Source organism: Alnus glutinosa, chromosome 5, assembly GCF_958979055.1.
Source record: "Alnus glutinosa chromosome 5, dhAlnGlut1.1, whole genome shotgun sequence".
Taxonomy (NCBI): domain Eukaryota; kingdom Viridiplantae; phylum Streptophyta; class Magnoliopsida; order Fagales; family Betulaceae; genus Alnus; species Alnus glutinosa.
The window spans coordinates 26,611,762-26,663,583 of NC_084890.1; the positions used below are offsets into that span (position 1 = coordinate 26,611,762).

The window sequence follows — 51,822 nt, forward strand, 5'->3', positions numbered from 1 at the left end:
AAGTGGTTTTTCAAACTTGGTTCGAACTAATTTCTTTTAACTCAGTCTATTAAGTAGCCGTATGTTCTTAGAGTATTTAATTTTCACAAATATTTTTAATAAAATTAACAGAGTAGGTGAGTATCACGTGCTCTAAGAATATATGTCAATTTAACAGACCGAATCAGTGTTTGTTTTTAATAATGCAAAATATTTGTAGTGAAGTGAATTCGGTTTCTAGCCCATTACAGCAACTTATCGAATCACCACGAATCTACATGCCATGTTGTCTAGTAGTGATTAAAATAACCCCTAATGAGTAAAGACTTCCATTAGAAGCAAGTTAAGGTTGAGGGATTTAATCGGTTTAATTAAATAGGTCAAGTTAAGATTGATTTAGACACGACTTGAGCCCGACGTGTAACATTTAGAGCTGACAATTTTGACTCAACTTATGAACCCAATACCTACCCAACACAAAATTAATGGGTTAATGTTGAAGCGTCTAGCTTGTTTAATTAATGAATCGGGTTATAGCTGACCTATACAGTAGTCTTATATTCATGTCTCGGCACGATCCAAACCTGAAACGCGAACACCAATTACCACTCCAAGTAGACGGCAGAAAAATAATATTATGTCACACATGTTTTAGAAAGATCTTAAATAATATCGTCTTGAATTTTCCTGATTTTTAAAAACCTGAAACTCTGTAAAATCCATGTGAGGTGAAAGTTCGTAAAAATGGCATTTTCCTGAATTGGAATATGCTCGAAGTAGACCAGCTGGCCTTGACCATTGATGGTCCAAATAACTTTAGAAATTAGACGACACAACCTGCTTAGCTAAATGACAACTGCACTGCAACGAGCATTGACTTGGCCTGAGCAGGGAAGGACATCAGTAATTTGCATGTGGATTAGTGGATGTGATGGTTGTTTCTGAACTGTATCTGGAGCAGAGGCAAAATATGGTCTGTCCGTCGTCAATGAATATGGCAGATTGCATGTTTGTATAATTGCTTCAACGAAAACAGCAAAAGAAAGATGGCAGCCGAGCGAATTAAATATCTTTTGGGGAGCATTAACTGAATGCTGGATTCGTTATGCTTCAGTAGAAAAACGAGAAACCAATTCATATTTGTAGTGTAGAAAAGAGGTTAGGTGAGAGTGAATTCTGTGAAAACCCATCACACCATCAATGCGTTGGATGAGATGTCAGGTGTAACGTGGGCAGCTAAAGAGCATTGGAACAAAAGATGAGACAAAGGCAGGGCAGCCTCCACCTTCACCTATACCTGCACTGCTGAGTTCCTATCACCAGCCTTTGTCAAGCCATATCTCACAACTCATTTTTTTACCTGGAAGCAGATGGAGCTCATGATTTGGTAAGCTTTATTGGGTTCCAAAAATGGACCGGCACCAGCCTTTGTCAAGCCATATCTCACAACTCATTTTTTTACCTGGAAGCAGATGGAGCTCATGATTTGGTAAAGCTTTATTGGGTTCCAAAAATGGACCGGGACCGGGATCCCTAAAATTGGGGATCCTGTTATTACCCCGGCTCCCTACAAGGCGGCAGATCGAAAATTGTAGTGGATCCAAATTCTCCAAAAACACCATAGTTAGGAACACCTCCAATGTCTAACTAAAATCTTTTTATTCTGTGAAGCAGTGACATGCTATCTTATGCATCCTAAAGAAGGAAAAGCTTCAAGACTTCACTATGGCTTCAATAATCCAAAGCAATTTTATTCAAAGAACAGCAGAAGACCAAAAGACACAATGACCAATCATCTCACAACTCATTTTTTACCAAGAAGCAGATGGAGCTCATGATTTGGTAAAGCTTTATTGTGTTCCAAACACACCATAGTTAGGAACCTCGTATGTTGAGCTAACATCTTCTGATCCTGTGAAGCAGTAACATAATATCTTATGCATCCCAAAGAAAGAAAAGCTTCAAGACTTCACTATGGCTTCAATAATCCTGCTACACAATTATTAGAGCCATATCACAACACATGCTCCTGCACTAGACCTGCTTTACTCTCCCAACCCCGCCCAAAGTCCACGTATTCCAATTAAGTCATCTAAAAGCACTTAAGAGGGATGAAGAGCAGAGAAATGCAAATGCCATTTTACCACTGCTATGGGTGATTTAAACTGTAAATCATTTGAAGCATAAAGCACAGTACATTGCTCTATAAGTATAACAGGAGCATAACGTATTTGTACCTACAATATTCACATACAGAGAGACGATTGAAGAAAGTAAATGACTACAAACTGAAAGATCTTACAACAGCATTTAGTTGCATGTTTGCACTCTTACAAGCACATGCCTTAAATTTAAAACACCAGCAGATGCAGTTCCACCATCACCTCAAGCACCAGGGGTGAGAGATTAGCAGCGCGTGTTTAATAAGCAAGGATTGGTGTTTCAGTGGCAGTTCAAAGCAAGATGGATTGGCACCCAACTTGAGATACTCGCAACGCAAAATTGTGTCTTCTAATTCTTTCTTTGCCAAAAACAAGTAAATTCCACCACCTCTTGAATGATTGTGCTTTCCCTGGAAAACCCTGTTTCATAGTAAGAGAAGAGTGTACAGAATACTTCATGAGTAACCTCAGATTTATTTATTCAATAAAAAAATAAGAAAGAGACAAAAACCATAAATTTAAAACCCAAAAACAATGCAGGAAACTGCAGCATATGTAGAATCAAGTGATGAACGACAGACACAGACACATTTATATTATGTGCAACTTTTATTCCAGATATTTAACCAATACATATTGCGCTACTTTTTCATTTATATCATAACCATTACAATATTTGTTTTCTGATTCTCCACCTCCCATAAACAATCAAGTGCCTACCTTACTCAAAACAATGAGCTCTCCCTATAACCACACTAGAAGCTTAGTAAAATTTAAGATTGCCAAAACTTAGGATTCTTTAATATTGAAAGATCCATCACATGAACAACAAGACCATATGCAAAGCCAAAAATACTATCTAATCAAACATGTCTTCCATCTATCATATAAACTGTGATTGTTTCCTGGCTAACGCCTTCAGATGGTTAACGCATGAACTATCCACTCTATAATCATTCAAACCCAATTAGCATTACACAAAACCCAATCAACACCACACGATTCGAGCCAAAAAGAAACTCAATTCTCTTCACTACCACTAACAATAGACGCAAAATTTACCTCAGATCCCATCGCTCGCATTCAGAAGGAGTTCATCTCAAGACAGTAAGTCCGCCTCTTCACCAGCATCTTCGCCGCAGTTCCGTAGGGCTCCTCAAAGGCCGTCGAAACCCACGACACATCGGACACCTCCTTCCTAACCACCGACTGCTCACTCGGCCGAATTGCCACCAGCGTCGCGCCCTTCAGAACCATCCCACCGGGCAGCTCCAGGTGCGGCGCGTACCAGAGCCGCATGTTGAGCGCAGGCACTTGGGTCCTCTTCGACGCCGATGAGGCCGAGAGGGGCTTCACCCTCAGCTCCTCGAGCTGGTCCCTGTTCATGCATAAAACGCCCTGCCCATCCGCGTCTGTCAGCACCAGATTGTCCAGCGTTTTGTGTTCCGAAATGATCGGCTGGAGCAAGTAGTGCCTCGCCGAGGCCGCGATCAACGAGCTGATCGTCCAAACTACGCGCAGTTTCAGACCCCCATTCGTGTAAAACGACTCGGGTATGCTTCCGTTATCGTCACTTCCATTGCTATTCGCGCAAGACCCATCTGTGGCATTGTCGTTCGGAATCTTCGCCTTGAGGACCACCGACGACGCACCGAGAATCACGCAATTGTCGAGCGTGGACCCGAAATCGGCCCTCCACTTGAGCAAAACACCGTCTTCGATGCCCAGCTCGCCGCTGGGAAGCTCGATCCGGAGGAACCGAACCTCTTCGAAGTTTTTGAGGACCTGGGTCGGTGAGTGATGGGTCACGGCGCCCTGGTCGGAGTCTCCGTCATCGGCGAGGGACAGCGACGAGGAAGAGCCCGGCGACCCGGAAGACGACGAGACCCTCTTGGGTCCGCCAAGGAACTGGGTCAGAAACTGGAAGGGCTTGACGATGGTGCCCAAGAAGACGAAGCGGAAGAGATTGGAAAAGGGATTGCGCGATTTCTCAGCCGAAGAAGGGGAAGAGGAAGAGGACGAGTCATCGTCGGAGATAACGCAGTCGACCCGCACCACCACGTTCTCGACCTGCGGAACAAGCGAATGGAAGCGCCGCGACACCACGCAGCAGCGGCCGAGAGCCTTCACGTCTCCGATCTTGTTGAAGACGAGGAGGAGGAGGGAGTCCGGTAATCGGTCGAAGTGGTCGATGAAATTGTCATCTGAGAAAGCCTGTGACATTGTTTTCACTTTATCCTTTCTGGGTTTGGATCTATCCGATGAGAACGAGAGCCAGAAAGAAGGGTCTATTCTGTGGCTGAGATGGGCGTCTGCGTTAGATCTGGTAGATGATAAGACCCTCTGAAAAAATCCCAATCTTTTATATTTGGTTATTGCAGCGATTGGAGATGTGGAGGAGGTATGAACTCAGAGAAAGCGTGTCAAAGATGGAGAAGGAGAAGACAGAGACTGAAGGTAAGGGAAAGGGGGGTTGTTGAAGGAATAAGAGCGGAGAGAGAGAGAGAGGATCTTAGGCGCGTTACGGGAAAAAAGGTTGGATGGTGTTGTGCTTTGTGTGTGAGTGAGTGCTGTTGGCTTGTAGCCTCGTAGCCTTCGTTTGGTTTTTCAGTTTCTTTCACTTTCTCTTTCTATATTCCCACTCATTTTAATCTCTTCTTTTCCCTTTTCTGCTCATAATTCTTATCTCATTCATAATCCCTATCAAGCAAAATATGTTTTTACTGTAATTTTGTTCTGTTCAGTGCCAATTTGTATGACTTTATTTAGGGTTCGTGCTGTCCGTTCGAATCGAATTACAGGTCAATTCGATATGGGTCAACTTGAATCTAATCCATTTCGTTAAAGAGATCGAACTCATAAACTTTTATACGATTCATTTAAATAAAGTGCTGATCCGACACGACCCGCATAATCTATTTAAGAAACATATCATTTTGAGTGGACTTGACCCGACCGGACGCCACATAACTCAATTAATAAACATGCATTTTTTGATTGATCTCAACTCGATTCATTTCGACCTATACATGAATTTAAATGGAAAAAAAAATAAAAAAAATTATATGAACTTTAGCCTTTTAAGGGTTTTGTTTTTTAGTTGTAAAAAAAAATTGATACCGATTATGCGATTTGACCATGGGTTAAGCGAGTTGATCTGTGATTGACCTATTTATTAAATGGGTTAATTCGGGTTAGCTCGAATTGACCTGAATCCGATTATATAAAACTCTAATTCACTAATTTGGTATTGAGTACTCGAGTCGTGTAAAAAATTGACTGTCTTTTATGTTTATCATGTAAAAGAGTTGGAGTCTTTAAAAAAAAAAAAAAAGGGAAGGTTTCTTTTGAGGATACATTATCTTAAGGGTTGAGGCAAAAAGTTACAATAGGAATGCAATTTGGAATTAATTTGTTTCAAGGATACCCTTTGTCTTATCTATAATATACAAACACCAAAAAGATGGTCCTAATTGACTTTTAGGTACCGACGGTCGCAGCCAGCAGGATGTGGGTGAATAGGCTATTGGGACTTGATGGTGGTGGGTGGGGTGAGGTCGCAACTAGGCAAGTTGGATGGGCTTAGTGTTTCCTCACCCAATTTGCATTTTAGAAAACAATTCACTAGCCCAACGCTGTGCCATGAACCAAAAGATTCAAAGACCTAATAATTAGCCCCCTCAAATGAATGATTCTGCAATTCCTAAATTAAGTCGATAATGTTTGACATGACCTACAAACTTGATACGAATAAGATACAGAATTATACGATTAGGGTTCGGATCAAAACGGTTTGACCCGATAAGACTCAATTACAAACGTGTCAAATTCGTGCCAATCCATTTAACCTGTATAACTCGTATTATTAAATTGCATTTTTACACCTAAAAACCCTAACCATATATCTGAAATCCTTTAATTATGTTATTAACTAATGTGGATACTTTATGATGAAGCTTTATCATGCTATTTGATAGAATGCAATCTTTGTTTTTTTTTTTTTCAATTGTCACATGTTTGTTTATTTAAATGATCTTTATTGAACTGTAATATTATTTTGATTGGATATACAATAAGAAGTTGAGTTATTAAACGAATTATATGAGCTATGTCAGAATTGAAAGTTTGACCCAATTAAGTAAATGGATCATATTCGTGTCGACTCATATAATCATATATGTATGATTCGACACGACATGAACCCAAATTATAACCCGTACCCTAAACCCGATTCGGTCGCAGCCAAGCTTCTATGAAATGTCCGAAAAAGTTGAAAGCTTATACATTCAAGTATTTACCTTTTCTTCTCTTTTTACAATGACCCTATGAGAGAACAGTTGGGGCCCTATAGGTGTTGGTTGGCAGCCGTCAAGTGATGTGGTAAACTTAGTTTAAAAATAATTAATTCATTTGATTCTAAGGCAGGCAAGGTGCTTAGAGAACTTAATTGGGTTAGTATGAAAGAGTGTAATTTAAATTCTGTTATGGTCTCCTACGAATAAAGAAATAAGAAAAGAGGGTGCCCTTTTTCTCTTCTATGGCTATAGAAGCTCTCTCTTGTTTTGATCTCATTTCAATCTTTTAATACTAAAATTGCAGCCATAGAGGGGAGTCGGCCAAGCCAAGTATCTAACCACTTCATTCAGGCCGATGACATTTTGCCAACCTTTGGCCCACACTCGTGGTAGCTAGAGCTAAACAGCTCAACAATCAGATTCCAATTAATTCAAATTTTTTTTAATGAATCTTATGAGAGTATTTAGAACAACAACAATCCCAAATTTTCTATTTTAATTTAAAGAATCATTTTGAAAAGAAAAAAAAAAAATCTCCATCCCATGGATTCTTTTTCTTTCTTTCTTTCTTTTTCCCCTACTTTATTCTTTATTCCATTAAAATATTCAAGTTTCTGGAGAGAGATGAGAGTACTATGAAGATCTAGGGTTTTTTTTTTTATTAGTTAAAAAGAGAAAAATAAATAAATAAAATATGAAGGATTTCCAACATTTTCTTTAAAATGAAGGATGAAAAAGAGTAGAACGTATGGTGATCGATTTGAAGGTGTGGTTCTTCAAAATTTGAAGAAGAAGAAAAAATGTTTGAAAGACCGGATATGAATGTTCTAAGAGATTGATCTATCACTGATTCAGTTGTGCTTGTCTCGTCTAAGGCTTTATCTTTTTCAATTTAAAATGATTTTTGAAAAATATTCTCTGTATTTTCTAGTGTTTGATGCGACGACGGAAGATAACAGTCAAGAAAAACTTCTTTAATTTTCGTAAAATGGTTTAGCTTTTCAAAAAATTGCAAACTATTTTTCGAATTTGAACATCTCATTCTCAAATTGCCATATATATTTCACCGGACCGCCGTTAAAGGTTGTCGGAAGCCGCCGGCCGTTTTCCATATAAGCCAAATACCGAAAAATATTTGGGTCTTTGTTTTTACATAAACTACCAAAGTTATTATTTATAAAGGGTCATCCACATATATTTGATATGCTACTTTAATTTCTTTATTTTTAAAAAGACGAATCTTACTTTCTTAAAGTGTAAACCCCAGTAATTGACAAATTTAAATTATTTAATTAACAAGCTAGCAGAAGGACTTCATCTTTATCTTCTTTATGTAATTAAACAATAACTTCCTGTTTGCCTAAGATTAGACAAAGTTTGCATCTTTAGTAAAAAGATAAAGAAAAATGAACAAAATGTATGCTCTTGGTCTGCATTATATATATATTCTTTGATAATTTTCTTGTTAATATATATATATATATTTACCAAAAATTTGTATCCCCCATGACAACTAGATATCATGGCATGGAGTCAACCATATATGCATCACTTGATTTGTAATGAGCTGTTAATACAACCTGTTAATAACCCTTAAAATAATCAGATTGATGGATTTGATTTGAGTAAATTGCTATTAGAATATATAATTAAGCCAGGATGCTAATGATGTATAGAATGATTTGATGTGGGTGTAGCTGGAATTTGTAGTATAAATGATAGAATAAGTTGGGTGATGAGTGCCTATCAAATTGTGATTGAATGGAATAAGATCCAATTATTTTTCACTAAATGCCAGATTTAATTTATTTGGTTTAATCAATCACCTTATATAATTCCATTTATTGAATTGTCTCTAAGCAATTATTATATCTATACGTGTGGGCGTCTATAATTGCATCTTGCTCAACAAATACAATATCACCAATAAAGACGGGTTAATCTTCCATTCATATATATCTACTCCAAAGATTGTTGAAGTGCCTTAGATATTGCAATTTAAAACCTTTGAGCGCCATCTTCGCTTGCATCTTCGATCAACTGTCCATACCGACTCGATCTAAAAGTGTCGTGTATATCTTTCGCAGAGCAGTTATTATATATATCTAAACAAGGGCATCGATCATTTCCCACAATTCCATATAAAATAAACAAACTGTATTCCTTCCAGATATCATATATATATATATATATATATATATATATATATATATATATATATATATATATATATATATATATATATATATATACACCATGTTCATGTGCAGTTCTGCATATATATATATAGAGAGAGAGAGAGAGAGAGGGGGGGGTTAGATCTGATAATTAAAAGCACCATTAAATAGAAAACAGCCGCACGTTGTGGCATGTGTTAATGGATTAATTGCAAGGCATGGGGAGTCTCACGTACATACTTTCATGCATGGGTGAAGGGACGACAGGATCGGAACTTATATATACAATTGCCGTGATCACGTCCGTACTAATTTGATAGTACTACAGACACAAATTAATGACAACCTAATTTACCACAACCTCGTCGATCCTATAATTATAATTTAGTAGTAGTAGTAGTACGTACGTGCAATCACATGATTGATCGAGATGCTGTTTTATTGTATTAGACTCGTCGATCATCTGTAAATAAAAGAAATTAAACACTTGTTAAACTCATTCCATTTTATTGGATTTGGGTTTTTGAAATAAAATAATGCAGTAAATAATCTCTCTCCATTCAATTATAGTTTGGTTCTATATATATATATATAATACGATAATTATATTTTAGAGGATTGATCGTAATCAAATTGAAATATAGTAATAAAAAATTACCATACTTATCGTTAACTTTATTTAGCTACTTCAATTCTTCTATAAATATGCGTATTTTGTATTGTAAGTTTCATTAAGAATAAGAGCAAGATGTGTATTCCTTTTGGGCTTTTCCATAGACGTAGGTATCCAACATCGAACCGCCCGTAAAATTATCATCTTCTTATTCTTTGATCTTTCTCCTGTTTCTTATTGATCTCTAATATACCCATCTTTTTTTTTTAAACCAACAATTGATCCGTGAATTTACATGTGAGTCATATATATATATATATATATATATATATATATATATATATATATATATATATATATATATATATATATATATATATATATATATATATATATATATATATATATATATATATATATTTAATTATTAAATTTTTAAAAAATAGATAGAGATAAATAGAATATGAATAAGAGAGGAAGAAATAGCATTTCTATCTCTTCGTTATAAACTTCTTCGGTATTTGCAATGATTCACTTGGCGATCTGATATGATCATGTCTTAAAAAGAATATGAACTATTTTCAGATGAACCTGATCTCTAGGTAAACATGTTAAAATATTAATTTAATAATTAAATTCCTTATTTTCTATAACCTTAAACTTTGAGAGGTTTAGGTTAATTCACTATATTTGGATTTGATTTAGGACCACTTATTAATTATAATAATATATATATCAATTCCACTGTCATTCTAATGAATAACATTAAATTATGACACATCAACTACTAGAAATTGAGTGGATGAGAAGGCATATATATATATATGCATAGGATTTGCTAGGGATTATCATCCTCGTCCTAAAGCGATATCTTGATTTTCCCTTTGGGAAAAGAAATTGAAAAGGTCGCTACTTGCATATAGATTTTGACATCCATGACAATCCACTTCACCACTAAATAGATGTGTCATCCATTAGTGGATGATATTGAAGCGCGCTCTTCTTTACTCGAAAAGATATGAAAACCGTAAAATGTTATTTAGTAGACTACTATATGCATGTCGATCATATATATGAGATATAATACGTTTATAACTTTTGCATAACTCTTGTACAACTTTTTTTTACAAGATCAACTATTGAATATTTAGAGCATGCATTCACAGCAGCTACCCAACCATTTTTCCTAAATATAAGGAATAAAACTACTTTTTACTTCCTTATCAAAAAACACATCACATCAACTTCCATTTATTTTTCCCTATATCATTAAAATATTACTTTTTTACTTTTATTTTAATTAAAAGTAGGAAAAAGAAGATAAAGTAGGAGAGAGATAATATATTTTTGGAATAAACAATTGAATGGGAAGTGAATTTCACTTCCCAGGGAAACGAAAATTTTAGGGAAGCTGTTGCGGAAGGGTTTTTGTAGGCTTGGCAATTCGAGTTGCCATGTCAACCCATTTAGTTGGCGTGTCAACCCATCGGGTTAGCGTGTCAACCCATTTAACTAATTTGGTAAAAAAAATGTGTAATTATCGCTTCATAAATATGTTATAAACGGGTTGATGGGTTATAAAAGGGTCATAAACGTATCATAAACAGGTTGGTGGGTCATAAACGGGTTGACGGGTCATAAACGGGTTATAGCCTAAACCCAAACCCTATATATTTGTGTCAGATTTGCGGGTCATATCAAAATTGCCAAGCCTAGGTTTTTGTAACTTTTTTAAAAATTTTTCCTAAAACTTAGAGAACAGATCCCCTGTAGGGAAGCTGCTGTGAATGTTCTACCCACCTGTAGCAAAACAGATTCAATAATTAGTTCGAAAAAAAGTTATTGGAATTGCACAAGAATTGTGTCAAGAGTTGTACAACAATCATTTCTTTCAAACTTATCACTTGTGAGAAAACAACTCTAACAACTTTCGAGAGTCCGCCTTATAGAAATATAGATTTTTAAGAGTAATTTAAAAAATTTGGGGGAGGGCTTCATCAGCCTCCCAACCTGTTACCTAAGTCCGCCCCTATTTACTGTTGTATATTAACATCTTGCTTAGTGATTAATTGCCTTAATTTGTGGGGAAATGGCCGAGTTAGATGATAGGGATTTGTCCTAGCTAGTTGCAACTGGTTCGTTCAAATTGGGACACGTGTTCTAATCTTCCTTATAAAAGAGGAGCAACAATAGTGATGAAATCTAAATGAGTCTTAACTAGTGGGTACCTGAGACAATGGATAATAAATAAAGTCTTTAATTAACCTCCATTTTTCTCGCAGCAAACTCTTCCAATTCATCTGCCTATTATTTTCTTTTAACAAAAGAGTAATGTTAGAAGGAAAATTCATGTCTTTTTTTGGATATTCTCTTAAAATTGAATGACTTTTAAAATTATTATTGAATTTGTGATAAACTACTATTGGATTTTGATCCAATGACAATTTTGAAAGTCGCGTCAATTTTAGGAGGATACAAGAAAAACATGACTTTTCATTTTAGCATTACTCTTAATAAAATCATGATATGCATCTCCAAGTGGTACATTTCATTTTGGAAAAAAATGTACATAAACTTTAAAACGTCACAATTTAGGGTATCTATTTTTCAGAAAGTTTCAATCTCAGTCATCTATTAGAATTTTCTATTAAATTCTGTCAAAATTTCCAAAACACCCATTTTTTTAGGAAAAAAAAAATGCTAGAATTTAACAGAACTTACAAAAATACCCATGCTTGAATCTTTGAAAATTTTTATATATATATATTTTAAAAAAAAATAAACACAGGGGTATTTTGAAAATTTTGATAAGATTTTATGGAAAATTCTAACGGATGACTGAGATTGAAACTTTCTGAAAAATGGATATCTTAAATTAAGACATTTTAAAGTTTAGTCACCTTCTTTTAAAATGAGTGAAAGTTCAAAGGTTATAAGTGAATTTCTTCCTTTCATTTTTCACATGGGTTAATTTGGTCTCTTTAAAGATCAATAATTGCTCTTTGTGCATTTTGTTTTTACAATTATAGAGTGGTATATAGAGGCCAATCTGTGATCCTGCATGAGGAACCTAAAAGCTCGAAAGGTGCTTTTGAACTCTTTATAATGTAAAGAGAGATAAATATCCCCACATCAAATTGGAAGAAACCCATCACGGGAAGAAAAGAAAAGAAAAGAAACTGCCACTTTCGGGCCAACATATCCTCTCACAACTTGGAGGGCTTTAGAGACGGTGTCGGAAAATGTTCGGGGTACTATAATTTTTTTACAAACCGACGTATTAATTTATCATGTGTAAAATAATTAAGAGTGTATGGTATAAATTATTTAACCAATTATGGATTGTCAGTGTCAGTTTGTAAGAAAACTTACAATAAAAACTTAAACAATAATACTCTTAGCCGAACTAGTCGTACATGCACACAATGAGTACAGAAAAAGAAAGAGGAAACTTCACTTTTAGTTTTGCAATCAAAACTTCAAACTTTAAAAATCTGTAATGTCGGTATCCCATGTTTTAGTCCATTTTAATTTCATCATTTTTTTTTTTGTTAAATGTACCCCATTTTTTTTAAAAATAAAATAAAATTCAAAAGATGTGTGCCTTGGACTCACCCACGGGCCACGACATGGCCTTGGGTTACCACAATTTTCATTTTTTTTCAAAAAATAAAAATAAAAAAAATGGTGAAACTAGAAATGACTAAAATATAGGATACCGACATTAAAACATTTTAAACTTTGAAGTTATAATTACAAAACCGCTTATACTTCGACGGATGTAAGTGAAGTTTTTTTAAAAATAAATTAAAGCCACAATGATAGAAACAATTGAGCCATAAAAGTTAATCAGGGCAAGGCAAAAGGTACAAACTTTGCAATACCATGGGAAGAAACAATAATTAGATCATGTGTGGATGTCATCCAATATATTGAGCATATGATTGTAGGGTAAACATAACCATGTCCTTTGGTTCATATATATGATATATATGATGATAGGGTTGTAGCATGCTGGTCCCTTCTTTTTGGAAACATATGGTGACCTTGGCCTCCCGAAAGAGCCATTTACATATGGGCATCATGATTGTCTCACAATATTTGCTAAAGTGACACCAACTTTGAATTGTTCAAGCCTATTTTGAAGCCTATTTTGAAATTGTGGGTGAGTGATGTTTCATCATCCATACATGAATTAGTAGTGGTCCTAGTGGAGACAACTTGATCATATGTCCGGAGACAGAATTAGAAATATAAATTTACGGAGGCCGAACAATATTGATTTTTTTTTTTTTTTCAAAAAAAAAAGAAACTCACTATTCCTGATCATTTATCACTTTTACAATTATGTCCTTAAACTTTAAAATCTGTCAATTTAGAGTCACAATCTTTCAATTTTTTGCAACGTTTTTTTTTTTTTTTTTTTTTTTCCTTTTCCTTTTAGAAATGAGGGTATTTTGGAGATTTCACTTTTTTCGTTAGGATTTAACATTGAATTTGGATGGAAGGGTTGACATTGCAAACAATTGAAAGATTATGACCTTAAATTGACACATTTTAAAGTTTAAAGGTTTGAGATTACAAAAGTTTTTTTTGAACAAATTTAATTATCTTTATTGATAAACTCAATCATCAGGAGTCATTGCTCCTTGGTTACAATACCATAAATACAGGTTAGAATTTCTTCAATCCAAACTCTATCTATAAAACAAGAAATTGCCTTTCGGGCAAAAAAATGAACTGCATAATTGGCATTTCGCTTCACATATTCAATACTCCACGATCTGAGCTTGCCTAGACATTCTTTGATTCCATCATATAATATGACCAATTTTGCTCCGCATTGACAACGTGCAAAAGTGATGAAAGATAATGGGTGGTAATTGAAGTTTTCATTTTTTTTGTTTAGGGCCTCATTAATAAAGGGAAAAAAAAATTGTAGTTTTTTTTTTTTTCCAACAAATTTAGAGGCTAAAAGTTCAACAAACATGGAAATTAAAATTTAATACGTACAACGTTGTAACCTCGTTTTATCTAATACAATGTTCAACAAACATGGAACATTTTAATTTTTTCCACAAAATATAAGACACTACTTCTATTAAATTATAATGATCGACAAACAATGAATTTTGATGGAAATTAACTAAGCTATTTGGGGTGACATCTAATAAAATTGGAACTATTGGTTAAAGTATTAATTAAATAATTAATTTACTTTATTCTATCTACTTAAGTTTTAGAAATAAGCGATAATTTAATATGGTATTGATCAAAATAGTGGAGTTTATCTTCCATTTTTAGTTAAATATTGCATGTGTTGGACCTTAGTTGTTAATGAAAAAAATTAAGCTTACATGTGAAGGAGAGTATAAAAATATTAATTAAATAATTAAATTCACTTATTCCTATCAACTTAAATTTTGGACATAAGACTCAATTTTTAGAGAAAATAATTCTTAAGTATTCAAATTCAAAGGTGAATAGGGGTGATGCTACGTAGTGTAGTATATTTATAAGGTGAAAATGCATAAATCCAAAAAATCCTTCAAATCGGGATAAGATCGAATTTCCTCCAATTCAAACCAGACTATCATGCATGTGTTCTTGAGCATGTGAAAAATACATGATTTTTTATTTTTTTAATAATTTCATGTGATTTTTACATACAAATGAAAAAATCTTACTCTAAAAGACACATGACGATTTTATAGACTGACATGAACTGATATATTCAAAAGAGAAAATCACTGGTGCATGGAGATAGGATTGGGATCTCTAGCAATCCTATCCCGGTTAGGCCGGCTTTTTTGTAGACTCTTCTACTAACAATTTAAACAGCAAATTATTGAAAATCCTTATCAACTTTTGGATTGGAGAGTAAAGACAACTAGAGGCATGGTCCTAAAAGTGAGCACTAGCTAGGAGTGTGGTCCTTCCCTCCCCTCCCCCCCCTCTCTCTCTCTCTCTCTCTCTCTCTCTCTCTCTCCGAACAGACAACTATACAAGCAAAGGTCTAAGCCTCCAATTAAGCCGAGGTCTCTCTTATATATGGGCAATAAAAGCAACCTTAACTTTTTCAGCAGAAAAGTGGGATATTATTGAGGACTATGAATATGAATAATGACTTCTTTAAAAGAAGGGATATGTTTAGAAAACGTGGCTTCAAGTATATATAATCATTTCATAAGATCGAAGGCCCGAAAACTTAGCAAAGAAATATATATAGTGTTGAATAATGGAAAGCTTTTGGTAGGCATAGTGGTCCTTCCTAGCTACCTGATCATTATATCTAACTAATCAAAAGATTGAGACCCCAAAAGAGCAAAAATGGCATCCCAAGGGCCTCTTTGGTTACATGTAGGTCCAAGATGTTGTGCCAACAAGATATATACAATTACAACTAAATTTTAGCTTGGATTTAGTTGAGACTATTACAGTCTAATATTGTTAGAATATGTTTAATTACTTGGGTTTATATTTTCTTATTAGATTATTCTCTATATATTTGTGATATATATATTGTAATCATTGTGATTTGATTACCTTATTTGTATAATATTCACCTACCATATTTTTCCTATGAGTAATACTATTTAGTAAACTGTTATATATACGACTGTCATACAACAAAGATGACATGACAGTGCAAATCAGTCATTGGTTTTGTTTTTTTATTTGTACAAGTTAGTACAATTATATTTAGTACGAAGTTAAACTGCTATACGATTGTCATACAACTTAGTGATGTAGCCGTGAAAATTTTCATTATTACTTCATCAAATTGTATGACAGTCTTATAATAATCTACTAAATAGCATTACTCATTGTAAAGATCAATTAAGCAATAAGAGAAAAATATAGCCATTAGGGCAATTACCCTGATTATGAACGTAGGTATCTAATTAACAACAATATTGAACCACCTAAAATCATTTGTCTCAATTTTCTCTCTTTCTTCCGCTTTTCTCTTTAATTCTCCATTTCATTACGAAATTCTTAAGATATTATGATAACATCATCATTTATCTCAAAATTTAGGTTTATATATAAAGAATACAATAAATTAAATAATTTTTTAAAATATTTAAATATTTTTTTCGTATAAGTAGGGAATCGTCCGTCAAAGTAATATATAAATATATATAGAGTTGACAAATCACACAAGTTGTCAAATTTAAGCAGGCAGCTTAATAAATGTGAGATTACTTTTTCTTTGAAGTTGAAGGTCATCAATCTTCCAAAATATATAGATAGACGTTGTTGTTGTTGTTGTTGTTGAATTTGTGTTGGGAAAGTTCCAGGAATTCAACGTTTCTCCGACATTAATTGTTCTAAAAAATGGTGGGTAGCAGTGGGACACACCAGGCATTCCCTTCAAACATACTCCTACGACATGTCCCACTCCAAGTCCAACCCATTTTACGACAAAATCATGCAACTATGCAACATCTTGCCCACCATTGAAACCCTACTGCTCATGATCTTCAATTCGCTCAAATATATTCAATTTAAGTCAACAAAAGCCTTATGATGATCAAATATCACTAGCCTGGCCTTCTGGTATTATAATTGTATTGTGCAACGATCGATCCGGGAAAAAACTCTAGCCAGACCAATATTATAATCTCAAAAGGGCTAGTCAGTTTGAAGTTTTTTTAGAATTCCTTATAAAGCTCAGTTTCACATAACTAGGCAATGTGAGATTTAACACTCATAACTATTTTTATAAACCCCCCACTCTACGTGGGCTACTCATCTTTTCAATATAGGACCGGGGTGTTACATATATAATGACTTAGGAAAAGTGCTAGTCACATTTGTTTTATCACCATTAAAAGACTAGTCAATTTAGAGTTTCCCCAGTGAGTAAGCAATGTGAAACTTAGCACCCATGAGTATCTTTATAAACCACACACTCTATGTGGGCTACTCATCTTTCCAATATAGAACCGGGGTGTTGCAATTTTTTCCTCCCCCCATGTCATGCAATGCTATAGTACCATGTGGCGTTACTAGGTGGCCGCTCTGATACTATTTGTAATGACCCATCTGTGCTATTACTCTCAAAATGATTAATCAATTTAGAGCTTTTATTAAATCACTTAAAAACAAACCAAGTTTTACCTATTAAATAAGCAATGTAAAACTTAGCACCTATGAATGTCTTTATAAACCACTCAGTATATGTGACCTACTCATCGATCTTCCCAATATGAGACCGGTTTGAAGTTGAACCTTGGCTTTACAGTTTACCCTTTGTGTACGGTTAAAATATTTCACAAGTTTTTTGGTTTCACATGTGAATGAGAGTATTAGAATATTAACTAAATAATCAAATTCACCGTATTCCAACTTAAATTTTTATGATAAGTGATAATCTAACATAATTAATCCAGTTGATATCAATTTTTTAATTGACCAATATGTCAACTCTCCGAGCCTATTGTTGGGTTGCCCAGCGCTTCTCTGTTGTTCTTGATCGTAGTTCTTCTTTAATTTGATTACTTAAATTTTTTTTAAAAAAAATGCCAACTTCCCGTGTCCCTTGACGGTGTTGTCTTTCTCTCTTTTCTGGGGAAGTTTCCTTCGATGATTTGTGGCTCCAAAAATTGATAATGACTGGCTGTATGTGTATATATATGCATGTATTAAATGTGATGATTGAAAAAGCCTCCATCGAAAATGGAAAGTAAGACATGAATCACGGACATGGATTGTATGAAGAAAGATCCACACTACTCAACAAGAGAGAGGTTGCACCTAACCCTTCTGTCCTCTGATATTTGAATGACCAGAGAATTCCCACCATTGGACTTTCCTTCAAGTTTGTGATATTTTTCTATTTATTGTTGTTTTTCTGTTAAAAATATAATAGCAGGACATTCTGTAATGAGACAATATATACTCTATAATATTGATAGAATGACATCTATTTTAGACCATTCAAATAGAGCTTAGTGCCTTGGTACGTGGTGCTCTTTTCATCTCATGATTTGTAGAGAGATCAAAGATATATTCTTCTATGTATCCCTTGAAAGAAAGAGAAAAAGAAAAATTTACCCTTTTGATGCTTTTAGTTTAGCTAATACTGGGGAAAAGTGAAAAGTGTTAGCTAGAAGAATGGAAAAGGGTTAACTTCATGGAAAAGAATGAGATTAACTTCAGACGATTTATTGGATAGCATATCAGTTCAAAGTAGCTACCAAACTTATTCTACTTTTGACCTCTGAACCCTAGTTGGTGAGCTTAGCATCTTAGACAAGCTGCTTGATCTCTAACTCTGCAATTTTGGCATATAAAGTAAATTTATTGGATTAATCCCATTAAAAAAAACAACATACCTTTCCGTTACATCCACCTACTGCATTAAAACAAACCGTAAATAATGATTTTCATTAATGATATCATGCAGTAACTTCAATAGCCAAACTCTTATACTCTACTCTAACTGCAGAATTTTATTATATTCTAAAAGGTCTATTGCTTGATTGCTTCCTGGTCAACAAAGTAACCATTAGCTCATTTTTTACAAGAGAGGAAACAGTTGAGGAATCCCCAGGGGGACATATGATAAAATAATAATCATCATCATCATTTCCCAGAAAGTTTCTCCTAATTAATAATAATTGATACATTTGGAAAACAAAGCTCCAAATTAGAATCTCCATTCAAAGACGACTTCAAAATGATTCTCCTATATTATATATAGTTGTTCACCATCTATATATAGGCACCATTTCAACAAAAATATGGACAGCCTATGGTGCTTCTCCACTATATAGCCAATTTCTGACCTGTTGTCACAGAAAGAGCCAAGACAAGTTAGCAATGAGCAAAGCATCCAATAACAGCACAAAGGGGAGAAGAAAAAACCACCAAAGCCCATTTTAGCAGCAAAAAAGTGAGTAAATTATCTTTCTTATGTTAATTGCATGGTACCTAGCTAGCAAAGCACTGTCAGATTGTAGGCACTGTATATGTGCATATGGGTGACTGTTTAGCTTGGGCTCTGTATGTGTATGTGTATCAATCTCCCTAGAATGTCTTACTCCTTCATAGTGTTAAATCCTTTGGTGAACTTTGAGGCCTATTTTGGTGATAGTTCAGTAAGCCTTTGAGACTGTTGAGTTTGGTAAGGAGATTAAGATCTTGAGAGTCTTCTAGTGAGACGAAAATATAGCATTTGGGAACCAGAACATCACTCATTTCAAAAGTTTAAATAATATGAATTTGAGCTCAACTATGCTATATTACCATTTTACACTTGCGACACCTTTATTTTTTTCTCTTCCTCTTATGGGTTGCCTTCAAGATTACTTTTGTGCTATGCAGATTTGCTCGTGCTATACACAGTTGCCCCTACTCCATAGACCACTTGTCCGTGTCATGCACACCGTCCCCGCTCTATTTGTAAAAGGGATCATTATCATCTACCATACTGCACATCACTATCAGCTCTGATACCACTTGTTAAGAAAATTAATACATTGTGAAGTTTTTAAACTATAATATAGCATGTTGAGACACCATTAAATTAAAAATGTTAAGTTTATAAGTTTTGGCTTAACTATGCTATATTAACCGCTCAACACGTGACATCTTTCCAATATAAAACTCCACCTTTTATACTCAATCGACATTTCTTGCCCTTCTACATTCTTTATGGGTCATGGACTTTTTGGTAACAACGATTTAGATTCCCATTTCACGAACTGAGAGGCCAAACTTCATTGATATTTTCTTTGAATTTCTGAAAACCTACAATTTCTTTTATTACATAAAAAAAAAAAAAAAAAGAAAAAAAAAAAAAAGAAAGAAAAAAAAAGAAGAAGATGTATTTTAGAAATATTTGACGATCTATGCCTATAATAATATTTATGTATTTTATAAAGAGGTTAAATTATTTTAGGATAATCTGATGCTTATTGAATGCAGAGTAACAAAGTCAATACAATAAGATAATCACAACACGGCTAAGCCTATTCCAAAATCTAGTTGCATTACAGTAATATATCCAATTGGGTTAATAGAAAATGTCTTAAGACCATATTTTAGGCATCATTCTATGTCCACCAAAAGGTTTTTCTTCATTGTGCCTACACTATGTTTCCTTTAGTCCTTTTCTTTTTCCCAATTAAACAATAAAAAATAAAAAATAAAAAATAAAAAATAAAAAATAAAAAAATAAAAAAAGGCAAGCAGAGGGAGACATAGTCGACCCCTGAGTCCTACTGAGCCATAGTTGACCCAGCCCCATTATGGCATGAGTGAGACCTAAGGTGACTAATATTATCAGGATTGAGAGTTTTCATTTAAGAAGTTGACCCAACCCCATCATGGTATGAGTGAGACCCAAAGTGACTAATATTATCAGGATTGAGAGTTTTCATTTAAGGAGTCGAACTCTTACCTTAAACATGCCCAACCACTTTGAAAAAAAAAAAAAATATATATATATATATATATATATATATATATATAGGAGATATAGGAGGGTGTTGTATATCATGAGGTATACGTGGATGGAAAAATGCACCATAAAGAAGATACTTAATGTGTGACAATCATAGAAGAGACAAGTGATCTAATCATGCGAAGATGAATTCGCACCCCACAATCTCAACAACCCATCGCTTGCACACATAAATCATCCACTTTCTTTTTCGTTGAGCATAATTCATTGTAAAAACATAATTTTCTCTCAAGCAGAAGAAAACATTGCAAACAGTGCTCTTTTCCCATGTCAAAGCTTCCAACCAATTGCTATCAGCTCAGGTTTCAAGCCAAGTCTTAAGGCGTCTCAGTTAAGAGTACATTTGAAATCCATCCCAAATTCAAATGAAAGACAAAAATGATTGCCATCAACAGGAAAGTAATGTACATATCATTCAGATATCTTCATCTGGGGAAGCATATAAGTTTCGCCCACATCGGTCACATATGCTAGAACTAGTTGGGGAGACATGCTCTGGCTTTGCTTTCTGTAACTTTGGTAGATCATGTTCAAGAACATCATGCAGCGCTTTTGAGCCTTCTCGGAGCTCATCCAGACTGAAAAATTTCACACATGTAACATAAGTAATAGAATTGTAAAAAGGAAAATTGTCCCATACCCCCCATTGAATATTGATCTTTTGAGACAAATAAAGACCTTGGTTTCTAATTTTGACAATTAAGGATCTAAGTTTTGACAAGGTAACAAATGAATTCTAGAAGTCCATCTCATGTTCCTCTAAATGGTGATTTTAAAAGTCCCTCAATTACCAAACTTTTTTTCCCAGTTCCCAGTCACTAATACGTTAAAAATGTGAAAGAAAAGCACCAAGAAATCATGGTTATGCAAGTCAAAGTTTAAGTTTTAAAGACTTGAAATGTTGTGTATGCACCAAGCATGCTTCCTTACCTGATTGAGAGTGGGGGAGTTAATCTGATGATAGAATCATGGGTGGGCTTAGCAAGAACTCCTCTCTCCTTCAACTTTAGGCAGAGATCATATGCAGAAATAGGGAACAGGCTCTTGCTCTTGAGCTCCACAGCATTGAACAAACCTCTTCCTCGAACTTCCTTTATGTAGTTCGGGTATTGCTGCTGAATCTTAAGTAGCTGGTTCCTTAGCTCCTGTCCCACTTGGGAAGATCTATAGAATTAAATATTATCAAGAGACACCATTTATACACCAAAGGGGGATAAAAAAATCAAAGGAGAAAAAAATAATGACGGTAGCCATAGATATACAATATGAAGCTGGAAAGTAAGCATGGTTCTATCAAAGCCTAGATTTATGTACATTTTATTTATGAAAACCCCACTTTTTAATGTGATTGATTTGCTATGACAGACAGCTCTACTAAAACCTTTGGGCTTTAGTTCTAAAAGGAAAATTCGATGTGGTGAGGTCTTGCACAAGGCAAAACCTAGTATTTCTCGAACTATAACAGTAATGAGAAGCACTTAAAAAATTACTTCAAGCTCAAAATTCATTATTGCTATGAACTAGGGATGGCATTGGGGTGGATTTTCCTGCAGCCCTGCCCCTAAATGGGACAGGTTCAGGATACCTTTTAATGGGTTAGGGATGGATTGCTTTTTAATAATGTCACCCGTGGCAGTTCGGGGCGGGCCAGGGTTTTGAGGCCAATGTGGTCCACCCTCCTTGTTTATATAATTTATAATGATTAGCTTTGCAATTGGCTTTTTGCACTAAATATATTAGCTGTAAAAGATGTTAATTTTCTCTTTTATGCACGTTGATGTATGTGTATATACACCAAGATGTCAAACCTGTACTTTATATATTTTGCATAAACAAAGAGTTGCCAAATATATATATATATATATATATATATATATATATGATTTAATTAATGATTTACCTTTTAGGTTTAAATTATCATACATAGTAGACCGAGCGGGCAACCTGACTTGCCTGCCTTGCCTAGGGCTACAAATGGGTTTGGGATGATTAGTCCTTCAGTGGGGGTGGGTTGGTGGAAGACCCTTTCCAGATCCACCCCATTGCCATCCTTGCGATCCTAACTAGGAACATTTGTGAATGTTAGTATTTCTTTTTTCCTGGTAAATGAGAAATTCAGGTTACTCAGATACTTAAAAATAACACTCTCAGGATGAATATAATTCACAGAAGTGAGAAATGGAGAAAACATCTTTAATCATCACTATGCATCATTAGCATAATCTTAAATTGGCAGTATATTATTTCTGCTAAATAGAAAATCAGGTCTTCATTATTGTAGTGACAAATTTTCTTGAAATCTTAATACTGTGTGACTTTCCAGATTAATTAACAAAAAGGAAAAAAAAATCCATCATTAAATCACAGCTTAGCTGTTATTGTCCAACTTTATTATATCACCTCAATGATGCATCATTAGGCAATGGATTTGATACCTCTCAGCAAGTTGCTCATCTCTGATCACGTCTAGTGAGGCAATGGCAACTGCACTGGCCAATGGATTTCCCCCAAAGGTGCTGAGAACAATAACCGATAAGAGAAATGTGAGCTTTCATATAATATATCTCATCAGCAACAGTGAGAAAATGAGAGACTTAAAGTGAAAATAAAAATATTGAAAAAGGGGAGAACTGAAGAAGTACTTGTAATGGTAATCTATATACAACTTTAGGAATAACAAAGCTTTTTGACGGGGAAAAAAAAAAGTGACAATTATGCAACATAGAAGTTTTCCATAATGAAAATGCAAAAATAAAAAAGAAGATAAAAGACCTGTTTTAACTGACAAAAGAGACAAAAAGAAAATTGATGATCACAGCTCCTAACTCTACTACTAGTTTATCAGTCATCTCACCTGCAGTTCTAAATACCTAAAGCAGAAAACATGAAAATGCTCTTGACACAATGATACAAGTCAGACTTTTCTTACAAAATGGTACAATTCCTATCCAGCAATATGTACCAGATGGATAGATTAAGGCACATTTCCATAATCAACATCTTCCATAGACTCCAAAGCATGGTAACAGGAGCTCAACATAGAAAGAACGTCAAGTTCCTGCCATGTTTCAGGAAAGTTTGAACAAATTGAAGCCAAGCGGGACCAATCTTTGGTTGATTCTTTGGCTTTGGTTACCTCTGTATCAGGAGGCCAGAGGGAGATTAAGCGGCTGAATTGTTCCATTAACTATGAAAAGAAGGGAGAGCAATCTTATAGAAGGAGAGGAAAGGGCAAGGGCGTGTCTGGTGTTAATGAAGCTTAAAATTCTTTCTTGGAATGTAAGGGGAATAAATGAGCTGGATAAAAGATTGCGTATTAAAGGGCTCATTAGAGAATGGAAGGTTGATTTGGTGTGTTTGATGGAAACAAAAATGGAAGTCATTACTAGTGAGGTGGTTCGAAGTTTATGGAGTTGCCATCATGTGGATTGGTATTATATGGGGGCTAGTGGGGCATCAAGTGGGATTTTGATTATGTGGGATAGGAGGGTTGTGGAGAAGGTGGATGAATGCATGGGACGGTATACTTTAGCTATTTCATTGCGTAACGCTGAAGATAATTTCTTATGGGCTTTTGGGGGTGTGTATGGGCCTAATGATGATGGGGAAAGGAGGGTATTGTGGAATGAGATGGCTAGCTTGATGAGTTGGTGGGATAGACCGTGTACTTTGGGGGTGATTTCAATGTAGTGCGGTTTCCGAGTGAGCGATCGGGAGTTGGTGGTTTTTCTTCTGCTATGGAAGATTTCTCGGAGTTCATACATGGGCAGAGTTTGGTGGATATTCCTCTCCAAGGAGGGCAGTTCAGATGGTCCAATAATCAAGTATGGTCTAAAATTAATAGGTTTTTGTTATCTCCGGAGTGGGAAGAACATTACCCTGATGTGTCACAAAGTCGTTTGCCTAGACTTTTATCAGACCATTTTCCTTTGATGTTGGATTGTGGATCGCATAGAGAGGGGAAAAAATACTTCAAATTTGAAAACATGTGGCTCAAATCTGTTGGCTTTGTAGAACAAGTGCAACGTTGGTGGGAGTCTTATGATTTTCAAGGCCTGCCGAGTTTTGTGCTGGCTAGCAAGTTGAAAGCTTTAAAAGTGGACTTGAAGATTTAGAATGCGGAGGTTCTCGGTGATGTAGGGAAGAAGAAGAAGGAATTATTAGAAGGTATTAAAGATCTAGAGTGTTTTGAAGAAGCTCGGGGGTTAGTGGAGGAGGAGCGGGTTCAGAAGTCAAACATGATCAGAAAGCTGGAAAAAACTCTCCTGTTTGAGGAGGTTAATTGGAGGCAAAAATCTCGGGCTCTGTGGTTGAAGGAAGGGGATAATAACACTAAATTCTTTCATAGGGTGGCCAATTTGCATCGGAGGTACAATCATGTGGGAGTTTTGGGATCAATGGGGCTTTGTCTTCTGATCCGGTGGTAATTAAGGATCATATTGTAAATTATTATGACTCCCTGTACACCGAGCAGAGTTCGTGGCGGCCAAGGGTGGATGGTATTTCTTTCTCCTTTATTGATGCGGATGAGTGTCTTTGGTTAGAACGAGGTTTTGAGGAGCAGGAGGTGTGGGAGGTGGTGTGGGAGATGAACGGGGATAAGGCACCGGGTCTAGATGGTTTTTCTATGGCTTTCTTTCAGAAATGTTGAGGGTTCTCAAAAAAGATATTATGGCGGTATTTTCAGAATTTCATAATAGTTGCCAGTTTGAGAGGAGTTTGAATGCAACTTTTGTTTCCCTTATTCCTAAGAAGGCTGATGCTTTGGAGGTTAAGGACTTTAGGCCTATCAGTTTGGTGGGAGGGGTCTATAAAATTATTTCTAATGTCCTTGCTAATAGGCTCAAATTAGTGTTGGGGAAAATTATTTTGAACTCTCAGAATGCTTTTGTTAGTGGTAGGCAAATTTTGGATTCGGTTCTTATAGCCAATGAATGTCTGGATAGCCAAAGGCGGTCAGGGGAGGCCGGATTATTGTGCAAACTAGATTTGGAGAAAGCTTATGATCACGTGAATTGGGATTTCCTCCTTTACATGCTTCAGAGATGTGGGTTTGGGGAGAGGTGGAGGAAATGGATTAAATTTTGTGTTTCTACGGTAAAATTTTCCATTTTGGTAAATGGCGTCCCTTCTGGTTTCTTTCAGAGCTCGCGGGGGATTAGGCAAGGTGATTCTCTTTCTCCTATGTTGTTTGTGGTGGTTATGGAAGCGCTTAGCAGGATGTTGAATGCGTCTATGCTCCAAGGCTTGCTTTCAAGCTTCTCAGTGGGCTTCATGGGTAATGAAGCTTTAGTGGTGTTTACTGTTTGCGGATGATACCTTAATTTTTTGTGGAGCTCAAGCCGAGCATGTTCGAAATTTGAGGTGTACCTTCTTATGTTTCGAAGTGGTGTCAGGGTTGAGGATCAATTTAGGCAAATCCGAATTGGTCCCTATTGGCGAGGTGGAAGAAGTAGAGTCTTTGGCTCATATTCTGGGGTGTAGAATTGGGTCTCTGCCGATGACTTATTTGGGTATGCCGTTGGGGGCGTTGTTCAAATCTATTTCTATTTGGAATGGGGTTATTGAGAAGGTGGAACGAAGGTTGGCTAGTTGGAAGAAACTATATTTGTCCAAGGGTGGTAGGGTAACTTTGATTCACAGTACTCTTTCTAGCATTCCTACTTATTATTTATCTCTGTTCCCTATTCCTGTGAGTGTAGCAAAGAAACTGGAGCGGCTTCAAAGGGAGTTTCTGTGGAGTGGTTTGGGTGATGAGACTAAATTTCATTTAGTCAATTGGCATCGAGTCTGTACTCCAATTAAGGTTGGTGGTCTGGGTGTTCGTAATGTTATTAATTTTAATCAAGCCTTATTGGGGAAGTGGATTTGGAGGTTCTCTCAAGAGCGTGATGCTTTGTGGAGATCGGTGATTGAGGTGAAGTACGGGAGTGTGAGGGGAGGTTGGTGTTCTTTACCGGTTACGGGGCCTTATGGTGTCGGTGTTTGGAAGTTTATTCGAAGGGGGTGGGATAGTGTTGCCAAGTTTTTGCGTTTTGAGGTGGGAGATGGGGCTCATATTTGCTTTTGGCATGATCTTTGGTGTGGGGACAAGCCTCTCAAGCTCTGTTTTCCAGCTTTGTACTCTATTGCGCGTTCTCCTGATGCTTGGGTGGTGGATAATTTGTCTGTGGTTGGAGGCGTGGTTCATTGGAATGTTCTCTTTACGCGCTATGCTCAGGATTGGGAGGTGGAGATGATGATGTCCTTCTTCGATCAGTTATACTCTACTCGGGTTCGACATGGGGAGGTTGATAGAGTGGTGTGGAATCCTTCCAAGAGGAGGAATTTTGAAGTGAAGACTTTCTACAAAGCTTTAGTTTGTCACGAGGCGGTCTCTTTTCCTTAGAAGGGTATATGGCGTGTTAAAGCTCCGAAGCGGGTGGCGTTCTTTGTTTGGACAGCGGTTTTAGGAAAGATCTTAACTCATGACAATTTACGTAGGCGTGGTATTGTGGTGGTTGAGTGGTGTTTTATGTGTAAAAAGCATGGGGAGTCCGTTGATCACCTTCTTCTTCATTGTGATGTAGCTCGGGTTGTTTGGAGTTTTTTTTATAGCTTGTTTGGGGTGGAGTGGGTTATGCCTAGTAGTGTTGTGGATTTATTGAGGGGTTGGAGCACTTTGTTGGGTCGTGGTCCTGTTTTTCGTATATGGAAACAAGTTCCTTTATGTGTTTTGTGGGGCTTATGGCGAGAGAGAAATTCTAGGCTTTTTGAGGATGTGGAGTCTTCAGTTGGGTCTATTTGTAGAAAGGTGCTTAATTTGTTATATCTTTGGGTGTCGGCGCATAGCCCGGGTAGTTTGTTGTTCGCTGACTTTTTACTTTCGTGTTCTTTCATTTCCTCTGTTTAGGGGCACTTTTGTATACTTCCTGTGTACTAGGGTTGCGCCCCTCTGCGCTTTTTATTGAATTCTTACTTATCAAAAAAAATGTTTCAGGAAAAATAAATGGTTCCACATATGAGCTAGGTTAGATGAAAGCAGTATCCCAACTTCACTCATCCATATGCATCATTTGCTCAGCAGAAAAAAAAAGCATATTGATAAATCATGTCCAACATCGGTTATGATGTTTCTTCCGGCAAGTACTTTGTTCTACAAAACTCTATATGTCTATTTGCACAACTTCCCACACATTTGCATGTTGAAACACAGAACTAAAATTAATGTAAGGATATACTGTCATAGTAAAGAAGGATATGTATTTCCATAATGTAAGGTATATTATATTACTGTTGAACCAATCAAACCTGATCAAAATCTGCATAGATCTGGATGCACTTTCTTTATATTTGCTTATTATGCCATATAACTCCAGGTGAACCAATGAACTGACTCTGCCTAACCCAAACCCGACCATTTCTACTCATATGCAAAAACTTTTCCTTACAAAAGACTGGAGTCACATGTCTTGGTAACATTCTCCAAATCAAAATATAAAAATTGATGTTAAGAGGCAAATCTTCCAGATCAATATGGACCAAGTGTTGGTGACTAAAAGGCTGTTAACATAAAATAGTGAGGACATAAAGAAATAAATCACTTATGAAATGCAAGTAGTTTATAACCTTCCATGCTCTCCAGGTTGGATACAAAGCATTACATCTTTGTCTGCAAGCACTGCACTTACAGGTATCACTCCACCACCCAATGCTTTTCCAAGAATCTGAATGAAAAAAAAAAAAAAAAAAAAAAAAAAAAAAGGAAGAAAGTTATTTTCTGTATTGTATCATATTGGAGCAGTCAACAAGATTGTTAAGTTAGTTTGAACAAAAAGTGTCTCCCAAACATAAGAAAGAAGAATTGAAGATGCTACGCAGATTTCACCTGCAAATTTTGTTCTACAATATCAAACTTAGCCTCTACAGAACAATAATTTATTCAGATATAACATCTCATTTTCATCATGCAAGACACATCAAGAACAGAATGTAAGAGAAAAGAATATTCTCAGGAAAGGAAAACAAAGAATGTAAATGTTAGGAAAAAGTACACATACCCCTCTCAAACTACTACACAATTGTCAATGTGCCCCCCACACTACCAAAAAATGTTAATGTCCCCCAAAGCTAAGAAAAAGACAAAAATAACCTACAAAAATTTCAGAAAACAAAAATATCCTCATAAATTCGAAAAATAAAAAAAAAAAAAAAAAAAAAAAAAAAACTTTAAAGAAAAAAACTTTAAAAAAAAAAAAAAAAAAAAAAAGTTTTTTTATTTATTTTTTAATTTTTAATTTTATAAAGGGTATTTTTGTCATTAGAGGACATTGACAATGAAATGGTAGTTTGAGAGGGGGTTTGTTTACTCTTCCCTAAATGTTGCGTAAATTTGGAAACAATTATAGACTCTATTGTGAATCCTAATAAAAGTATTCTTCACTTGTTTCGATTACAAGTCTATATTTGGCATTTGGCAAATGTGGCCTTCTGAAAACAACCATGTTACCAAAAGCTTAAAAATTTCCTTTCAAAGTCATCTTATGTGGTCTTCTGTGACTACTTCTGGAATCCAATTATAAGAAATAGCTATGGGTGGATAGAGAGAAATCCATTAGAAATTCAAAGCCATGACAAAATAACAATATTCTGGTATAAAAAGCTTCTGCATACAGGCAATGCATAGTCAAAGTTTACTTTCAAATACAAGTCCAAAAGATGGCAATTGTGGCCTTCTGGAAATAACCAAGTTCAAAGTCTTCTTATGTGGTCTCATCTGACAACTTTAGGCGGATAAAAATAAATCCATAAAAAAATTTAGCTGTCATAAAGGGCAATATTGTGGTATAAGAAGCTTCAAAAAATAGACAATGAAATTCCAAAAGCTTTGAAGAGAGATATGTGGAGGCCTCCCAATATCAACCCTGCAGATGTACACCCATGCTTATATTTAAAATATTTGATTTGGAGGCCGAGTTGTGGGTATTATATCAATACTTCTTTTGCAACCCAGCTTTGTACAGATTATTGATCATGTAAAAATGCATTCAAAAAGGAAAAAATGACCATATGTGTGTAATGTCCTTGTGAATGCAGCATTGTGGCTGACATATACAAATAAAGGGGACTCAACATGTGGCGCAATCATCCTGATGTAACTTGCATTCATACTGTAGCGTGGTGGTTCATGTAAACATCATTAACCAAACGTTTTCTACATTCACATCAAACACTTGGTAAAAGTAATGACAGCCATAAATAATTTGGAAGGAGAGGGGGTGCTTACCACCATATCTGGGCGCACTTCTTCCCAATCACAAGCCAACATTTTTCCTGTTCTTGCTAAGCCAGATTGTACCTCATCAGCAATCATTAAAACATTATATTTTGAGCAAAGATCTCTGACAGCTTTTAGATAACCATCTGGAGGAATAACGACCTACCAACAAATAAATAAATTTTACTTAAGAAACTGAAGAAATGGGAACAAAAAAAAGAAAAAGAAAATGTCAATTCAATATTTGAGAAAGGCCTTAGGAAGAGTATTTGGCGAAATAAGGTTCCCTCCCTTGAAAGTGACATTTTTTGCTTGGTCGGCTGTGTTAGGGAACATCTTCACTACAGATAATCTAAGGAAGCAGTGAATCATGGTGGTAGATTGATGTTGTACGTGTAAGAAGAGTGGGAATTCGTTGATCACCTTTGACTCCATTGCATTGTGAGGTTGCTAGTCCTAATGGGATTCTATATTTATTCTTTTTGGGTTAGCCTGGGTCACGCCTAGACGAGTGGTAGATCTCTCTACTTGTTGGAGAGGTCATCTTGGCAGTTCTAATGGTGCAACATTGTGGAAGATGATTTTGTCCTGCATAACGTGGCGTAACTAAAGAGAGAAAGAAATGAACGTAACTTTAAAGATCGGAGAGGACAGTGGTGGATTTAAATGCTTTTTTCTTTAATAACCAATACCATTGGGCGACTGCCTATAATTACTTCCGTACTTATGGTTTTCACAATTTTCCTACTTTATTTTTCTTTTTCTGGTTAGGTGTTTCTTTTGTTGTAACACTCCGGTTCCATATTGGGAAGATAAGTAGCCCACATAGTTAGCTGTTTATAAAGACACTTATGGATGTAAAGCCCTACATTGCTTATTTACTATATGAAACTGGGTTTTATAAGTAATTATAAGGAAGTTTCAAATTGACTAGTTCTTTTGGAGTGATAGCGCAAATGGTGGTTAGCGGTTTCCCTAGGTCGTTACAATGATATCAGATAAGGTTGTAAAGTCATGTGGTACTGGAGCATTGCATGACCTGGCCCTGATGAGGACGTTAAGGGTTTAAAGGGGAGAGATTGTAACACTCTGGTCCTATATTGGGAAGATGAATAACTCACATAGAGTGAATGGCTTATAAAGACACTCATGGATGCTAAGTCACACATTGCTTATTTATTAAGTGAAACTGAGTTTAATAAGTGATTCTAAGGAAGTTTCAAATTGACTAGCCATTTAGAGGTGATAATGCAGATATGACAAGCACTTTCTCTGGGTCATTACACTTGTATACATCCTATGTACTTTGGTTGTGCCCTTGCACTTTTAATGAAATTCAATTACTTATCAAAACTAAAGATTTGAGAAAGGCAGCTGTCACAGCCTCTCCTCCCTCAAAAAAAGAAAAACAAAATTGAAAAAAGGAGGTAGTGCTTAAAGCAAATAGCAAGCATTTTACTGTTTTAGTTCAAAGTAAATTATCAAAATGGACCCGCTGACATAGAACAAGGTTAAGAAAGCTTAACTCATCAAGAATCTCAAACCTTATTAAACATAAGTTATTACCCATTGCCTGTATTACTTGGTTTTTATGTGTGGTTTTGGACATACTTGACTGAATAGGATATAGGATAAACGTTGGTTTTCAGAGAAAGTTGCTACCTCTCATTGCCAGTGTTATGGGTCACTCGTGTGGAAAGTAGCAATTAGGGACACCACTCAAATAATATGACTATGGGATATACATTGAATATTCTAGTAATTAAGCACATAATCTTTTAAATGTGTAAAACTAAGGAAGAGAAGAGCGCCTTCCTGGTTCAGTAGAGATTCTCCAATCTGATTGCTAATTTTAACCAAAGCGCACAGGAAAAAAAAAAAAAAAAAAAGGACAAAACAACTATTCAGCCAAGTCCTTTAGTTCTAAGGTTTAGAAACTAGACATATCTAAAACTGATACACAAGTGTGCACCAACCACCAACCAATAAAATCAAGTCCCTGTAACACACATCATACCCTTAACGATAAAATATTCAATTCCAAGGCACACATACCCCAGCCTCTCCTTGAATGGGTTCAAACAGAAATCCAGCTATACGATCACCGCTTTCTGCAGCCAATAGAAGAAAATGAAATTATTAAATATACTTCAAGCAGATTGGATGGATGATAAAAATCTGGCATGAATTACGTGATGAATTATATGAATGCGATATCTTAACTCAAATTAGGGTACGGTACAACTAGATCGAGTACAATAACTTTTAAAATAAATTTCAGTGCATTTAAACCTTTGAAGATTTTCTCAAGGGCAGCTGCATCACCGAAATCAACTTTTACATGGCCAGGCAACAATGGCCCAAAACCACGGGTAGCCTCATTGTCACAACTCATGGAGATGACAGCCAATGTACGACCATGGAAGCAGCCACAACATGAGACAATAATAGCCTGCACATGGCTCACTTTGATTAAACTGTCTGAAGTCATAAACTCAACTTTTGACAAAATAGAGACGGTAACAATTAAGTAGCCATTAGCAACTACATTCTGAAGTAAATCTACACAATTAATGAGAGAATAAGTGCAGGCTTAATAATCTCATATCATGAATACCTAAAATGAAGATAACATAAGACCATATGAGATGTAGTAAAAACCTTACCTCACATAACTTGGGATCTATAAAGCTCATATTTTGAACAGAATTACAGCAGATGATAGAACATCAAAATTCCTAGAATCTTTCACAACCATTACAAAATCCAGAAGTTCATATTAATCAATGACTAGAAAAGAAAAAATAAAGAAAGAAATGCATTTGTAGTAGTCAGAGGCAGTGCCAATCCAGAACAACATAAAACACAGTCAGCTAAGATGTTTTCGCCACACAGAACAAAGATCAAAGATAGCAGCTGTAATGAGGAGATTATCATTGAAGGTGCTACAACACAAGAGCAAGGATATAAATGTGTCCAGAGTTGAAATATAAGACTATTAAAATCCTCTAGTCCACACTGTTTCCTATTGCTGTCCACTGGCACCAGTTAAGTTTTATGGAAACAGTTATGCAGCGACCAATGAAGTTCTTATATAAAAAGAATCCTTTTCTGCAAGTTTCATAATCATTGTTTACCAACAATGTGAGGTTCCCAACTCAAGGATAGATTGAAGCAACATGCCAAAAGCCATGATCTTTCAGCCCAAAACCCCTAGAGCCCATGTATCAAATTGTGAAGCATCCTGAAGATACCTTGAAGCTCGCCTTATGCTTGATATATCAGCCTCGTGCATGGGAGAAAAATGAGGAGCTTTAACCACCAGTTAAGACTTAAAAATAATAAACAATTTTTTCATTTGACTAAATTAACACTGCACTCATTCACAAATGCAACTAGACTTGAAGAAGCTCTATTGTAATTCAACTCGTTATCTTCCTTTATAGGTTAAAAAATGGGATTTTTAGCTCCATAGTCGCAATGTAATTTGTCTAGAATTCCCTACAACTGGTGTAAGAAATCTAAGATAACGGTAAGAGCTGATTAAAATATATAAGACTTCTTGCACCTCTAATTGCCACAAACCATTTTCTCAAAAGTAGGTTTCTTCATAAAAAGCCTGTGAAAGTTTCCTTCTAACTTAATGATAGGAGACACATGAAACACAGTAAGTATTTAATTCAAGAAGTTCCTAACTAATTACTATCTGTCTGTAGAACTTCTACCAAATAAAATCTGAAATTCCTCTATCTTATTCCTTGGCTTAACCTAAGATGCTTTGTCAACACTGGTTGCCTTATGAATCTACCGTCACTAGCAGGAGAAATAGGAGAGCCTCAAATTTACACTACTATAAGCTTCTTACTTGAAAAAATGCATCACGTCACTCCCCCATCCGGTAGAGATTACATTAGGCATATATGAGCAATCAAGTAAGGACATACAACGACAATTATTGTACCCAGTGCCCTTAATTCAGGTAAACAAGTTTATTTGACTCCATATACAATAATTTGAAATCTCAAAAGCAGAATATTAAAATACTTTCAAAATAAGTATAATTCTGCATGGAGTCTACCTCATCTTTGGGAATTTTTTTCTTCTCATAACCCCATTTCCTCGCCAACTTCAGAGCCGTTTCCACACCTTCCGCACCAGTGTTCATAGGAAGTACCATCTCATAGCCAAAGATGTTTCGCAGACGCTCGGCAAATATTGGAAATTTATCATTGTAGAAGGCTCGAGAGCTGAGGGTGAGCCTTTCTGCCTGTTCTCGTAATGCTTTCATGATCTTTGGGTGACCATGTCCCTACAGCAGTGAAGCTAGGAAGTTGAATACCAAGACAAAGGAAAAAAATAAATAAATAAATAATATTAAAGTAAGACATTGGTCACAGAGACAAGTCTGCTTAAGTACTTATAAATTTCATAAGCTCCTTTGCTGGCTTTTCAGTTTATTGGTAGAAGGAAAAACCCGCTGCCAGTGTCTTGAAACAATAGCATAAAAAGTAGGGACTTAGAAAGACAAAGTACGAAAATGATACTGTCATGGATTGTTTTACAGAAACTTTAGCATATTTCAACTTTAGAAATGGCTTTTGGCAATGAAAATCCATGCCATCTAATAAGTTACAGAGGAATATGAAAACTTCCATTTTTCAACTTTGGAGATGGCTTTTGGTTGAAACAGTAGAGATAACCACTCTTAATTCACTGATAAGTTACAAAGCAAAGGAGTTATATTATATCCTAACTTCATTCTTCTAACCTGATTAACTGCTGAGTAAGCTGCGAGGAAATCCAGATATCTGTTGCCCTCTGGATCCCAAACAGATGATCCCTTTGCTTCTGAAAATACAATGGGGACCGGATGGTAACTGCATTTGAACCAGGAAAGTGGGTCCATTAAGGACACCATCAGCAAGAAACGCTCTATATATCACATCAACAAAAGGGTAATATACATGAAAACCAGCCAGAACATAACTCCATTGCAGACTTCTGTAGTGACCAAAAAACACTGAAAAGAAAGTACTTAAAATTCCACAACCCATCAGCAACCACATAATGGAGAAAGAAATGTTCCACCGACTAGGCATCCATCTTCACCGTACACCATGTACTTGTCATTTTCAACAACCCAAATGACTTGCAGGACAACATTTGCCCTACAACCATCAATGAAAGGAAAGAGAGGCAACTTTAAAAGGAGCAAGGAAACTCCCGGTCACCTTCAGCAAGAAGGCCCTGCCCTGTGAGCTACGACCCACAAAGGAGGGCAGCCAGACACCATCTGGACAATAATTTTGTCAAGTGCCTAGCACTATGTTTGGATCATATATATCAGGAAAAAGGGGGGAAAAAAAGGCTGACACTTTCTAGTTAATTTCCCGTCTTCATCTGCCTTGAGGCTTAAAAATCTAGGTTTTACCAGCCTTCATAAACATATAATGAGATAAATTTAATTAGTAGATAATCGCTTTTAATTGTTCGAGTCTTCAGGGAATTTAATCAGGATATGTGATGCTGTGACCAATCAAATAGTTCTAATGGCTTCGAAATAACTTATATGCTCAGTTTTATGTATATTAACAACGTCTAGATCAATCAAAAAGAGACTCCGAGAGTTGACATTTCCAAGAATCCAACTAACAGTAACACGCACGGAAAAACAACAATGGAAAAATGAAACAGAAGACATGACTCTTGACCATATTACATAACAGATCCCGCATATACATACTTCAGAATCCAAAGACAGACACACACACACACACACACAGGGGATTAGATGAAAATATGCGAAACCCAGAAGCCAAAACATAAAACTGGATTAAAAGCACAGATTTTGATGTAGATAAAAGGGAGCTCACTTGTGGGCACTGCATTCATACTCCAAGTTGATGAGCTTTTGAGAGCTGGAAGCAGAGGCGCTGGCTTCAGGAACAGCACCAAAACTCCTCCTTCCCCGGCAAAGCCTACGCGACACTGACTGCAAACACCTCCTGGTTGCCATTGATGAGATACCAATCACTCACTCTCTTCAATTCTCTCCACTTCTCACACACGCTCCCTCACGTGAATGAAGAGAGAGAAGGAATATTGAGAATGTTTTATTCAAATTTTATTTATTTATTTATAATATAAAAGCGAGTGTTTATTCAATTAATTTTACACACTGCGCATGCTCTCTTTCTAATACAACAACCGATACTCTAATATTATATTTACCTAAAAACCTAAAAATACAATTTTAGCTTTTAATATAATATTATATTATATATTAACCTAATTACACACAACTCTTTCTCCTTTGACTGTCGTTGTCGGCAATCCGTACGCCTCCCGAAGCATATCCGTGACTCTATACGACAATCGGATACTTACATGTGCGCCTAGTTATCATTCAAAATTCCAACCTGTCTTTTTTTTTTTTTTTTTTTTTAAATTTTTTTGGGTTTTATCATAAGGGAGATATTAATTAAATAAAATAAAAAATGCTAATCGGGGTTACAGTTTTAAATAATTGCTAACCGGAAGGAACGGATTGCGATTATAAAAATAAAATAATTGCTTAAGGGTCCGTTTGTGTTTGTAATTTCAAAAAGTACGATTTAAAAATGTGCGATTTTTAAAAGTGATTTTTAAAAATGCAGTTAAGCGTTTGGCAAAATCGCAGTTTGGCCTTTAAAATCGCAGGTTAGCCTTTTAAAATACTGCATTTTCAAAAAAGCACCACATTGCCTGCGATTTGAATAAGCGCTTTTCTGCGTTTTCAAATTGCAATTTTTTAAAAACGCAGTTTCCAAACGGTTCATTTTCTGCGATTTGGATTAAAATCGTACTTTTTCTCTACGAAATCGCAATCCCAAACACACCCTAAATAGAAAGATCTATTGAAATCATAAGTAAACTTAAGGACTTAATTGTTGAAATTGAAAACCTAAAAACGAAATTAAATTCGCATGAAAACTTAAAGATTAAATTTTATTTTTCCCTTTAAATATATGAGCAACTTGAAAATTTAGTTGAATTTATTTGTGACATTACACTAATCTATTTGAATGAGAAGTGATAAATTTCATCCATGTTTTGTTTATGACATTGTGTTACGTTTGCTTAGTAGAAAGGTTTTGATAGAAAGTCAATATATCCCCACCCTATAAAAAGATTTGGGGTGGATTATAAAATTATTTATGAGTGTTAAGTTTTTGTATTAATTTTTTTTTACGTGTGACATGCCATTTTATAATTGTTTATAGAGAACTTTAATTGTAATTAGTCATTTTAGAGTAATAACACATATACAATTAAGACTCTACCTAAATCGTTACATGATGTCAATGAAAATGAAGGAAAATGTGTCATGTGCTTGGCGAGTTGCTTTATTAAAGGAAAAACACTCTCTTCTATTTCCAGAAACAAACCCCCCATAGTTCCCTAGTTGATGAAGAGTCTTGCCCGACTCCCTCAACTCTTCTCCATTTCCCGCCTCTTTTGAGGCTTAAATTGCCTCATTGGAAGTCCTATTAATCTCTTTTGAGGCATTATCCATCGCTTTTAGTGATTTATCTACGTTTATCAATTCTGCTGGCCCTTCATGCCAACCGTTCAAATTCCACATCTTCCAGCCGTTCCCATCTTCAGATCCACCCCCCTTTTTGAAGTTTATGCAAGTGGGTTTTTCAAACACAGATATGTCAACTTCAGGAAGTTCCACCCTCATATGCGTCACTCCACCTCGCTTATCGATCTCTTCGCTTCAATTTGCCACCAGTTCTGTCTCCGTCCGGCCAACACGCTCATGCAAGTAGATCTTACTCACTGGTGCGGGTCCCACACGCGCCGACGTATGGACAACCCTTCGTCGCACGTGACGCCTCCTGTCTCTCATCCACTATCTTCAACCACTGCGACTGGTTTCCTGGGGTAGTTTTCTCACTTTTGGACTCTTTGCGCCAAAGCGTAGACACCACGCACCGGAGCGTGGATCCAAAGACAGCGGCTTTCTGCTAGTCTCTCATGCTGGCCTTGTTTGCATTTTGTTTTCTCTGGGTTTTTTTTTTTATGTAAATTTGTTGTTTTTGAATTTATGTATTTCTCTTTCATTTTGTTTTTGTTTTTTTTTTCTTTTTTGTGTTTACTGTTTTTGTTACCCTCTAAGCGTTTTGGTAGAATTGAAGGATATCACGAAGGTCATGCCTCTATCTGAGTTTCTTGTGTTAGGGTTTAGGTAGGGTTGAAGGGTTTCGTAACGGTTATGCCACTATCTACATCCTATTTTACTATCTTTATTGGCAGTATCGTTTATTGGTGCTTGTACCAAGAATTAATAGAGGCGCGTCATTCATTTGATGCATTCCCTTTATTTATGTATTATTATTATTTTTGTTGTCTCTTGTTTGGTGTTTCTTGTTGGGTTCCCAGCTCTACATTGTTATTTTTCTTTATGTACTTTTTTAAAAAAAAAAAAAAAATCACAACCAATTAAATCTCCCCATTGCGAGAGCGGTGTAAAAGTCTAGCGATATCCGGTAAAGATTGTTTAGAGAAATGTAAGCCCTTTTCTCTAGGAAATGAAGTGGACTACACGCAATCAACACGTCGCTTTTCCACTTTCCCTGACACCAACAAAGTTTTGTGTCATTTTGCCCACCCTTTTCCACCTCCACCTTTTAACTTTTTCTTTCTTTTAAGATAAATATTACATTAAAATAGTCAGGTAATTGAAGTGGACGAAGAGAAACAACTCTCTTACTGTCTGACTTTAAAATAGCCATAGCTAGATTTGAGTAGAGGCAAGCGGAGAGTGCTTTCAAAACAAAACCTAAAAACGAGAAGAATAGAAAAGGATAGGATTCTTGTAATACTTCAGTAACAGTAACAGTAACATTGAGGGAGTAGATTATAAAGATATTTGTGAGTTTTAACTGTTAAGTCTCGTATGGGTTTTTCACCAAGTGAAATAATGCTTTATAAGTATTTAGAAAACTCTAATTGTAATTTAACTATTTCATTTTGGAGTGAATAACGTAGATCGTTACAATTCTCATTTGATAGAGAGAATAAATTCTCTTGGTGAAGAGGAGAGAGCTTCCATCTATGCATATACAATTGGTAATGGTTACAAGTGGAGCGCCCTGGAGCAAAGGGTGGGCTGACCTGTGAGCTGAAGGCAAACATCAGATGAGGATTGGTTGGCTACAATATCCAGAAGAAAAAGCCAAACTGAAGACACTTTCCTTGCTCTGTATTCTTTTTGTAATGATTAATTGTCCATATTCAAAGGTCATCCATAGCATTATGGATTGAAAAAAATTCACATCCACTCATTTCCTCTGATTTCTTAACTTGTGCTAGAAACAATGTACCCAGATACCATCTTATCAATTAGGAACAGTGACGATGTTCATTGTTCAGTAACTCTTTATCTTATCAAGAGAAAGAAAGAAAGAAAGAAAAACAGAGAAGCTCAACTGTCAAAAAGCAGAAGGCATTTCGATTGCATATTGAATTAGCTTACAACAATATTTACAAGCACAAGACACGAAAATTGCTTCTCTATGAGCATTTCACTGCTACTATTCATAACATAATACCTTCCAACAACATCAGTAGGGCACACCTTGTCTATATTCACAATGTGCTGCCACTACTACTGAACCAATAATACAACCAAACTCTCGATGATTGCCAAAAAAACCAACTTCATTTGTCATCCGAATGTCCATACTGTGGATACCAATTGGAATACAGAGAATTCACGCAAGAAATAATAGGAGAAGATAAGTTTTAAGGGTATAAAAGGATATATTTCTGATAATCTAGGTTGGAAAGGACCCTAATAATAATGTTTCAAGGCAAAAGCAAAACTGATGTTTTCTCCTATCTTTGCTATTCATTATAGAGATGGTAGCAAGAACAACTGTTTCCAACTGGCTTTGTCATCAACAGTGTCCTATCAATCTCATGTTAAGGAAACCTATCTATGAAGCCTTTCGTCTCATTTTCTTACCCAAAAGAACAATATCTATCACTGCTGATATTCAAGAAATTTTCCAAATGGAAATAAGGTCATCTATCCACACCAGGAGCCAAAAAGTCCCAACATGACTGTTGCCAGTCTTTTGCAACAGAGAATTCGAGGTTGGACACAATAGTTTCAGCACAAATGATAGTCTGAGAACATGAGAGGAAGTGCCATTGGAACGCAGCATCAACAATAATGAGGCCAATGTACTAGGATAATTATGCAAATTTGGACATGATATGATCAGGACGAGAACCGAATATACTCATAGAAAGCAAAATTTCACCAACACAAGCCGTTTGTCACTAGAAAGAGATCAAAGAATAATTTATCGATGTACCGTTAGCTTTTCTTGTAACCGCAAGGATACAGTAATGGCATGGCTCAATTCCAGAACAAAGTCAAACCTAATAGTAAAGCTTATCTATATTTGAGATACCAAAAGTTTCTGTCATATGGAACAGTGATGCAGCCACTAGTGTAACAGGTAGGGTTGGCCATATGAAATCCTATAGCCGCTTAAACTGGACATCTCGTCCTCAGGTCAGGACCAAGGAGAATTAAAGAATTGTCAATGTAAAAAGAAAAAGGAGTAAAAACAGTGACCATGGTCATTGATAAGTGTAGTATCATGATTTGTATCAACAGTAGAATAAGAAGTGAACGATGTAGTGTTGAGGAAATAAATTCACAAACATTACACCCTCTAGGCTTTTCGATACAAGAGCATATGCAGATTTCTAAGACATGAGACATGAAATTTACTTCAATATAAGTAAGAGGGCATCTTAATAAGCCCAGAAATAATATAATATGCTTGAGAAAAGATGATTCCATGATTTCTTTTGCCACAAATTCTTATATGTCTAGCAAGGATAAGACACAAGATAGAATTAATGTGCAGAGGGAGGGCACATTTAACGGCAGAAGATGATTTCCCTCTCTTCCCACTGCATTACAAATGTAAACCAAGGAGTCTATTGAAAGAAGACATCATCACCAACCGCATTGCACTGGCATCATTGATAGAAAAGATTCTTCTACCAAGAATCTGAGAGTGAGAGGTTTAATCGCCAGAAAACAACACATATATTAAAGTTTGACAATTATGGCCATCTGCGGAACTATTAACTGACATGAACATCAAATTCATAGAGTATGATAGCATTGGAAATAAGATGGACTACAAATTCGTCAAAGACATCGCCAGACAAAATAACAGGAAAGGAAAGAAAGATCCTAACAGTTCTAAGATATTGCAGATGAAGAATAGAAGAATAGACAAAGAAGGAAGCCTATATCACTAAACATAAAGCCAGCAGCGAATCTTTCTGGATGATCTTGATAGCACTGCTATGGAAGAACAGAATCCAGTTGAAGAAGCCTAGAAACAAAACCCTCTCCAGAACCAAACCTAAAGGTACTAAGGAGAGGAACCATGACGGAGAAAATTCCAAGATTTTTAACTATTCAACTTCTAACTAGAAGCATCCTCGAAAGTCAGGTGGCCATTATAAATGCCTGAATCAAGTTTTCGGCTGCACGCTTTTGTTCAGGTGTGCCTGATATAAGAGCAATACGATCACCGCGGGAAGATTTGGAATCAGAAATCTCTACCATTGCACCCGATATCTGGAGGGAAAACAAGGAGTTACAATGTCATTCAGTCCAGAAAATTCGTCAATGTATTAAGGCGAAGTTACATTATGCTCCATAGCAAATCCAAATAAAAAAGGACTTGAAAAACAAAACATAAAGCATTAGACCTTAAGGGAAAATATAAATTGTGGAGACATCAAAGCAAAGAGACATTTGTCTACTTATGTTTTATAGGTCTCATTTGTTGATTTAATACCAAAATAATCATTACATATTTAAGAACGGTCTACAAAACAATAAATGAGAAACACATGTATCTTGGACACAATCCAGCATCTTGAGATACATATTTAAGAACGTTAACATGGTGTAGCAAATACGACCATGTGTAACAGCATCACAGGTACAAAGAATCAGCATACTATATAAGGTGGTGTTTGGTTCATATAATCCAATAAGCCCCCCAGTATCCAGATTCTCATAAATGTGATGCATGGTGATCTAAATACCCATACATATGATTATGCCCATGTTTGGTTTAGATAGGAATCTGGTAAGATTCCCTTGAGGCTTTAGTAACTAGAAAGAAAGTGTTGGGTTCCTTCAGTTCAAGGAAGGAAACATCCTAACCCAGTTCAAGACTGAGGCCACTGAAAACTACAAGACAAATGGTGCATTTCAATGATTGTGATTAAAAACAAAACAAAAGAAAGGCATTCATCAAAATTGAGAATGAAAAAATTGATCCATACAGGGGCAGAGAAAATAGTCACTAAGTTGCCGGCAGTGGTGCTAGCTTCAGTGCATTGGGGGAGAGAGAGTAGCCTCATGATTAAAGAGAGAGAATGAGCAAGAAAGGATATTATGTAGAACTTCCCGAAGCCAGGAGATGTGAATGCCCATCCGTTTTGAAGGGATTTAATATTCCCATAAACTGAGATTTTATGGGAATCAAGAGCTATTTGCAACAATCAAGGCCATACCCAGAAATCCTAAGAAATATCTCAGGAAAATATGACCGAACAAATGCCACCTATTTTTTGGCAATAATCTCTATGCTTTTTTTTGATAAGTATGAAAAACTTTATTAAAAAAGCGAAAAGCAGCAATAATCTCTATGCTCTAACTCCAATAACTGGATGCCATGAGCATTTTATCTCTCTTTCCCACAATCATATAAGTAACTATCTATTGTTGATTCTTTTTTAGAATAAAAGGTTCTGTGCCCCAATCAAATTTTAAAATTTCAATTTGACAAACTATAAAACCAAAATTTCTGTATAGGGCCAAATTTGAGAATGGTGAAGCATGAGTTGAATGCAACATTTTTACATAGCATATAAGTTATATAAAGTCATGGAAATGGACATTGGCGATAATAGTTCAGATTTCTTATCTTGATTCAGGTAAGCTTTACTAACAATCAGAAAATTAAATCTTATGTAGGAAGATGAACCAACCTTCCGAATGTTGCCAATATTGGCCCCTCCTTTACCCATCACTTTTCCCACTGCATTAGCAGGGACCAAAATCTCAAGAGTTGAAGGGGCAGGCAACCTGCATAGAGTCATGGGGTTAAAGAGCGGATACAGATAGAACATATTATGGCCAAAGATATAATCTTCAAGACTAGATCTTATGAAAATAATATACTAACCCTCCATACAGCTTGGATGAATATGTGGGCATTGATCCGTAGCCATTTTCACCCATCTACCAACAAGAAAAAAAAGAAAACTGAATGTTAACAAAAGCAGGAAGAAGGAATAGTGGCCCGAAATAAACATCATGCAGAGCCACAGTAGTCAGCATTTAACAAAATGCAACACATTTTTATTTTTAATCAAACATCAATTCCCAACAACTGAATAAAAAAAAGCAAAAAATTAAGATAAAACCAGTTCAAAACAAAAAGCAGTCTAGAGAAATGCACATATTTGGAAAGACCCAATGCAAGGGCTTTCAAAGCTCATGCTATAGGTCTTTCACTACCATAGCAATTATACAGCCTACTTAAACATAATATTAAACAAGATCTAGATTATCGTAGAAAGATCTGAAGATGCCACTATAACAAATTTGATAAGACACTGACATCATCTCCTACAACATAGAAAACAAGTTGAAGTTTTCTGCCTTTGCAACAAAGAGAGAAAATGTTAGGTGGGGGTGGGGGGGAGGGGAGGAGATAGGAATTAATAAAATCACTGATGGCTTGTTATAATCAGGTATAAAGACAAACAAAAAAGCATAAAAAAGTACTTTTTTTAAAATAAAAAAAAAAAAAAAAAAACTTCTCCTATTTTTGCAACAAAGTGAAGGAACCAAACTACTCTCTTGCATAGACAAGTTCCATGTCACAGGGCCCTAGGCTAAAATGTATTTAGAAGATCAAAAAGCAATTAAAGCAAGTGATCTGTCAAAGAGATACACATCAATTTAGAAAGATCTTATAATAATCACTTCCCTCCAACAATTGGCACTCCTCAACCCCTAGATCAGCACCAAGAGAATCACAAAGTTCATCGTTACTAGCAATAAGGATATAAACATAACTTTTGCTGATGATGAAAGTTATGGTGGCAGTGATGGTATGAAAATATAACCAAACAAGTATCAACCTACCGACAAAGATCCATATCCATAGAGGCTGCTCGAAGAAAGCATGCCCAAGCCACTTCCACTTTCAACCCTCTGGTCATATCCCAATGGAGCAACAGGGGGAACAGAAGGCAAGACAGATGGAACTGAAAGACCAGTGCCAGCTGAGAAAAGAGAATCAGCACCAACAGTAGGGTTGCGGCCACCATCCCTATCTTTCAAGACATCATCGCGGAGCCTTAAAACAATCTGGATAAGTGCATCTCTTACGCTACTAACTTCTCCAAGCACCTAATCAAGGAAAAACTTCAATATAAAGTATGGAGTATCAATAAGAAATAGTAAGACACAAAACTTAATTTCCATTAGACAAACCTCAACAAGTTCATCATCTACATCAGCACACTTAGGCTTCTCGCCTTTCGAGATACGGACATCAGCTTTAGTCCTCTTACGGATCTCATTTATAATAGAGCCACTTTTTCCAATGATACACCCAATGACCCTGGATGGAACAAGGAGTCTAATACTAACAGTGTCATCATCTTCATCATTAATCTTTGCTTGCAGCAATAGAACAGCTTCAACCGCCATGGATTTCAAATCATCAGGCGACTGCCAAACAATTGAAAAGCCAATAGGAGCAACAAGTATTAGTAGATGATACAATTGTGTAGCATATGGTCAGAATGGAGTGAATGCAATTTATCAATAAACTAAATATTATGATGTAATTTAACAAGGAATTAGAGAAGACTAATCATGTTATGATAATAGACACATATAGGATATAGCAGATAGCTACTTTCTGTTGGGCCTAATAGAAGTTTAAAAGTAAAAAAGTGTCTGCCTTCTGCAAGGTATATGAATTACAGATAACTGCAAAAAATTGCCCTCCCCAAATTTTTCCTGCGAATTGTTATCGAAACATAAAACCTCTTCATTTAAGTAGCAACCATTGATAGAGCAATCAACTATAAAACTGAACAGAATAGTTTTTTTTTATTATTTTTTTTATTATATATATAAAGTAAAGGCCAGAAGACGGAACTGTACCTCTGTTGCAGTAATCGTGATGATACACTCATTACGATCATTCTTGGTATCATCCACCTCAATACGAGCACCACTAGCCTGTCTTATACTTTTGATAGTACCCCCTCCCTTGCCAATGACACGCCCAATCTTGTCAAAGGGGCATAATACTCTTACAGCTAACTCCTCGGACCGTGAGACACCACCAAACCCAGACACCACAGGAAGGGCAGACGAATAAATAGGCCATGTATTCCCCGTATCTGCATAACCCTGGAGATCCTGTATATTTGTAGCACCTATGATTTGAGGAAGAGATCTAGGAGGGATGATAGGATCTGCACTTTGATATAGTCCACCAGGTGGATACATAGGAACATCTGATGGGATGATAATGCTTTGATGAGCTTCTGGTACAGTCGTCTCAAGAGGAATCTCTTCTCTAGGAGTGAACTTGTACATAATTGCAGAAACTGCAAACAGTGCTTTCTTCACGGCGTCTGAGTCACCAGTAATCTATTTATATGATGAGAGAATAGTGAAACCACAAAGCTTACTGAAAGTGAACCCAGAGAGGAAAATCATAATGAAGAGCATACATAGATATGTTATTTTATGCATAAGATCCAAATACCAGAACAAAAACCTTGGCGTGCAACCAAAAATTTAATTATTGATTGTTCCATAGTAGATACTAATCAGGACAACATATGTCGTATAACAATCTACCATAAACTTGAAATATAAAATTCAATTGACTGAGCTATAGTAGATACTAACCAGGAGAAAATTGTCGAAGTCCATAGCACATGAATGAGTTGGGTCAGTGGCATCCTTGGCTGAGACCTTAATGTTAGTTCTCGTCTTGCTTCTCAGTTTCTTTATTGTGGCCCCAGCTTTACCAATAATATTTGCAGACTGGCTAGATGGAACAAGAATTTGACATTCCTCCTTATCTTTCCGCTTCTTGTCAGAATCTCCTGCAGTAGCCACAGCATTTGCAATGGCAGTATAAACTCTGAGAAGAGCATCCTGAGCAGCGCATAAAGGTTCCCTGTCACTGAACTCATCGTCAACCTCAACCTCTTCTTTGTCCTTGACATAGCTGTAGATTGTTATAACTCGGTCCTTAGCACCAGGATATGGATCCACAACCTTGACTTTCGCCCGCGTCTCTTGCCTTATAGAATTTATCACTTTCCCACTCTTACCAATGACACTTCCAATAACCCCATCTGGGCATAGTATTCTATAAATAACCAGTTCATCTTTACCTTTGTCATCTTTTTCGTTCACCCGTCTCTTCTGATTCTTGTTGTCATCATGGCCTCTCTGGGAACGAGATCGCTTCCCAGTCTCACCCATTTTTACAAATTTAAATTAGCTCCTGAAAGTGCAAAATAAGGTCAAGATTAAATAAATCAACAGTTACTAGTACAACCTTTTCTCAACCTAAATGCACCCAAGCCACTTGGTATATTGAAAACGTCTATTTTTTTATTTTTTTTAATTTTTAAAAAAAATCTTCACAAATTATCATGGAATTCGAATTTCCCTTGCTTCCATTTATCAAGCACAATCATTTCTTCAGATACATAAAGTCCACTTTAGTGAAACTTAAGTTTCTATTTGACCAAAATTTATAATACTTCTTTTTTAATAAGTAAAAAAGTATTATAAATGTGGTTCCAATAGACGTACAGTTTTTTTTTTTTTTTTTCCAATTCTATTTCTCAGCATCCAAACAAAGCTTCAAACACGAACAAGTCGAAAACCCAGAAAAACCTACAACAAATTAGTTTATCAAGAGTAACAATTTCACAAATTGCGTGCGTACACACGCACAAACACACACACACACACACACAGACAGAACCCGATATAATAACATCTACAAATACCAGACGAATCTTGACAAAAATCGTAAGCAAATGCAATCAGAAATCAGGGGGACTAAACGAACATCAATGGCAAAGAAAACCTCAAAAGCTTTCCAAACAAAACTTTCCTCAAAACTAAAGAAACAATCTTTACTTTAACAACTCATATACCATGAGAGAGAGAGAGAGAGAGAGAGAGAGAGAGAGAGAGAGAGATTAGGGTTTTCCCGAGGGTTTATTACCTCCAATATTTTCTCACAGGAGAAAAAATCTAGAAAGAAAATTGTGAAAACCCAATTACAGAGAATCTCAGAGAAGCATACCTTGTGTAGGATTACGGCGAAGAAAAATCCCAATCCGAGAGAATAGAGAGCGAAAAGGCCGTGCCTTCTTCTATGAACTTCTTAGGATACCCTACTTTTTTTTTTATCAAAAATAAAAAAATAAAAAAAAAGGATACCCTACTTTTGTTTTTTTCTCTCTACGGCTGCCTTCTATGGGACGCCATGGTCGTGTCGTTTGGTTCACATCTTAAACGTTCTTCGAGAATCGGGACCGTTTAAAAGTGATGGACCTTAGTGGGTCCTACATAAGCTGACAGGCGTGAAAGGTCAAGGGCCTCAAGGCAGTTTTACAGTTTTTGCTGAAAAACACAGAGGATTATAGCTCCGTGTGTAGTTACCTCCTAAGTCCTAACGACGGAATACTAGGATAATAATACAAATTCGACAATATTTTGCAACTTAAAAACGTAGGCAAAAAATATCATAAAATGACCAAAACTCTGCCGGCTCTTCTTCCTCTTTGGGATTAACACAAATTCTATAGGTACAAAACTCAATCTTAATTTTCTTTTTTACAAAAATAAAAAAAAAAATCAAATTTTAAATTTCTAACCCACAATTTTTTTTTTAAAGCTTTATTTTTTTTTTCTTATGTTGTTAATTAGTAAGATAATTATAGTATTTAGTTGATACACTACTTGTACTGTATATTTTAATGAAGATTCGGGGTGATGTAGAATGACGATTTGTCCAATGCACTCTAAAAATTATGCCTTCAACTTGAAAAGATCCCAGTGAGGGAGTGATTGGAGAGGATATTGCTATGAGAATAGAACTGGATAAGTGTATGAAAATTGGTTGAAAGGGAGAAGTTTTTGGCAAGTTTCTATCCCTCAAAATTGTTATTGGAGCTGGAAAAAAATCTTGAAGCTTTCGATTCAAAGTTTGGGGATAGTAGTGGTATTTTTTTGTAGTGTGATAACTGGCACCCTGCAGGTCATCTCCTAGACAAATATGGGTACATGACTGTTTATGATGCAGGTCATTCTATAAGGCCTCTCTTCCATCACTCGGGGGAGAGAATGGTAATGGCCGAATGCTAAATCAGATAATATTGTGTAGATTCAAAGTCGGCTTCCTGAAATTGAAATTGGAGACGTTGATCAGCTTATCTGGAACTCCAGAAGTGGAGTTTATTATTGTGTTGAAGCTTGGAAGCAGTTAAGAGATAAGCAGCATATGGTTGATTGGTATAAATATGTGTGGTTCTGCTTAGCTATTCCTCGGCATACTTTTCTTCTTTGGCTGGTCTTTAGAGATGTCATTATTACCAAAGAAATGATGTGTGTATAGGGGTTTGTTCTGCCATGGTTTGTGTTTGTTTTGCCATGGTAGACAGCAAAGTAGAGCTTATCTTTTCTTCAATTGCAGTTTTAGTAGAAGAATATGGAGAGCTCTTATGGCTGATTGTTTGGTTGTTGATCCGCCGGTTGACTGGGAGCTGGTTGGAGTGTTGCTGTTTTGCAAGGGAAGAGTCTCAAATCCAGCTTATGCAAGCTTTGTCTTGGTGCATCAGTTTATCACCTTTGACATCAAAGAAATGCTTTGTTGCATGGTCAAACTCCCAAAACAGAGGAAGCAATTGTAGCACAGATTAAGTGGAAAGTTAGATCGAGAATTTTAGCCAAGGACCAAGGTCATAGCTAAGAGCAGTGTGAAGAATCTTGAGCTTGTATATAGATGGAATTTGCTTAGCTTGTTGAGTTTGTAGTTTTTTGTGTTGTTGGTCTGCTGCGTGTCTTGTTGCAGCATTGACGTAGTTTGTGCTTTCCCTTTGGGAGAACTTGTTCCAGTGTTTACTAGATAGATTGTTTTATTGTGTTTGGTTCTATAAAGCTTTAATTCATCCAAAAAAAAAAAAAAAAAAACTGGGTAAAGTGTAGTGTATAGGAAGTTTCTATAGGATGTTTGAATTTCCATAAATGTGTTGGTTTAAAGAGAAGATTCGTGTTAGTCATGCTATATGGCGTAGGATGGTTTAGCCTTTTAGAATGCTGCAAAAATGAGAGTTTTTGAATTGAGGCGGCTGCTAGTGAGTGGCAAAAGAGTAAGGGACAACTTTTGGAAATGAATGCTCTCGTGGATTTGTCATGTTTCTTGAGCAGTGATGTGAAGTGACCAGGCTGTATGCTTCAAACTTATCATAATAGGTCTACATTTATTTAGTTTCTGTCAGCCACTATGCGCTCGTTTGACAATACGTTTTCTGTGCAATTTTTGCTTTCTCAGTTTGAATTCCGTTTTTAGTATGCTCCCACAATGAATACCTAAAAACCTAGGTTTGCAAACACACGGCCCCCCACATTTTTTTTTTTCCGAGCCGTACACGTTTACCTACATTTATTTCTTAACCACAAGATTAGAAAGCTGAGTAAAAAGATTTGTGTAGGTGAAAGTAAAAAAATGGAGAAATATTAGCAAACACAAATGCGTTTTGCTTTTTGGGTAAAAAGCAAAACATACGCCAGACGGCGTTCTCAAACGAGCCCTATATCTCATGAAGTTTTCATTCGCGTGTGCTTGTCCTTAACCAAGTTCATCCTTATCCCTGTTTAATTGAAACTTAACTTTAAGTTCTTGTGGTGCATGGAATGATAATATATGAGGAGCAAAATGTAAATGTGTTGCTTATATCTTAGAATAGGGGAACCTTTATTTCTTCTAAATAGGTACTATCTTAGTAAATCATAGAGTTCGTTGGTTTCTATAATCTGTTTTGGAAGGGTAGTTTTTGGTGTCAGGACATTAACATTGTTAATTTTGTGACACAAGCCTCTTACCGACAGTTGGTTCCACGTGTGGAACCAGGTATACTAGGTTGACGGTACAAATTCGACGATATTTTGCAACTAAAAAACGTAGGGCAAAAATATCATAGAATGACCAAAACTCTGCCGGCTCTTCTTCCTCTCTAGGATTAACACAAATTCTACAGGTACAAAACTCTATCCTAATTTTTTTATTTTACAAAAAAAAAAAAAAATTAAATTAAATTTTAAATTTTAAATTTCTACCAGTAAATAGAATTAAACCCACAAATTTTGTTTTTATTTTTTATTTTTTTAGCTTTGTGGGTTTTTTTTTTTTCTTATGTTGTTAATTGGTAAGATAATTATAGTATTTAGTTGATACACTGCTTATACTGTATATTTTAGTGAAGATTCGGTGTGGTGTAGAATGACAATTTGTCCAATACGCTTTAAAAATTATGCAATCAACTTGAAAAGATCCCAGTGAGGGAGAGACTGGAGAAGATATTGCTATGGGAATAGAACTGGGTAAGTGTATGAAAATTGGTTGAAGGGGATGAGTTTTAGGCAAGTTTTTATCCCTCAAAATTGTTATTGGAGTTGGAAAAAGATCTTGAAGCTTTTGATTCAAAGTTGGGGATGTTAGTGGTATTTTTTGTGGTGTGATAACTAGCACCTTGCAGGTTATCTCCTAAACAAATATGGGTACATGACTGTTTACGATGCAAGTCATTCTATTGGGCCTAAACTCTCTTCCATCATTCGGGGGAGAGAATGGTAGTGGCCGAATGCTAGATCAAATAATATTGTGTAGATTCAAAGTCGGCTTATTGAAGTTGAAATTGGAGACGTTGATCAACCTATCTAGAACTCCAGAAGTGGAGTTTATTCTTGTGCTGAAGCTTGGGAGCATATAAGAGATAAGCAGCCTGTGGTTGATTGGTATAAATATGTGTGGTTCTGTGTTACTATTCCTCGACATGCTTTTCTTCTTTAGGTGGTCTTTAGAGATGCCATTATTATCAAAGAAAGGATGTGTGTATGGGGGTTTGCTCTGCCATGGTTTGTGTTTGTTCTGCCATGTTAGACAGCAAAGTAGAGCTTATCTTTTCTTCAATTGCAGTTTTAGTAGAAGAATATGGAGAGTTCTTATGGCTGATTGTTTGGTTGCTGATCTGCCGTTTGACTGGGAGCTGGTTTGAGTGTTACTGTTCTGCAAGGGAAGAGTCTCAAATTCAGCTTATGCAAGCTTTGTCTTGGTGCAGCAGTTTATCACCTTTGGCATCAAATAAACGCTTTGTTGCATGGTCAAACTCCTAAAACAGAGGAAGCAATTGTAGCACAGATTTAAGTAGGAAGTTAGATCGAATAATTTTAGCTAAGGTCATAGCTAAGAGCAGTGTGAAGAATCTTGAGCTTGTATATGGATGGAATTTGCTTAGCATGTTGAGTTTGTAGTTTTTTGTGTTGTTGGTCTGCTGCGTCTTTTTGTTGCAACTTTGACGTAGTTTATGCTTTCTCTTTGGGAGAACTTGTTCCAGTGTTTGCTGGATATATTGTTTTGTTGTGTTTGGTTCTATAAAGCTTTAATTCATAAATAAAAAAATAAAAAAAAATAAAAAAAA

The 51,822-nt window shown here is 36.0% G+C and overlaps 3 protein-coding genes and 1 long non-coding RNA gene across 5 annotated transcripts; all 4 read right to left on the reverse strand.

The window, feature by feature from the left end:
• Positions 1 to 2,135: 2,135 nt before the first annotated feature.
• Positions 2,136 to 4,718, reverse strand: LOC133868347 (F-box protein At5g46170). The gene is made up of 2 exons (XM_062305217.1): positions 3,204 to 4,718; positions 2,136 to 2,561 (listed from the first exon to the last, which is right to left on the reverse strand). The coding sequence occupies exon 1, from the start codon at positions 4,362 to 4,364 to the stop codon at positions 3,225 to 3,227; it is 1,140 nt and encodes a 379-aa protein (XP_062161201.1). The 5' UTR covers positions 4,365 to 4,718; the 3' UTR covers positions 2,136 to 2,561; positions 3,204 to 3,224.
• A 13,890-nt stretch (positions 4,719 to 18,608) lies between these two features.
• Positions 18,609 to 19,811, reverse strand: LOC133867641 (uncharacterized). The gene is made up of 2 exons (XR_009900127.1): positions 19,484 to 19,811; positions 18,609 to 19,023 (listed from the first exon to the last, which is right to left on the reverse strand). It is a non-coding gene; the product is annotated as an uncharacterized LOC133867641 (long non-coding RNA).
• Positions 19,812 to 20,863: 1,052 nt separating this feature from the next.
• Positions 20,864 to 36,110, reverse strand: LOC133868286 (ornithine aminotransferase, mitochondrial). The gene is made up of 10 exons (XM_062305101.1): positions 35,832 to 36,110; positions 34,727 to 34,835; positions 34,037 to 34,267; positions 32,251 to 32,410; positions 32,014 to 32,069; positions 29,968 to 30,120; positions 28,311 to 28,408; positions 23,138 to 23,218; positions 21,633 to 21,866; positions 20,864 to 21,280 (listed from the first exon to the last, which is right to left on the reverse strand). Exons 1-10 carry the CDS (start codon positions 35,972 to 35,974, stop codon positions 21,118 to 21,120), a joined length of 1,428 nt encoding a protein of 475 aa, XP_062161085.1. The 5' UTR covers positions 35,975 to 36,110; the 3' UTR covers positions 20,864 to 21,117.
• Positions 36,111 to 39,435: 3,325 nt separating this feature from the next.
• Positions 39,436 to 47,539, reverse strand: LOC133868067 (KH domain-containing protein At4g18375-like). Of its 2 annotated transcripts, none has more exons than XM_062304869.1 (8): positions 47,427 to 47,539; positions 46,004 to 46,610; positions 45,245 to 45,739; positions 44,564 to 44,803; positions 44,213 to 44,479; positions 43,245 to 43,300; positions 43,048 to 43,144; positions 39,436 to 41,620 (listed from the first exon to the last, which is right to left on the reverse strand). In XM_062304869.1, exons 2-8 carry the CDS (start codon positions 46,586 to 46,588, stop codon positions 41,489 to 41,491), a joined length of 1,872 nt encoding a protein of 623 aa, XP_062160853.1. In that variant the 5' UTR covers positions 46,589 to 46,610; positions 47,427 to 47,539; the 3' UTR covers positions 39,436 to 41,488. The 2 variants fall into 2 exon arrangements, with proteins under 2 accessions (XP_062160853.1, XP_062160854.1); XM_062304870.1 differs by lacking the exon at positions 47,427 to 47,539 and adding an exon at positions 47,346 to 47,366.
• Between the last annotated feature and the right edge of the window lie 4,283 nt (positions 47,540 to 51,822).

Bases quoted from the DNA above. Each gene is read 5' to 3' on its own strand.
- LOC133868347 (XM_062305217.1), bottom strand. From the start codon at position 4,364: ATGTCACAGGCTTTCTCAGATGACAATTTCATCGACCACTTCGACCGA.
- LOC133868286 (XM_062305101.1), bottom strand. From the start codon at position 35,974: ATGGCAACCAGGAGGTGTTTGCAGTCAGTGTCGCGTAGGCTTTGCCGG. The intron at 23,219-28,310 runs GTTATAAACTAC...TATTGTTCTCAG, and splicing joins CAACCTGGAGAGCATGGAAG to CACCTTTGGGGGAAATCCAT. The intron at 21,867-23,137 runs GTATCAAATCCA...TTAATTCTATAG, and splicing joins GATGAGCAACTTGCTGAGAG to ATCTTCCCAAGTGGGACAGG.
- LOC133868067 (XM_062304869.1), bottom strand. From the start codon at position 46,588: ATGGGTGAGACTGGGAAGCGATCTCGTTCCCAGAGAGGCCATGATGAC. The intron at 44,480-44,563 runs GTTTGTCTAATG...TTCCTTGATTAG, and splicing joins TAGATGATGAACTTGTTGAG to GTGCTTGGAGAAGTTAGTAG. The intron at 43,145-43,244 runs GTTAGTATATTA...GACTCTATGCAG, and splicing joins TCATCCAAGCTGTATGGAGG to GTTGCCTGCCCCTTCAACTC.